The sequence below is a fragment of the Microplitis demolitor genome, chromosome 2, assembly GCF_026212275.2.
Source record: "Microplitis demolitor isolate Queensland-Clemson2020A chromosome 2, iyMicDemo2.1a, whole genome shotgun sequence".
Lineage (NCBI taxonomy): Eukaryota > Metazoa > Arthropoda > Insecta > Hymenoptera > Braconidae > Microplitis > Microplitis demolitor.
The window spans coordinates 9,203,687-9,275,775 of record NC_068546.1 but is presented as its reverse complement, the minus strand read 5'-3'; the positions used below and the strand labels follow the sequence as shown (position 1 = coordinate 9,275,775).

General features: G+C 34.1%; 2 protein-coding genes across 2 annotated transcripts; one reads left to right on the top strand and one right to left on the bottom strand.

Moving 5' to 3' along the window:
- Positions 1–32,585: 32,585 nt before the first annotated feature.
- Positions 32,586–33,203, bottom strand: LOC128667329 (uncharacterized). Its single transcript, XM_053736987.1, has one exon. It carries the CDS (start codon positions 33,201–33,203, stop codon positions 32,586–32,588), a length of 618 nt encoding a protein of 205 aa, XP_053592962.1.
- Positions 33,204–66,276: 33,073 nt separating this feature from the next.
- On the top strand, positions 66,277–67,286 carry LOC103574400 (zinc finger BED domain-containing protein 4-like). The gene is made up of 2 exons (XM_014440618.2): positions 66,277–66,982; positions 67,273–67,286. Exons 1-2 carry the CDS (start codon positions 66,277–66,279, stop codon positions 67,284–67,286), a joined length of 720 nt encoding a protein of 239 aa, XP_014296104.2.
- The last annotated feature ends 4,803 nt before the right edge of the window (positions 67,287–72,089 follow it).

Here is a 72,089-nt window from a genome sequence, read left to right as displayed (position 1 = left end):
AAATTTTAACTAATTGGCAGCAGGAGAAAAGAAGCGGAAGCCAACAGCACCCGGCCTCAGTCAGAAAGAGCGGCGTGCTCCCTCCTCCTTATGGCGTCGTCATCTTCACTGGCAACTACTTCGGTAAATTTGGAAGCCACCTTCGTTAATTAAACCTTTTTTATCTTTTCTTGATAAAAATTTAATGAGACAAAGAAAATTTTTACATATATATTTATATAAATTACTAAGATAAAATTGATCGGTTTTCGCGGAGTGGGTTCGAGAGTGTTCGGTCGCCATTTTGTGTAAGGGTCTGGGTTTGTCGTGATTAGGTAGCGTCATATTGAAAATTTTTCAGTTGAGTCTAACGACCACTGATTAATTATTTAATAATTAAAAATTGTAATATTTAAATTTAATTAAATTTAGCAGGTATTCTTCTAGAAATACTGAGTTCCACAGACCATTCTCTAAAAGGTGCTGGAACTTTAGTTTTAAAAATGACCTTGGTGCTGAGTCTCACCGACCGCAATACTGGGAACTTTATTAAGTAAAATTTATTAAGATAGAGTTTAAGTAAAATAAAATTCAGGAAAGAAAGACAGCCCAGAACTTCAGGCGTCGTTTAAGATTTTATATTTGCGGACAGTCTGTGTGTGAGTGTGGATTGGAATTTATTTATCACCTCGCCAGCAAAATTTGTTGTATATAAAGGAGAAAATAATTGTTATACTGGTTGAAGGAATTTGATATTTTAAACTAAGTCAAATTTTAAAACACGTTTATATTGTCGGGCAAATTGAAACCTTATTATTATTAAAGCATTTAATATTAAATTAGAAAGCATATCTGTTGCCACATGATTATTATAAATAAATTTGGATTTACATTTTAAATTAATTTTACTAAAATAATTATTCTCAATCGATTAATGACGCTGAGTCTTACCGACCGCTCATTAAGTGATTGATTTTGTTATATTAAAAACCTAACTCTGCAGCTGTGTGGTTCAGCCACGGTAAGGAAATTTTCGAACTCGCCCATGAGATTTCATTTCTCTCTGCTTTGTTTCGCCTTGCACACGATACTGAGAGATCGTGCAATTTACTCACAGTGGTGCCCTTAGAACTTTTTGAGTTCAAAAGGTGTCCAAATTGTGACCTCGTAAGCCTCGCTGTCAAGACCACGGAAGTCGAGGGGTACCCGGTTATAATATTATAGAAAAGTAACAAAATGTTATAAAAAAATGTAAAAATATTATAAAAAATTTTAACCATTAGACGTAAGAAATAATTGTGAAACTATTATAATATTATAAAAAATGTAACCATTAGACATAAGCAATATTTGTGAAAATTTGCAATAAGAAAATAAAAAGGCACTGGGGTATTCTCTCATGCACGCTTTTGCTATCTATGGCGTCTGGCCCAGTCCCTCTCCCCCCGAGGAGGACGAGGGCCCCAGTCACTATTGTTCGAGAACAATGGTGGCAGGGCGAATACCCTAGTAACTACCAACGTGAATAAAATATTACAGTCAGAGTATCAATAAATTAAAATAATTAAGTTACTTTCATTTCGCTTAAGAAGTTGTGAAGTCATATTCTATGACAAATAAAGATTCACTTTCATAAAATATATATATATATATATATATAAATATATATATATATATATATATATATATATATATATATATATATATATATAATTTATTTAAAACCGTAAGAGGGACGGAGGAGTTTGAAGGTTCACCTATCATGGGAAATTGCCTCTCTAGTTTGGATTTGGCAATCTTCCTTGATATCTATTATATTATATGACTTCCATCTCGCTTAAGAAATTGTGAAGTCATATTCTATGACAAATAAAGGTTCAAATTCATAAATAATATATATATTGTTACATTCTGGCTTATCTATTAATTAGACAGAATAATTTTAAATTGACCAGGTTGACATCGTTGGGGTGTCAATAGACCCCAGGTGCGTCAGCTGTTGACCTTCCTTTATTTTATGCGAAAATGTTTTGATGACTTACCATGGTGGAGATTATGGGCCCCATAAGTCAGCCCAAATAATCCCTTTCTTACGTAGTTTCTTCTCCTCCGCCGGTGCGTACTCGTCCTTGCCGGTGGCCTTAAAATAGGCCTCAGAATAATACCCGTAACGAGGGTCGTGGAAAGAGATGCTCCCACTAGGCGGACGGACGGATGGGACGTCCACTGGAATCAACGGCCAACCCTCACTGATACCAGTCCAGAAGACTGTGTTCTCCCTTGATGCTTCCTCTGGACAAGACGAGCCTGGAGGGCCCGGTTCCTCCTTAAGGGCGAGTGACTCTAGCTGCTGAATAATACCACCAGAACCCGACGGGTCACGAACTTCACTCGACGCGATACCAGAACTTGGTAAGTTATTAACCGGTTTTGGAACGACCAACGTTACCGGATCGAGGAGGACTTCCTCGGCAACGATCTCTAGGCGGGAACGTTGGTGAACTGAACGACCGAGGTCCTCGTGGATCGTTCGAATGATCCGGTGGAACTGGGCCTTTTTGCCTGACCTTCGGCTTCTCGGCATGAATTTTTGGGATGCGGAAGGGAAGTGCTTAGGCTGCCGGTATCAGCGCCCAAAACAGATGAGAGTATTAGGCTGCCGGTGACAGCGCCCAAAGTTTAAAATAAGGAGTGCGTATTTGGTAAAGTACGGACATATATTTTTGCCTTAAAGTCCGAGTGACAGGATCAAGCCAGCAGTTTTATGTAGAGTTCTTAGCTCTTCTAGATCTTGTGATCGACTCCCTTGATTCTGTCCCTCCTTGGTATTATACATTATCAAAAGTGTTAACGTTGCATCTCAGGTTTCCTATGAGAGAATCGTCGTGGCCTGGGTCTCATGCGTCGTCATCTGTTTAGACTATCCGCGAGCCACGGCGACTCTCTTATCGCAAGAGATTTCCGTTACATTGTTGGTGATGAATAAACTAATATCGCCAACAAAGTAACGATTTATTAATTTATTATTTAATTATAATTCTAAGAAGTGTCGAACCGTTTATTTGCTCACCGTGGCGAATAAATAATTCGAGACTTCAAAAAAAAAAATTTTTCAAAAAAAATTTTATTTAAATTTAATTAGAGCCAGAACGTAACAATATAATTTTTTTTTTACCGTAGGTTATAGTACCAGGTACTGTAATTTTTAAGTTTATTTTATGCTAAGATACCAAAACTTTTCTGTAGTAATCATAATTAAATAGATACATGCCAGGACTGGTTGGTGGTTGGGATGTTGGAAAAATACGCATATTAAAAAATATAACAATATTTTTATTTGTCACAGCACATAATATCACTGGGTCACAAAATCAAATCGTTGATTCAATTTATTAACACTGTTAATTGTCGGAGCTCATAAATACGTAATTAATTGAATACAAAGCATAAAATTGAGCTCGAGTAATTGATTTAAATAATTGAAGTAATTGATTTGAATTCAGTTGAACACTGATTTAATTGTAAAAATGTCATGATAAAAAGTAACATGAATTCAGAGGTTACCGAGCGATGTTAATAATTGAACACTTAATGATTATTTACTAATAGCACAAAATGCATAAATATTTGAGTTCATTGAATTATAATATGTTATGTCCGACTATTATTTATTTGTTTGGTTGAGTGGATTAGGCGTTCGGACTAACCAATGCAATTTTCGGCTCAAATGTTTAGTTCAAGCCTTAATTTATTTATTTTGGAATACGTTTCGATGTGAACTTTCTTTTATTTCTAGTTTACTTAAAAAAATAGAGTTATCATTACAGTAGGTGAATATAGAATGCGCAAGGTCAATACATACGATTTATACTTTATAGCGTCCTTCTTTCCTCTTAAAATCTTTGAGACTGATTGGAAAAATTGTTAAAGTTGGAGAAAGAAAAGAGGTCAATTGTAACAGTCTTACCTGTGCACTGATATGTAAATATATGTATGTATATATTTTTCCTTTTCCTTGAGGTGATTTCCGCGTTGTAGAACCCTGGATTGCCTGCTAGCTCTCGATGACGGCAGCCTCCGGATGAGGAATGAGGTGGTGACTTACTACTTAGCTTATTTTACGAATAATGCATCAGAAATTATTGCCACTTATTTTCCTTTATTTTTAAACTCAAATTCAAGATTTATAGTAAAGATTCCTTTAATTTTCTTGAAAGAAAATAGAACTGATACTCTTTAAAGGAATATCTTTATTATTTTAATCATTAATTAATTACACTCAAAATTGTGCACGAATTTTTACACTGATTATTATTATTAGATATAAATTTGTATTTTATAATAATGCTCACAAGTTTGAGTTACCATTTAATTTAGCACTCACAACCAATAACACTTTTATTCTTTTGCAATTCATTTCTGTTAATATTTCCTTTATTTTCCTATGCAGGAAATAAAGATAAAACTCTTTAGAGGAATTCTTTTTTTCTTTCTTAATTTTTAAATAAAACATTCGTTTAATATTTCTTTCTAATATATTCTTTTTCGCGGTGCGATTTAATAATTGCTTGATTTAAGCTAACTGATATTCTGAGATATATATATAGATATATATCTATATTAAAATATATTCTTCACTGTTATAATTTGTTCGCGATGCGATTTTAATGATTTATTTTATGGATTTAATTGAATTATAAAAGCGACGTGATCGGTTTTATTTTTTTTTTTTTTTATATGAGAGATTTGAGGATACCGCTGTACCTAGTAATTGACTCTTTGCTGAGGGATAACTCAGCTACAAACCGCAATGCAAACCGGTGCTCGGTAGAATGATTTTGTTGTGTTTCAAAATTTTCTTGAACGCCGCAACCATGGGGGTCCGAGTTTAAGAGAAAGGGAAAGTTTTAGGTGAGTTGCATCTTGTGAGATGCCCCGTTGACGGAACTTAATTTAAGTCAATGCTAATTGTGCGCATTAGAGCGATCTTAGCTGACAATAAGTGGGGAACGAAGAATAAGAGAATGAAAGACAGAAAGAAAGAAATCTGGTAGAATAGGTTTTGTCACACTCCGTTGAACCCATCCTTGTTTCTCTCAAGAGAAAATGAAATTTCTATTCCTATGGAGTGTTCAACATGGGTGACTGTAGAAGAAGTTTGCGAAGTCGGACATAACAAATATCATTGATCACTTAATTTAATTGATTTGCATGAGTTTATAATAAATTGGACTGAATTGAATTTATTTTATGAACACATCCTAGCATGATTGCAGAGGCTACCGAGCAAGAATTTACTTTTCTTGAATTAAAATATTGAGCATAATGATAATTAATTAATCATAATATTTAGTCTTTTATTTGAATTAAGCACTGGTGATAATTAATTATCTAATAAAAAGGCACCTGTGATGTCTTCCTTGTGAATAACCTCTTGAGAAACTCGGTCGTCGATCACTTGAATTGTTGAGTTCTTAAATAATTTATTACTGAGCTTTACGGCTAGCAATTATAAAAATAATGATATTTTCATAAAGTTTGCTGATCACTGAAGATTTTTAATCAATTACTTTTAATTATTTAATTGAGATGAGTGCAAAATAATTCGATTAACTAAAACACGTGTTTTCACTTGAATGTATGTTTGCGAAAGATAATGGCGGCCATCTTCTCGACACGAGGCAGGAAAAAGTAGATGCGCATGCTCCACACCAGTAGGTGCTGCCTTTATCTACCAGAAGTGAAACTATGTTTGAATTTAAATGTAGTTTCAATTACGCAACAATTTTCAACACACGAAAATAACATAACAAATTATATTATATTCAAATTCTATAGTCCTCTCTAATTACTGAAACCAATTTTATCGTACTAATCTTATTGTCAAATTCGAATTATATTAATAAGTGTCGGCTACTAGCCACCTAACATTTTCATTACAATTTAGAATTCACGCTATTAAATTTACGATAACTTTTAATTATACGATTAGTGTCGGCTGTGAGCCACCTAATGTGTTTTTCAATAATTTCAAGTTTTATTGCTTTCAAATTATTCGTATCATCAAAATTTTCAATTGTATAATACATAGCCATTGAAATTGTACATCCAAATTCTTCTTATTTCAAAACACCTTCCAGATAATTATACTCAGCGTGATCCCGGTCTATTGGTCGAAAGACTAGGGCTGAAAATGAATATAATTAATTGTCCTCATCACGGTGCAAGCCACCTGGACATAACAAATGAATGTACAGGAATGGAAGCAAATCAAGAAGATTCATTACAATTCCGGGAACTACTTCGATATGGAAATGAAAATAAGAGATGACAGTGAATGTACACCAACAGTAGATGAACCAGAGCTTCCTACTGATTAATCTTTTCTACACTTCTGTTGGACTCAGTCAACACTCAAATTTGTCTTCTTCCTACTCCGCCAATAATCGACAGCTCGAAATTTGTATTCTCGACTCAAATCGACTCAAATTTTCTTCATCAATAGTACATATTTAGAACAATTATCTTATCATATCATGCGTATTGACTATAAAACTTGAATAATGGCCATTATTAATTAAGAAAATAAGTGATGTCAGCACGGATAAATGTAATGAAATGACTTTATCATAAAAATTAACATTGCTGATAAAAAATATAGTTTAATTTAATGAATATTCAAGCATACAGATCTATAGAAAACACATACATTTCAAAAACTCACGTAATCTTATTTGAAGGTAGATTACATCTCAAATACATATATCTGTGTATATGAATACATGTATATATACATGTGTACATAAACATATGTGTAAATGGGTGATTCAATCTCAATTTAACGACATTGCGACGGTAACCCTCTTGGATTTTTTCGATTTTTGAATATGTTTTCATACATGTAGAAAGAATTCTTCAGCTAAACGTTTAGCTTTTTATCTCTACCCACTCCAGAGTTGTCATTTTTGCTTAAAAAGGGTATAACTTTGACTAAAGTTATGATTATTTCACGTTGTGGGGGGTCATTTTGTTTGATTTATAACGCTCTTTCTGAAAAAAAAATCAAAATCAGAAACAAAAAATCGGTCTGTCGGTTGACCCTGCGGGCCAGCCCCAAAACTTCCCGCCTATTTCGAGCTCCTTGAGCTCAGAAAATTGTTGTAGATACATTTTCTCTTCGAGCTCGAAAATACTTTTGTATGCCTTTGTTTTCGAAAGAAAACGATTTTTACGATTTTTTTTCAAACGATATCTCTCGAACGAATAAACCGATTAAGACGTTCAAGGCGACAATCGACATGTTTTATTGAGTTCTATAACTGATCAGATTTTTGAATTGATTCATCAAGTCGTTTTTGAAATACTGTCAAAATACTAAAAAAAAAAAATTGGAATTAATCGGGTCAGTCATTTCGAAAATATTTGGAAAAAACCATTATCCACCATTTCTTTCTCCTGCGATATCTCTCGAACAAATTAACCGATTGAGATGTCTAAGGCGGCAATCGGCGCGTTTTATTGAATTCTAGAGCTGATTAAGATTTGAAATCGATCGCGTCGGTCGTTTCAAAAATATTTAGAAAAAACCATTTTTCACCATTTCTTTCTCTTGCGATAACTCTCGAACGAATTATCCGATTTTGATGTTTGAGGTGGCAATCGACGCGTTTCATTGAGTACTAGAGCTGTTTAGATTTTGAAGTCGATCGTATCAGTCGTTTCTGAGAAATCAATATAAAACTAAAAAAAAAATTTTTTTTTTTTTCGTAATTCGCAAATATTTTCGAGTCTATTCGATCAAATGATCTGAAATTTTCAGGAAAGTTGACGGCCAACAAGCTCTTTCGATTGCCTTCTCAACCATCCAAATCGATTTATTAGTTAAAAAGTTACAAAGAGTTTACACACACACACACACACACACACACACACACACACACACACACACACACACACACACACACACACACACACACACACACACATACACACACATACACACATACACACATACATACACACACTCGGACATCATTCTGAAAATAGTCAGAATAGCTTCCTAGGACCTCAAAACGTCAACATCTGATGAAAACTCGATTTTCAAAAATCGGGGTATAAACAATAACTTCCCGAAATTTTTCGAAATCGTCGATTTTCTTAGGGGAGAGTTAAAAATTTTGTAATGCTTTTTCAGCCATTTTCAGTATAAAAATTAGTTTTTTGCTTAAGGGGATACTTAATTTTTTTCAAAAAAATTGCCGAAATCCTATGTTGGAAAACAAAATTTTTGAGCCATAACCCACAATGGGCATCCGATACTTTCTAATGGAATGAATCGAAAAACACTTTTATTCTGTAATTTTAATTCATTTTCTTTCTAAAATCACGTAATTTCTCCAAATTGTGTTAAAATATTATCTCCAAGTAATATCAGATAAGTACTACTGACAATAGCGTAGTAGGTTTGAGAGTAATAAATGTGAAGAAGACGATGTAACGGTTGATATATTATAACCGGGCAGCGTTGGTTTACGACGTGAGAGTGCGGCTCTCTCGCTGTCTCAGTCTTGATTTGGTCTTTCTCTATCTTTCTCATCGCAGCCTGATTGCCGAGTTTGGCTAAGCTAGGCGTTAGACCACAAGGGATGATTCCACGCAGCAGGTGACCGTAAATCGGTCATGTGCGCATAATTAGGTAGGGGTCATCGGAGGTTGGGGCCTAAGACGACTAGATAAAAGAGACGATTCAAGTGCAGGCGAGGAATTCAATTCAAGGGACACTCAAGTTCAAGTGTTCGGCTAGATAGATCAACACTCAAGTCGAAGCACTGACATACACAGCCTAGTTTACTAGTCGCTCGATTTCCTTATTGTAATAAAATTATAAGTTAAAATTCTAAAATATATTTGTTCTCTTTCTATAAACTGGTTTATAAAACCAAAATTACGTTAAGTTTGTTAAGTAAGTGATTGTGAGTGTCCAGCATCAAATCCTACATCAACAGCCCAGGATTCGGAAGAGAAGGTCCACGATGCAGCGGCGTCCAGTACCGTCGGTACGTCGAGCTCAATAAACCAGATAAGAAATATAAATTTTGTATTCATATCTCTCTTCAACGCGATCTAGTATAAATAATTATTAATTTTATTTTCCCGTGTTCATTAAGTAATTACGCGCAGAATAAAATTTACTTTATTGGACAACTCAATTAATTTGAAAAGAATTTAATTTTATATAAAAAAAGGGAATTTTGTAAATACTTGGGAATTTGGTTAAATAAAATTAATTGTATATAATAATTAAATTAAGCCTAAAAATTACTTTCATCACCAGTGTCTTTAGAATAAGTTAAATTTTATCCGCGTGTCCGGTCAAAACGAGTCGACCTACTCTCTGAGATCTATTTCCCGCGTTCAGAACCAGCAATATAATAATTAAAATTCATATTTATAATTAATAATTAATTATTTAATCGGGAAATTTTGTAACTGTGGTTCGTGGCTACTGGACACGAAGTAGCCAAGGTCACCGTTGTAATATTTGAATTTTAATTTAAAAAAATAAAATAAATTGCAAAAGAACTATTTAACTTATTCTTTTTCGTACGAAATAATATATTTCCTACCGATAATAGTTCGAAAAAAAAATGTTATCTTTCGTGAGACTATCTAAAAATATCCTGCGATCTTGAAAGAAAAATAAATTGAAATAACATAAAAAAAAATTGTTTTCCAATTTATTTTACTAGAAGTTATTTGATGCCCATCTTGGTTTATGGCTTAAAAATTTTGTTCTTCAACATAGAATTTTAGGAATTTTTTTGAAAAAAATTAATAGTGTCATTGAACGAAAAACTAATTTTTTGACTAAAATTGGCCGAAAAAGCGTTAAAAATTTAACAAAATGACCCCCCCCCCTGGTGTAAGATTATTATAACGATAGTCAAAGATATATCCTTTTTAATCAAAAATGATGACTCCAGAAGGGGTGAAGGTAAAGAGCTAAAAATTTAGCTCAAGTCTTCTTTCTTCATGTATTAAAACATGTCAAAAAATCAAATAAACTGAAAAGGGTCACCGTTGCAATGCCTTCGAATTGAGATGGAATGACACCTATACATATATATACCTATTTAACACCAAAACACGTATTTAATGTTTCTTTCTACTCTATTGAAGTTCTAGTCTTCCAGAATTTTAAGTTGAATAAGATATATCATCGGCAGTTAAATCGGGGATGACCATTTAGAATATTCCATGTAGAATTAAAAATAATAATTTAAGTAAAAGATAAAAAGATGATATTATTATTATTATGTACTTGTTGCTAAAAATGTATGAAAAAAAAAATTCTCGATGAAATAAACCCAACGCTAATAGAAATATCGATGTTTTCATGTTGGTCAATGTAAATAGACTTAGGGGCTTTTCACCCCCTAAATCTGATATTTCGGAAAAACCCAAAAAGACGTATCCTCGACTTATTTTTTTCTCTCACGATCGCTGTTGGTTTCGTTTAAATCCATTGGATATTTTTTTTTTTTAAGAGGTTTTGTGAATTTCAACTCATATAACTTTTATTCTATTTATTTGTTTATTATAACACCAATGGCACTTTTTATTATTTTTCGGCCCGACAATGAAGCCGTTGGTCCTATTTCAATATTCAAACTCCAAATATATAAAGCTTAGAATACACTCTTTTGGAGACTGAATTTTGAGGGGCAGTTTCACCGTAGCTAAAAAAACTACGTGTCCCTTAGATGTCGACGTAGAATAACATCTCAGTTTCATCGAAATCGGAGAGAGACATTTAGAATACCTTTCTTGTTCGACGTATATCATTCTAGTGGATAGCATACTTTATTCTTTTAACTTGGAGGCCGCGAGGTCGATACCATCGGCAAATAGAATTTTTTTTTTTTTTTTTTATTAAGTAAAACATCTTCCGAAGCTTGTATCTCAATATAAGAGAATGATACTCTTGAACCAATGGCATCACGCTTTCGATTACAGAACAAAACGATTTCGTTAAAATATTATAATTAATGATTGAAAATTAAATTTTCTATAACAAAGATAAAAATACTTAAATAAAGAATTTTATCTTTTATTTTTTCCAAATCAATAAATCAGTAGAACTTGAAGCAAGAATCTAATTTCAAGAAAAAAAAATTCTTGACACAAGTCAAACTTTTTTTGTGTGTAGGCATTATTTTTCAGCTTCAGATTGAGCTTATTAAATTCTCAACACTGTATAAAATCGTGGCAAATAGTTCACTAAGTTACATGTTAAATGTAAGTCTAGGTTATTTCAACCGAATTATCATCGATACAAAATGAATATAGTAGTATTATAATAATTACCTTTATTAACATCTCCGAAGCAAATATAGCTGTAAAAACGTTATTTGCGAATGAAAGGACAGCTCTTTCCAAGCTATTGGATAATATTGTCGGTCGCTCCATCGCTAAAGTAATACAATTCAAACCTATGAACGCTAATAGAATATTGTCACACCATTTACTTTTAACAAACCATTGGCATAAACGACGAAATTTATTTTGAGAGGCAAATATATAAAGAGAATAATTTTGACGTTTTTGCAAATAATCATCCAACATCAACATCCAGCTTTTTGTTTTTGTGCTATCGTTAGAATGGATAGCATTCTGCTCATTTACAACAGAACTTTTTCTCTGATTCTCGATGTCTTTTATGTAGTTCTGACTGTTTAAATTATTTTTTTTCCCCTTTGATTCTTCTATTGTTCGAAAATCAGAGAAATTATGATAGCAAGCTAGAACTTTATGTGCTTGGACGATTTTACAATCGTAATGTAAATTTTGAGATTTCTGGTAGATAGTCCATTTGATCTAAGTACAGTTATATGCAATTATCATTCACATTCGAATGATTTTACCTTCAAAACAGACATACTCCATACCTTATATAAAGCTTTATGATGTTGTTGAGTGGTAAATATTTTTCCATAAATAGAAATTTTTGTATCTGATTTAAAATTATAGAGTTGTGATTTGTAATGTGTATGCTCATTTTGGTTTTGTTTATTATAAAGAGAAAGATCATCAAACCATAATCGACAGCTGAGAAAAAATAGTAACTTGAATGATTTAGAGATATTATTTGCTGTCGATATCAACAGCTTATGTAAAATTTTAATGATTCAAACCTTGACATCGGTGGAACATTACCCTTTTTTACTATCCAATTATACAATGGGATTCTGTTATAATGGGATTCGTCTGTATTGCTTATCAATAATTCAAACAAATCTACGTATATAAATTTAATAGAAACGATATGTTCCACTATTTGCAGTCGAGATAAATTTTTACTCATAGCAAGGACAAATTCATATCTTGTTGGTTTTACTTGAATTATTTTTATGTGAAGTTCTGACGATTCATTTATATCATTTTCTGCAAGCGTAAGAAGACAAGTTCCAAATTAAACGGTGCTATTGATAAACAATTCCAAAAATATAATTTCCATTACCTTCCAGCATTTGGTAAAATAAACTCATGTTCATGCATTGATTCGCTGTTTGGACAAAGATTCTTAAAATTGAATCTTGATTACATTGTAGTCCGTGAAGTATAAGAGGCAATCGATATTCACTTGAACTAACATTTCTTTTTCCTATGAGAAAACACTTGAATATTTCAATGCAACTGGTTGTTACTAGTGTATAGTTTCGACTATTTCCATATCTGTATGACAATTCTTTAACTTCTTTTAATGTTCCCAAGGAATGAAACAAACGCTAGAAGAAAAAAAATCCAAATGAGAAGCTGTGGACTACATATTTGAAATGAATCAATTATAAAACCTATGTATTTTTAATTTTAAGAAGAAAATTAGGTTTTTATGAAAATTCTAGTGAACTGCAACATATTTTACGATCATTGTTCATTCTGACAATCTAAATTGAACTTGTAAATGAGGTGTCAAAATTGTGACGTAAATATGATATCAAAATTACAAACATGTTACTTATCGAGTGACGTCACACATGTGACTTGAATGTAAAGATACATTGATTTTTTATAGTCGTGTTATCCTGACATTCTAGATGTCACTCGCGACATCACGTCAGAATAACATACAAAAATTAACTTATAATTATTAGTGATATGACCTTGTAAGTAACATTACTTTTTTTTATCGTCATCTTTACATCACAATGTGATATCTTGGGTATGTTCATATTGATACGGCATTTTTACAGAAAAATAGCTTTGTGTAATTTCCATTAAAATTTTTTATCTCATTTTTGTAAAAAATTTTTTTTGAAATGATGTATTTATTTTGACGGAATTACGATCGAGAGGCTTATGCAACAAATTTATGCACTTGTCATAATTATAATAAATGTGTATTTTTTTATTTTATTTTATTTTTTTTCTTTATATATTTAAAAAATAATATTCGATATAGACACAAAGAAGTTTATCTTGTATCAGTTAAATACACTTTTTCGACTTTCCCGCTAAGCAAACTGTAAATTTTCGAAGTTTGAGAAGTTATTGCTTAACCCTGATTTTCGAAAATCTAGTTTTTATCGGATGTCGACGTTTTGAAGTCCTATGTCACGGAACGATTTAATTTATTTGATATTAATTAGTTATAACATAAAAATTTTAATTATAAGTTCGAATTTAGATCGTTACGCGGTCATTCCACCATCACGCCGGCGTCGAGACAGCTGTCTGCTCGTAAGCTAGCGCATGCGCGTAGCGTTGTATGTATGAGCACATGTATGAATAATTTAAATTGTTAATTTAAAAGTATTAATGGACAATATTTATTAGTTTAAAGCATATATTTATGACTCATTGGTATTTGGGCTGCATAATTTGTTATAACATTATGCCCCAACAATTATTTTATATTTTATTTTTGATTAAATATTCCAGCCGGGTTCTGCAGTATCATCAGCATCTACAGCCGGGTGAGAAAATCGATATAGTGTTATCGAACACTACCGCGGCTGATTTAATGAAATCGAATAATTATTATTTAATTTCTTATGTGGTTTGAAATTATGGAATCTAGTTAAGTAAATACTATATATATATATATATATATATATATATATATATATATATATATATATATGTATATATATATATAGTAATGAATTTATTGACGTATCATTCAGAATTAAATAAAATATATATATAATTTATTTAAATTGAGGCCCAGGGCCAAATAATAATAATTAAAGGCGATCGCCGCGCTTTATGTGTGACCAACGGGTGAATGTACCAAAAACTAATAAGATGGATATGGAGACTCATTACGAATCGACGCTGTTGAAATTGTTGAGTTTATTGCGTTTTCTTTAATACGATTAACTTTTGTGTGTGGAAAGTAATTAAATTGTTTAAATTTAACGAGTGATTGGATTATTGTTCCATTTAAATTTGGTTTGATTACATTGCTGAAATTCATCTCCGAGTAAGTACTTTGCATTTCCTTCTCATGGTTTTTCACCTAGAAAATACCGGTAGTTGTTGGTCGCCATAACCGATTAAAATTCACGTGTTTGCTTGCACCCCAAGTGTGAATATTAAAAGTCAATTTATTTAGTTTTCTGAATGATACGAGTAAATAAAAATATTATTGACTTGAAGATTATTTGTTTATATTTTTGTTTAATTTTAAGTATATTTGAGATTTGTGTATGCGGTCTATACTGTAATGTAAATTCTACTTATTACTCGATTAAACTCAACAAAATTACACCTCATCATTAACTCACTGAATTTACTCAATTACTCAAACTCAAATTACATAAAATCGGGCTACGTTACACTTCGCCCACCGGTCACTCCTCTCAGTTCCTCCAGATCCTAACGGGCGCTAGCCGACTATTATTTACCCGGTATCAGCAACCGTTTCTAAACATACACGTAAATTAAAACCTAATATCTAAATTCTTCGGAGATGAGAGCAATAAAGCAGTATGCTAGGTTGTGGAGAAAGAGTCACGGTTCTTTTGACGCGGGAGAAGCCGATTAATTAAATTAAATTAAAACGAAATAAACAAAAAAGAACTAAATAAAATATCGTAAAGATAACGCGAAAGTGATGTGGAGAAGCCAAAAGCCCCGCGGTCGAGTACTTTCGGTCCATCAAATAAATAAATACCTAAGTATGACATCGGGAACCTCTCGTGGATGACGAATCACAAAACTTAACACACCTCTAGATAACTAATAAAAATAAAATAAAATAAATAATGCGGTACCTTAAAACGACAAAAATCACGGCAAAACGGTTCCAAAACTCAATAAGCAGAGCCACAAACTCCAAAACGACATCAGCCAAGAGAGTGGTCGAGGCCTACCTTTAGGGCTTTCCGACTCACTACCACTCGCTCCAAGACTCCAAACTCGACTCCTAGGTCTGCTCGTACTCGAGTGACTCCGAATCCTAACTTTCTGACACCATGATCTTCCCTTAACTGATTCTCTCTATTCTTCCATTCTATTTACTCGCACGCTCTACCACTAGCAGTCACTCTCACATCCTCGCTTCTCCATCCATTCTTCCTCCACCAGAAACAAGCCGTGGACTCAGGGGTCTTTCCGCAATGTCACTCCCCGTGATATCCGAAGTTAGCGAATCTTTGGCTTCCTCGAGCATCGCAAACGAGGCCTGTCATTCCCAAATAAACGCAAACGTACCCCAGCTAACTCCGGGTACCAATGTGAAGGGGTGACGACATCTCAGTCGCTCCTCCGCGATCACCACGTCATCTCCGAGGGCTAAGCCTAGGCCATGTCATCATCACTGGTCGGGAGACACGCTATCGGCCACTAACCGCGACACAGCTAGAGATGCCCCGTTAAATCCACGCTCAATCACACAGACACTCCAGAATATACAACATAACGTATATGTACCCGTACTTTTAACACACTTAACTTACCAAACACCTATATTTCATAATTTCTAGTCACTATCTACCACCCTCAACTCGACAGACGTACTAACTCTATCTCTCTTTGACACAGACTCGCGCTTACTCTACTTTCAACTCCATCTCCTCAGCAATGTAACGTCACAATACGTACATATTATAATGGGGTAGAATGCTTCCACATTACATTTAAACTTGGATGTCAACTCGTGCCAAAAAAACCGGCCTCCTTCTTCAACAACTGTCCATTTTGGAGAAAATACAGTCACTGATACGCCGAGGTCTCTACCACTACTACTATTACCATCTTGGTTTTCTACTACTACTACTACTACTACTACTACTACTACTACTACTACTACTACTCTCCTCGGAAGTTGTCGGTGATGATGAGGGTGACTCTCTTCAGTCTTTCAGGAATAATGATGGCGACATCATTACCCGGGAAGATGAAGAAGTCTACCATCTCATGTCATCGTCAGGGCTTGAGACCAACCGAGCGCGTCCCCGGGTGGCGGATAGGGGAATGGCCTTTATGAGTACTCCTAGACGATATCATCTTTAATGATTTTTCGCGTGGGGAAAGTTTGGGTTAGTGAGCTCTATAGAGGGTCGCTACCGGTGTAACAACTGGGACGTGACCTGAAAAAGACTCACCGCGGACCACTCAGGAGAAGCTACACTCCTTAAAATGAATGACGAGCGTGATGATTCAGGTGTTACGGTTTTCTCAATTATGGATAACGTACATAAGAAAATCTCGTTTACAGAGCAGGGGAGGGATACCCCAGCCACGGCAGCGTCAGGTGGCATAGCAGCACCTGCGCGGTCGTCATCAAGCGACTGCTCGACGCCCTTAGTGGACCACTTGGCCAAGGGAAAGAACGTCGACAAGCCAAGTGAAGGCAAGACCAATGATCCTGGCTTGCTCTTGTCAGAAAGTCTCGCGACGAGGGATGCGGCGATCTCCAGCGAGGACTCTGGTCTCCAAGACTTGCATGAGATCCTAAAGGAGACCATCCGGACCATTGCCAAGAAGAGGACAGTGGCGTCCGAAGTGACTGCGGGAGTTAAAGAGGCAGCGTTGATCTTAACGCAGCTCTTGACACACCGTAAAACATGGAAAGATGCGCAGAGGAAACTCGCGATTGTGGAGGCGGAGGAGCCTGGGCGCCTGACTAAGGAGCTGCAGAGACAAGAGCAACTTCAGAAGGAGGCGGCTCAGAAAAAAACTCCAAAAAAGAAGAAGAGGGTACTCCCGAGGAAAGACGAAAAGCCGTGCAGCCCGCCCAAAGGACCTGAAGAGCTGGTCGGTCGGTCTTACTCAGAAGTAACGGCCCTCGGAAGTGAGGTCTCGACTGGAAAGCGCCCGCTATCGTCTCCTGAGGAGGCAGGACGGGAGAAAAAGAAGAGAACGGAGACGGTGGACGGAGATAGGAAGACTATCACTGCCCCTTTCACCATTGTAGAGGGGAGGAAAAAGGAGAGGAAGAAACAAAAGAAGGAAAAGGCAGCCAAGGACAGTGGACCGGCGGGACCAGGACCTACAGGACCAGCGACTCAACGGACCACAGCATCCAAGGAGGCCAAGCGGCGGAGGACACGACAACGGGCGGAGGCCTTTTTTATCACACCAGGTGAGTCAGGATCGTCTGGGGAAGTTTTGAGAGCACTGCGATCAAAACTTTCCCCGGAGGATCTTGCTACTAGTGTAAGATCGATAAGGACAGCCAGGCAAGGCGGTCTTCTTATCGAGTTCAAGGGATCTGTTAAAGATCGCTCTGCTCTCGATAAGAAGATTACCGAGGCGGCTGGTGGAGTCGTTGCTGTGCGCCATCTTGTTCCGACCACTACGTTGATTACTGGCGGGCTGGACGCAGCAACGACGGTTGAGGAGGTGGTGGAGGCTTTGCGTCGGAGCACCAATGTAGGTGCGGACGAGCTCAAAGTGAACATAACTAAACCCAGTAAATGGGGAGCTGTCCGTGCCTTCATTGAGGCAAGATGCGAGGTCGCCACTGCTTTAGAGACCTTGGGAAAGGTCAAAGTGGGCTGGTTGGTCTGCCGTATCCGCCGCTGGGAACGGCTTGATCGATGCTTTCGCTGTCACGATCTTAGTCATTCGACCAGATCGTGTAAGGCAAAAGAGGATCGGTCGAGTCTTTGCTGGCGTTGTGGCCAGGCGGACCATCAGGCCAAGACGTGTACCAACCCACCTAGCTGCCACCTCTGTGTTGCGGTAGGGGACGGGCGACCTGTGGATCACGCGATCGGTTCAAGGCGATGCACTTCCCACAAAAATAGCTAAGGTACTGCAGGCGAATCTACAGCGGTGCAGAACATCGCTCGATCTACTTTTGGCACGGCGAACAGACTGCAGGATGGATATTGTTCTGGTTTCAGAACAATACCATTCAGCGTCCGGACCAAATTGGTTCTGTGACCCATCGGGTACAGCGGCAATCTGGATTCCGGATCGGGGGTCTGTATCCGTAAAAGATAGTGGATCCAGGGATGGGATTGTATAGGTAGTTACGCCAGCGATTACCTTCGTGTCATGCTATTTCACACCCAATGAGCCTATTGCGGCCTTTCGAAGGAGAGTGAATAAACTCGAAAGAGTCATTCGCAATCTTGAGGGAGAAGTCGTGGTAGGTGGGGATTTCAATGCGAAATCTACCGATTGGGGGATGGAATGGACTGACACGCGTGGGTCTGAGCTCTTGGACATGATGGCAAGTTTTAATCTTGTTATTATGAACAAGGGAAACACGGCAACTTTCCGGAGAGTTGGTACACGTGGGTCTATTGTAAATCTTATGTTTGCTACTCAACGGATAGCTGCTGTGATCTCGGACTAGGCCGTTCTTGAGGAGTTTACGGGCAGTGATCACCAATCGATCTCGTATACGATGCACGATCTACAGTTTTTTCTGCGCAATCGAGGCTGCAAAGGTTAGTCCTGTTAGACAAAGGAAAGGGTCCACCCTACACTCCTTCGTCCTACAGGCCACTTTGCATGCTGGACGTAGCAGGAAAAATTTTCGAGTCGTTAATTCGAAATCAATTGCGAATCGAAGTTGCGAATGCCGGTGGCTTAGCGGAAAACCAACATGGTTTTCGGCTTGGTCGCTGCACAATCAGCGCTATTTCTGAAGCGCTTTCATTTGCCAAACGAGCTTGGACGGGAAACCATCGGTCCCGTCCAGTCTGCATTATGATGACCTTCGATGTCAAAAATGCTTTTAATTCGGCACGATGGCCAAATATAATGGAGGCACTGCGGAAATTAGGTCTGTCCAAGTATCTCATTTGGATCATAGATGATTACTTACGTAATCGTTTCTTGATCTATGAGACTACTTTTGGCGAGATGATGAAGAAGCTGACTGAAGGAGTGGCTCAGGGTTCGGTTTTAGGACCAGAACTCTAGACCATACTTTATGACCCTCTTCTACGTCTAGATTTACCGAGCGAGGTGATACTGGAGGGGTTTGCTGACGACGTGGCGGCACTAATGCTTGCGCGCTCTTACGAGAGTGCACAAAGATTAGCAAGCCTGGTCGTGACCAAAGTGGACACCTGGCTAAGTGACCATGGTATGGCATTAGCTAAGGCGAAACCGGAGGTTATAGTGCTCACAGCCCAGAGGTGGTTTCCGAGTCCTTTCCGGGCTCTCGTCGTGGATCAACCGGTCGAGAGGGGAAGTTCTTTGAAATACCTTAGGGTGACGATCGATACGAAACTTACGTTTTGCGATCAGATTGTCGTTGCGGCTAAAAAAGCGACGACGTTGGTAGCAAGTCTTTCCCGGTTGATGCCTAACGTCGGAGGACCGAGTTGCAGCCGTAGATGAGTTCTCATGAGCATCTCACACTCGATAATGCTCTACGGAGCAGATATCTGGTGTGAGTCACTCAAAGTAGAAAGTTATCGTCGATGACTGGCATCCGTACGGTTTCGGAAGCAGCCGTTATGGTCATCGCGGGTGTGATTCCGATCGACCTTTTGGGGTTCGAGAGGAAGCGCATCTGGAATGCCTGTAGGGTTGGGAAAGAACCGTTGGAGAGTGTAAAGGCTCGAGAACGCGAGGAGACCCTGAAACTCTGGCAAGAGTGATGGGAATGTGCGGAAACGGGACGTTCGACATTCAGGCTAATTAAACGAGTCTGTGATTGGATAATACGAAAGGAGGAGAAGGTAGATTACAATCTCACCCAATTTCTGTCCGGTCATGGACAATTTAATAAGTACTTGTATCGCATGGGGATCCGAACTGATCCTTATTGCCAATACTGTCCGAACGTTGTCGACTCTGCCGAGCACACTTTCTTTTCTGTCAGCGTTGGTCTGAAATACGGCTGCGTTTTCAGAACGAGAAAGAAGTGCCAAATGTCGCTGACCTGGCGATACCTTGGATGTTGGCGACGGCACACAATTATACGAAGATGACAATGTTTGTAAAAGAGGTCCTGAAGGCGAAGAAGAGGGAAGAAGAGACGGAGGAGTAGCTGCGAGAGCAGCGGGGGAGTGCCTAGTACTGTGAAGTAATGCTCACGCGGTTCCGCAGTCCTAGGTATGGGAGAGAAAGAGAGTGAGGTTTTTAGCCGGTAGGGCCCCCAAAGATACAGTCATTACTTACTGTCATGGTAAGTAATACTTCTTTGGGGGAGGAGTCCGGCATACGGAGGGCCATACGCATATGGAGGGCAGTTTATGCTTTCCGTATGGGTATTGTCTTCTACGGTGCATAATAGCATTTTTCCCTCACCTCTCTTTCTAGTTAAAAAAAAAAAAAAACTACTACTACTACTACTACTACTACTACTACTACTACACGTGCTAATATTCATACTCATAATGAGCCAAGAGCATATAATCCCACCTCACGTGGAAGCTTTTTCTTTACTTGAGTTTATTGAAATTTACCCAAATTATTTAATTTATGAATAATTATTGTGGAATGAACCTGGTAGATTGGAAAGGCTTGGAATAGAATGGTGAATTTGAAAGGAACTGGTTGGAAGTTTTGGTCATGGAGGAAAAGGATCGGTGGAAGGAAGGGCTGGTTAAGTTTGGAGATTGTTGGAGTAAGTCGAGTCGTTTTGATTAATTATCAGGTGAACTATTTAATTGTGAAATAATATTTACGATTGAGCAGTCATTATAATTAATTAATTTAGTCGAGTCAGCTTCATTAGTCATTTATAATTATTGCTCATCTTTTCATTATTCTTCTGTGAAGCGGCTACGTTTAGGTAAATTCCATAGTTTCATGTTTCAATTTAACATATTTACTTAATTAATTAATAACTAAGATAACTAAATTAATTAATAAGACCACAATTCAATTGATAAAATAAGTGGACCCATTACAATGTATGTCCATTGTTAGATATATATATATATATATATATATATATATATATATATATATATATATATATATATATATATATATATATATATATATATATATATTGTGACGTTACATTGCCGAGGAGATGAAATTAGAGGTGAAGTAAGTGTGATAGAGAGAGATAGAGCCAGTACGTGTGTCGGGTTGTGTGTAGATTGTGAGTAGAGAGTATGGGATATGTGTGCGGTGAAGTCAGTGAGTTGAGAGTACGAGTACCAATACGGTATGTTGTTTGTGTTGGAGTGTCTGTGTGGTTGAGCGTGGATTCAACGAGGAAGGTCTAGCTGTGTCGCGGATAGTGGCCAAGATAGCGTGCCTCCCGACCAGTGATGACAACTAGGCCTAGGCCTAGCTCTCGGGGTTGACGTAGGGATCGCGGAGGAGCGACAGAGATGTCGCCGCTCCTGCGAGTTGGTACCCGGAGTTAGCTGGGGTACGTTTACGTTTATTTGGGAATGGCAGGCCTCGTTTGCGATGCTCGAGGAAGCCAAAGATTCGCTAACTCCCGATATCACGGGAAGTGACACTGGGGGAAGACCCGCGAGTCCACGGCTTGTATGCGGTGGGAAGGAATGGATGGAAAAGCGAGAATGTGAGAGTGACTGGAAATAGTAGTGTGTAGAAGAGAATGGAGTAGGAGACGAGGGAAAAGCAGTTGAGAACTGACAATGGTGTCAGAGAGTTGGATGAAGAATTTGATGCTTCGTTAGTTCACTCAACCTAGTTGAGTTATCCGACGGACAAAATCGAAGGTTATTAGATTGAGAGAAAAATCATCATTCATACTTATGTAATTTGTTTAATCAGAATTATCAAAGCAGTAATTAATAATTATTCTTTATGTCAAAGGAGTTTATTTGGAAATATCATATTAAATCATCAACATTACATATAGAAATTTGTTTTATATTAAAGAGTTTTATAATCACTATTTTCCTATTTCAACAAGTCAGTATTTTGGTTTCTTTATAATTCAATTAAATTTACAAAAAAAAATTAGTATATAAAAATTTGGTTGTTTTACCGAAATTGTTCCTTAAATACTATTCAATTTAATCACGTAATAATATACAATGCAGTTACATCAATTCCAAACTTATTCATCAATAAAACCTATTTTTTTTATTCATTTATTTGAATCTATTCGAATCAATCCAAGATACAGTAAATAAAATTTCTTTTATTGATACTATTTTGGAAATCATTAATAATTTGAATTTCCTTCAAAGGATTCGATTTCAACAAGAATATATTCATAATTTATTTACGTTATTTAACTATCAAACGGGGATTTCCCTTTGTATAAATTTTATTTGAGAAACTTTAAACTTATTTCCATGTTTCAATTGTAATTCATTCGCATTGTTTAATAATATCTTTTCCAATGATCATTGACATGCTTTCTAAAATTTTATAAAAGGGTTGACTTCATCTATTTATTTGATTGAATAACTTATCAATTAGTTTATGGATGAAAATTTATTATTTTTCGAATCCTACTCGAAAATCAGAGATTCACTGACTGACTCGGTAAATTAAAATTTTAATAGAACAAAGATTTTCCACTCAAAGTCTAGTTTGTTGTCTTATTATTATTTAAATTCAATTCATATCAAGACATTTGATTTTATTATTTCAAGTAAAATCAATTCAACTCAACGAACCTGTGCCCAACACCCAAATTTTTTTTTCTTAACCACCCATCCTCTCCTATTACCAAAGAAAATAGCTATCTCAAAATTTCCAAAAAAATACACAATGATGATAGATAGCTACTAAGAGATCGACCCGGGGTCAATGATCCATTCGTTGATTCGCTGAGTGTATTAAAACTCCCTATAAATTCACTGTTTCCTTTCTACCTAGCTAATACTACTCGAATAATAAAATAAAAAGAATCTCAATCATTCAAATCAAGCAAAGCATTTAATTGTTTTTTTTATGAGTCAGTGAGCGAACTTTGTATCTCAAAGTCAGGAGCAAATGAATTGCTCTATTTTTCTCTTCCATTACTACTATTATTTCTGAGAGCGTCTTTCGGGACAAATATCGTTATAAAAATGTTTTCGAACAGAGTCAATGACGCCGAAATTACGCCGGCCTAAGGGCTCTGATCCAAAACCCAAATATTGTGACTGTGACCCCTGTACGGAGTACGACAAGTTGTGTTCTGGTGAACGTTACCACCAACCACTAATTAGACCTAATTTGTAAGGAGTACCACTTCCCTTCCAAGATCTTTTAAGGTTAAGAAACAAATACAAACTGATCCCGATCACCGAGGTTGAGAGGTCTATACCTCTCATTTACATCAGCGACGCAGATCCAAGGTTTCATTTTTATGCTGAGAAATTCCTGTCCGGACCGTCCTAGCTGGAACCATACAAGGGGGTTCCTGACGACCACGCGGAATTAATCATTCTGGAATAATTTTAAGAAAAAGGTACCCTGTTAAAAATCGGTCCCTTTTTTCCACCATCGCAAGTAGAAATAAATTTTTTAAATTATTTTCGAGATCAGAGATTATTCCTGAGAATCTATAGATTCCTAAAAATTTAAAATCTCTATTCCCCATCGGCCCAATTATGTCCGGGTCATAACAAACGCTGTTGAAGATATATATGACGGAGAAGAATATCGTCGATTAAGCTCGCTTGGATATTTTCTAAGTGACGCTTATAATTTTTCTCTATCATTGAATACTGATGGATGTCAAGCTTCCAAGTCATCATAAGCCAGTGCCTGGCCTGTTTATATTCAACTAAATGTGCTTCCACCGCATTTACGGAAAAAATACTTGCTCTTGGCTGCTGTGTTCGTTGATACTAATCAACCAGTAATGAATAATTTCCTACATTCAATAATGAAAGATCTAAAAAAACTATATAATTGTGGAATTGAATGGGAAATATCGGAAAATTGTTTTAAAGTCTCTAAGTTCATCATCATTAACGGTCGTTTTGATTCACCCGCACGAGTGAAAGTATTACGAACAGTTTAATATAATGGTTAGTTTGGCTGTTCTTATTGTTATGCTAAAGGTGTTCACAAGGAATCTAAGCATATATATCCAGTCAGCCAAAGTTTTGGATTACTTAGCACAGATCATGAACTCAGAAGAGATATGAAAGAAGCTTACTGGACTAAGACAGTTATAAACGGAGTAAAAGGAATTTCATCACTCATCGCGTTGCCAAATTTCGATTTAGTTAAAGGAATATTGATCGACTTAATGCATGCTTTGTGTCTTGGTGCTATAAAGCAGCATACCACGTTATTACTAACTGAAAAAAAAACCATTTTCTATTGGAAGTTTGAAGCAAATAAAGCTTATTGATAAACGGCTTTTAACGATAAAACCACGAACACGACGGTCATGCTTACCTCGGTCAATTTCAAAATATCTTTTTTGGAAAGCTTCAGATTGGAGAAATTGGCTCGACTATGCTCCGGTCTGTTTAGAAGGAATTTTAAAAATGAAATTCCTAAATCACTTTGCATTATTGTCTCAAGCTAATCACATCTTCAATAATGATTCAGTAAGTACTGAAGATTTTGTTCTTGGAAATAACTTAATTATCAGGTATGTAAAACTGTTTGAGGAATACGTCAAAGACGTCAATATGAGCTCAAATATTCATTACCCGATACTGTGAGAAACTAGGGACCGATGTGGGGCCATAAAGCTTTTCTATATGAATCTTGGAACAAAAAGATTTCGGATAAATTGACCAGTCTTCATGGCAGACCTGATCAAATTGTCAATAGATTTTTACTATCTAAGTTTGTAGAAAATAAAGTTTTTAAAGAGGAAGTATCTCCCAAACCCGGAAGTTTATACAATATCTATTAAAGTTACCTGATTATAATGACATTCATCCGGGAGAAACAAGAATAACTTTCGATAAGGTTAAAAATATAAGTTTGCTGGATTCAGAAAAAGCAATCTTACTTGTTGCTGGTTACAAGATTCAAGAGAATGTATTGTTTTATGACAAATTTAAAATTAATTGTTTGAATTACAGTCGCAAGTCCAAAGAAACGTTATGTTCAAATCTCCCGCTACATTATCGACCGCCGGACATTGACCGTGTATCGCCCTATGCTGCTTATCGATCGTCAGGTACATATCATCGATCTAGGTGGCATGACAGCGGCAGACTTGAACGGTGGCTATCTTTCTCTACTGGAACCACGCGCTCTCTTGGAGCAAACAAAAAAAAGAACGAATTAGCTATACCGAATTACATGGATCTCTTGCTGTTTTCTCTCGAACACACGAATCCGCTAATTATCAATTAATCACGCTAAATTCGCATTAATACATTGCTTTATCTTATTCAGTGTATCTTTTATTAAAAATTTTCTGTTCACAGTACAAACTCAGTGCTTTACTCTGCAAGATTGCTTTGATTTCCGGCATGTGGTGCCATACCGCATGGCGTGACAGTGCTTAACCTACAAACGCTTTATATCCTACTAGTTATTTTTTAACATCAACTACTTGCTATAATTTGAAGCCTAACTGTGATATAACTCTATATTATTTATTTAAATTAGTGCATAATTTTTTTGTATGAATAAACTGCGTAATACAAACGAAGGTCGTCACTCTATGTGTTTAACCTCTACTACCCAGGTCCCAGTATATACCCGCTAATTTTAGAATTCGTTACGCAAATCCTTTTTACACGTTAAAATATTGTAATTCTATAATTTATTCAAAAAAATTTGATTTTGGTGAAATTATCAAAATTGTATGCTTTTAATACGATCATCAAAGAATCCGTGGATATTTTTTTAATTGTTTTACAATAAAAAAAATGCATTTGGTACTCAATTCAAATTTGTACACTAAAAGGTTCATATATTTTAAAATTGGCGGACTGTTGGGAAACTGACTAATGATATAATTGTTTGCTTAAATTTAGCTTTTAACTTTTTCGAATTCATAATAACTTTTAATGACGCTCATCTCGCGTGTATTTCTGAAGTAGGTAAGGGAATGGCCTGACGTAAAAAGGAGGTGGAATTGGATCCCGTTCCATAAATTAATGACGTTCATCTTCTTGATTCTAATTTAAAACTTTAAAAAGAAGCCTCTATGAATGCATAAATTGCATAATAATTATTTTATGTATAATATGTATTTCATTCTAGTAACTTTTTTCAATACTGGGACCAGAAAAAAAGAAAGATTTGTGAATATTCATTTGCTCAAAGTAGTGCAAAGTCTTAAAAACATCGCCATTTGTTATTGTACTGAATAAAATATACTTATTTGTGGAAAAATTAAAAACCACAATTTTTCTTTATGATGATTTAAAAAATAATTTATGATTATTAAATTTGTTCGCAAAATTGTTAAACACGTAAATTTGCATATTTTAGATGATAATTTTATAAAATTTTTTATTTTCCCTAAATTTTGTAAAATAATAACTGTTTACTTGATAAAATTTATGATTTTGTAACTTATTATTATTCAATTTTCCCGCGCATGTGTGCTTAAAATAGACCTGAGTTTTTCGATGTGTTCGGATTCTCCATCCGGCGCACTGGCGCGCCTACGATATACTCGGGAAATTTTTAATTTATAATTTAATTAGTCGAATAAAAAAAGTTAATAAGCAATAACCAAAAAATTTATAAATTATTAATTGTACTGATTAAACTTCAATTTTGGTATTTCGATTATTTCTCTCGAAAAACTTTAATAATACTAAACTTTTCATTTTTTATTTTGAACTTGAATTTGCATCCAACTTTAATTTTTATTTAACTGATAAACTATCAGTTAGAATCTTGCTAAATGAGTTCATAAGCTAACTTATACTGTGATTGCCACGTCTATTCAATACAGACGATTGCAATTATTTTTAGAATGAAGCATGCTTCAATTTTGCTTAGAATATATAGTGATTTGCCAAGTTAGCTCATAATTAGCATCAATCTCACTCTGTTATATATGCATATTGAATACTTTCAAATTATTCCTGAAAAAGGAAGGTTTTCGGCAACAAAATAATTTTTATTTCATAACAATCTTTAATCGATTCATAACAATCTATTTTCTTAATAATCTTATGGATATTTCTATTTTGTACTGTATGGGTTCCATCTTAATTTAAAAGATAAGGTATGGGATAAACAATGTTTTTATGGTTAAAATTAAATTTTTCAGGAACTTGAAATTGTGCCTCATGAAGATGAGGTAAGATATTATTATTCACTTAATATTCCCTATTACTTGATCGACAATGTTGTCAAAAAGCTAATACCCATTTTTTTTCTAACATCAGTGAACTGAGATAGAAGAAGGTATACTCAACGAAAAGCTTGTTATTAACCCAGTCAATAAACACAAATAAAAAGCTGAAAATTTGAATAGACGGGTTGAGAATAACAGAGAAAAAAGTACAATAGCTGTAAGTATTCGGGAATCGTATTTGAGATAGGACTGACAGTCGTAAATCTTCATAAGTCAGAGAAAAACTGATCTTTATGCGAATTTTTCAATGACGACAGTACTATCTTAACTTATTGTTTTTAAAAAAAGAAGCTGTCTCCAGAATTTATTAAAACTTGGGATCTTTTCAGGATCATCACAGTTGTACATCAGATAATGAAATGACAAACTCTTTATCCTCACCGTCATTACATTATTGCTCTGAAGATTTAGATAGGGACATTTTTATTGATCTCGTGGCTACTGGAGAAATGTCAAAAAAAGAAATAAATACTAAATCAGCTGCGTCAACTCCCCCCGAGTCTTCTACTGGTGATCCAAAAAGTGTCACAGTCAACAACGAAAATTCAGTAAATATTTGTAATTACGGGCTTATATATAAATACATTACAATAACTTTAATACTATGGAAAATTTCCTTTAACTTTTTTATTTTATCGATAATTAAATAACAAAGGATACATGAACTTGACAAATTATACTCTGTTTAAGGTGCAAATATTACCTGATTTCTTCTTAAATAAAAAATGATATGAGATAGCTAATGCCGCGTTTGACATAGAAAACCGATTAACAAATATAATGAACGGCTATTGGACCGATGAAGAAGCTTCAAAACTTTGCTTAAAAGTTAGAGCAGACCGTCCATATTTACACGCGGTACCGGAAAAGGATCTTGATAATATAAAAGGTAAACTATACACATGTATTGTTTTCACTTTTATAGATTTTAGAAAAAGTGTAGGGTAGGGTAAAGTAATTCTTTCTATCGAATACATGTACAAGCTTTGTTAAATTGCTTAGATTAAAAAAAAATTTTTGTCCCAAATAAATCAATTTATTTGTGGCTTTTGTATAATATTTCTTTATGACAAATAAATATATTTGGTACAACAAAATATGACAGTTGATTGGAATAATTTCATAATTTGACCGAAATATATAATTTATTTGTGGTAACTAAGTGATATATATGTGGTAAAGGTATTAAATTTGTGTTGAATAACAGAAATTGTGGCGATACTTAATATATATTTAAAGCACATGGCCCAACTAACATTTATTTGCAGCAATTAGATCATTTCTATAGTACAAATTAATTTCTTATTTTACGCAATTACATTGCTTAAATATATGATATCTTTCTCAGAAATAATTATTTATTCAGCCACATTCACATATACGGTATCTTTGCCTCAAATAAATCTTAGTCAGCATTAATATATATATTTTTTTGACTGTACGAATAAAGCAATGTGTGAATTAGGGTGGGCCAAAAAAGAAATTAGTATTCTTTGTCCCACCCTAATGTGAATTTAATTTGCATAAATAGTTATAGCTAATACAAATTTAATTAATTGATATTTGAATGAGTTTGTATGATTGTTAATGCTTGGATTTCTGACTTGTTTTTTAGCTATTTTTGGCAAAATTAATGATGAAATGCCTATTAAAGTAGGAAGGAAGAAATTTACTACTAGTTTTGATAATGCACTGCGTGCTTGCTGCAGCTAAAATTTTAAATTACAACGCTTAAAATTGAAACCTCGCGATACTTCTGGACTTTTTACAAAAAATGAAGAAAACATCGAAAGCGATAATGAATTGCAGTTAATTGAGGAAGAAATGGATAAACTGTTGAAAAGAAGACATCTATTTGTAGAAAAAAAAAATTAAAAGAACGTCAACATAATACAGAAATGATGATTCAACAAAAAGAGCAAGAGTTACAAAAAAAAGCTCAAGAACTCAAGATAATGCGATTGGAATTTGAAAACAAAAAAAAAAATTTTGGAGTAAAGTGAACCTACGCGAGAAATAGAAATTAATGATAAAAACATGCCTTTCGTTATAATATCGCTTCACGAATTCTAAAAGCACGTATATTTTTTAACGCTCTTTAGCTTTGGGAAACTCGAAAGCCAAAAGGACTTATAATTTATTTTCATTGCCAATTGTCTTATAAACTTATTTCATATTGAAAAAAAAAAAATGTTGAAAGCCAAAAGGGTAAATAGCTGAAATTTTAGCCCTTTTGGCTTGGAAAATAAATTTTGTTTTCAACGTTCAGCTTGCGGATAAATGCACAAAACGATTGACAATGAAAAAAAATCATACGTCCTTTTGGTTGTAAGCTTAGTGACTAAAGCCAAGAGCGGAGAAAAATATACGTCTTTTTGAAATTAGCGACGCGATATAATAATCTAATTCTCGTAATTAGAAGTGACTATTTATGCAATTCAAATACGATTGTTTTGATTTATTTGAGAATAAAAGAGTTACAATAAATAATAAAGATCACATATTGAGCATATAACAATTTCAGATTCACTTTCATTTCGATTGCAGATTTTTCCAATACCATGAAATAACTATCTATGAACTCAAAATAAATTTATTTTAATGGAAGTTATTTCTTTTCTTTTCTTTACTATACTATCTTTTAATAAGTATTTTACTTTATTATAATCGTAAATCTACCTCAATAACATCATAATAGACCGTAACTTTACCGCATTTTTAACGGAAAGTTTACCGCCGAATTACGGCGTATTGATAGTACTGTTGTGGTAAGTGTGCAATAGAACGACCGTGACACTACTAAAATTTTAAGGTAGCTCTGACGTAAAATTATGGTAAAGAAACCGTAACGTTCGGTAGGTGTACCGTTACTTACGGTAGTATCGCCGTAACTTACGGTAGTGTTACGGTAACTTATGGTAGCTTACGGTAGTGTTGTGGTAGCTTACGGTAGTGTTACAGTAGAACTGCCTCAACTTACGGTATTTGTACCTTGACTTACGGTAGTGCTACTGTAGCTTTACGGTAAGTTACGCTAGAAATACCGTAGATCACGGAAGCTATACCGTGAGTTACGCTAGAAATACCTTAAGTTACGGTAAACCTACCGTAATATTAGATCCGCCAGGGTATATATATATATTATATATATTATAACAGGGCTATGCTGCTACTCTGGTCGTCCAATTGTGAAGGGCGCTACTGAAAGTAATAACGGTCTCCCAGAGCCGGATCTAAGATCGTCAGCATCGGTGTAACTTATTTAATTGTAAGAGAAGGATGAGGAAGGATAATTTATAAATAATTTAAATATTACTTTGACAATTATAACCTTTGCTTTATTTAATTAACCTTTTAACCTTTATGACCTTGATCAACCTTACAAACCTTTATATACCTTATAACTTAATAAACCTTAAAACCTTAGAAACCTTTTATAAACCTTTTTGTACATTTATAAACTTTATCACTTATAAACCTTATATTTATTAACCCACAATTTCGATTAATTTTATTTATAATTATTCTATTATTTAATTTACTTATAATTAATTAGTTCTACCGACTAGCACTTCGTGACTAGATTCGACAGTTTTCGGTGCGTGGTTTATAGAACCTACCTGGAAAGTTCTAGAATATTTCCGGCTACCTGCCTGGAAATATTTTACTAACGCAATAGCTCCGGCTACCTGCCTGGAGTTAATTAATTAATTATTTTATTGTCAATTCCGGTTTAATTTAATTATTTTAATTCACGAGTTTATTCATTACGAACAAACTGACGCGACGCTACCAGACATATGACTATGTATTAAATAAAATTTTCCGGCTTCCTGTCTGGAATAATTTTAAATGAATACCTTTCGAACTAAACTCTTTAGCTTCTTTTCTCGTCGTTGTCTTTTCTTGGTCTCGTCTGGGTAAAATTCTGTCTTGTTTTCGTAAATTCTGTCCTTGTCTCGTTCTGTCTGCTATCTCTCTCTATCTCTCCTCTAAGCCCCGTTATCTCCTTCAAACTACTTAATCATACGCTTAATCAGGTCCGAATTTATAATCACACGCTCCTCACTCGACTTCAGGCATCTTCGAGCTCTCACTTAATTCTAATTAGGGAAAACTGATGCTCGAGCATTTGAAATTTCCACATCCGAACGACTAGCCGCAACCTACCTGGAACATCCTGGGCGGTTAGATCGCATGATCGATCTTGCACAAACTAGATATTATTTTGACTTAATTTGTACGCGGTAAATTCAAATTTACCCCGTGACAATATATATAAAGTGGTTAAGGGTAAAAATTAATTATATTAAAATAAATTATTCAAACCAACTAATAATGTTAAATAAATGTTTTATTTAACCAACGTCATTAACACGGTAAAAAGAAAGTATATAGAATAAAAATTGCTTGAATGCGTGTACGCAGTTTAGCGGTGTATCTTGTAATTGTAATGTCTCTACGAATGAGGCAGAGACGGAATATGTAAAATCTATGTTCTGCGTAAATTGCCGAAATTGATCGATAGTAATTATTGTAGCAACGCTACAGAACTCTCTTTTTTTTTTTTTTTTTTTTTTTTTTTTTTTTTTAACCCTTTCGCGAGCACGGGCAAAATAGTTGCCACCGCGATATTTTTAAATTCTAGCAAAACAATTTTAGTGTGTTGGCAAGCATATTGCCATGCCCAATTATAATGGGGAGGTGAGGAGGGGGGAGTAAATTTTATCGTCAATATTTTAAGAATAATATATAGCTGCATATTAAACAGGCAAAACCTAAATTAGCCATGTAATTAGTATTGCCCGCGAAAGGGTTAATACACCATAATTATAGTAATGGAATATTTACAAATTATATAAATATATAAATAAGTAAATGAATGATTATTATACAGTGGTGAATTCTTACTTTGTTAAAAAACACTTTTATATAAAGAAAAAATTTTAATCGTGTAAATTTTTTAAATATTAAACCGGACTCGGCGTTTTTGGGTCTCGGTTGCTGTGTTATTCGGTTGGGAGTTTGTTATCGTCATCGTCGTGTCGATAGGATTCGCCTCGTAAACCGGCTTCAATCTGTCCACTGAAATAGCGATTTGTCGTCCACGAAAATCGACGATGAAGTATTTATCGTGTCGAATTATTGCACGATATGGATCTTCGTATGGCACTGTGAAAGATGGTCCAACCTGGTCATTCCATACCAGTACATGACTGCAAGTACTAAATTCCCTGAAACAGAAAACAGAATGCTTGCCGTGACGCGACATTTCGGCCGGTGCCAATGAATTAAAATGACGTTTTAGAGTATGGACAATGTGATGAGGTGTAGTTTTATTACTGGGAGTGAGTAACTCACCAGGCAAACGAATTGGCTCACCATACACTAATTCAGCCGGTGTCATCTGCATGTCGTCTCTCCAGGCAGCGCGTAAGCCAAGCAAAACGGCAGGTAATGCGTCGTACCATGACTCTTGGAGACACAAAAGTGCTAATTTAAGCTGACGATGTAGACGTTCGACGAAACCATTAGCTTGCGGGTGATACGGTGTAGTATGTAGGTATTTTATTCCATACATTTTTAGTAACAACTGAAATAACGACGATTCGAATTGCGGACCTTGGTCCGAGGTAACGCGTTTAGGTACTCCGTGGTGGAAAATCCGGTGCAGCGATAGTGCATGTGCTACCGTCTCTGCAGCTCCATAGGACAACGGGATAGCCTCAAGAAACTTCGTAAATCGGTCGATGATAGTTAAACACTGGTTCGAGTCTCTTGACGGTTTTAGAGACACCAGATCGACATGAATATGCTCGAATCGTTCAGTTGGAGGTTTAAAACTGGCAATCGGCGATGACACGTGTCTCTGTATTTTATTCTTCTGACAATCGATGCAAGATTTCGCCTATTCTCGGCAATATTTATTAATAAACGGCCGGACGTATCTTTTAGAGACCATTTTTAGTGATCCTTTGATTCGAGGGTGAGCGAGCGTGCATAGCAAGTTGAACACTTTTCTCCTAAGCGGTCCTGGAACGTATGGACGCACTATACCTGACGCAGTGTCACAATACAGTGCAGGTCCATTATCGAGTTGAATTGTTTTTAAATTCAAAGCCGTTGTCTAACATAACAGCTCCTGAAGTTCATCGTCGGTTAGTTGAGCGACGGCAAGTTTTTGCGACGTTATAGCAGTAGATACTGCTTCGACACCTGACAATGTGTCAGCGACAATATTGTCGGTACCCGACACATGTCGAATATCGGTGGTGAATTAACCGATGAAATCGAGTCGTCAAAATTGTCAAGGCGATGCTCTTTCGGTGCGCTGTTTGTGAGCGTGCTGAAGCAGCTTGTGATCGGTGTAGATTGTTACATGTTGACCTTCGAAAATATGCCGAAAGTATTTTACAGCCTCGTAGATGGCGTTCAACTCGCGGTCGTACGTCGACAATTTTTGAATCGACGGGGACACTTTTCGACTGAAAAATGCCAGTGGTTGCCAGTTGTTATCCACTTTTTGTTGTAAATTGGTTCCGATACCGATTTCGGATGCATTGGTAAATATTGCCCAGTCAGCATCGATTTTAGGGTGTACCAACTAAGTAAGATCCACGAGAGCTCGTTTAGCTGACTTGAAAGACTCCTGAAGTGAAGTTGTCCAGTTGACTGGATGAGAGCCTTTTACTTTGGGTCCTTCCAAAATTTTGTTTAACGGTGCTAAAATTTGTACAGCATTCTTGATGAACTTTCTGTAGAAATTCACTGTGCCGAGAAATCGACGAAGAGCTTTTACGGTGGTAGGAGGCTCGACTTGACAATAGCCTCGACTGTCTCCGGTAACGGTTTAATTCCATTTTTAATGATGACATGGCCAAAAAAATTTTTTTTTTATAAAATCGAAGTTTATATATTCAAAAATATTTATCTAGAGTTTTATTTGAAAATTCCGAATATATTCCAGGTCGTAGTCATTTTTGTGACAGCGCGTCAACTGACCGCTGCATCGACTAAAAACTTTAACCGCGTTGCTCTCGAAACTATTTTGTTTGAGCTGGTCGCATCTGTAATTAACATAAATATGGACCGATTCTCAACGTTTTTTTTTTTTTTCGTATTCGTCTATTCAGTAGCTAAAGTTGCACGTAGGGGATTTTGATAATTTAGATTTTTAAGATTTTTAGGGCTGTTTGAATCCAAAAAAATGAGAAAAAAAACAAAAAAACTTTTAATATGTTGCCATTTTTTTTTAAATCAAAATTTTCAAAATCCCCTACGTGAAACAATAACCACATGCATACAGATTACAACCAAGTTTGGTTTTTTTGTCTCTAATAATCTGTTTTTGAGTTAGAGATGAGACCGGGGTGGGGAAAATTTTTTTGGTGCTTCACGAAAATGCTTATAACTTTGTAACAACATGATATTTTTGAATAAAAATTAAGGAGAATCATCTTCAATGTATACGTTATTAAACGAAAGAAGCCCGATCTCCAAATTCCTTAATTATCCCAGTCGAAAAAATTCCCGAAAATCATCTATTTCTCCGATCCTCACAGTGGCTATCCCCCTAAAACGTTATGTTCTGACTCCTCTTTTCAATAATTTGATAGCCCTCAATGTTTGGGCAGAATCAAGAAAATTTTAAAATATGTTTTTTATTCCTGATAACTTGTGTACTTCTCAGTATAATCTAATTCTATCAGCTATGTTTTAATGTGCTCTTTTAAGTATTAAGGTTTGTACAACTCTGAAACTAAATATTTTAGATAATTTGTACCTAATGTATTTTATAGATGACTTGATAGGCTTCAAGTTTGTACCTTAAACTTGACATTGCTACTGTATTATGATAGGTTTAAAGTATTGAAAATTTTTTTTAATATAGGAAGGTGCATCCTTCATTATTTTCAGTCTTAACAACTTATAACGTATACTTTGCTGAAATTTTGCGACGGAGACGTGGAACAGCCTAATATAGCGTATGCGGTCGCCCACGCGTGATACTAAATAATAATTAATAATAAACGATATTAAATGATGATAAATATCGAGATTAAATTAAAATAAAATAATAGATTTAAATAATTGTCAAAATATAAATAATAATTAAATGTCGTCGTGCCTGGTCCAGCTCTTCAGGCTGGGTTAGTGCACGCAGGCGCCAGACCGTTTATTCAAAACGGACAAAAATTATTCAGGAGGAAAACTTACGAGGAAAAGATCCGAGCAAGCAGCTTGCGGCCAAGCGGATTAACACTTGAGCGACACAGTAAAAATCAAATAAATGATGAACAATTGTAGATAAATGATAATTTATTATATACAAATAACAAATAAGATCAGGAAAAATGAAAGTAAGCAGTAGAAAAAGATCCAGAGGAATAAATATTAAACTTTCCCCGACAGCTGTTGGTTTCCACGTTTTAATTTTATAAACAATAGTAAAAATAATAATTTTTCACAATATTTAGTTTGGTTAAATTAATAACAATAATACCTGGTTATTTTGCCAAAAGGTACAATTCACAATTCTTATTAAATTTTCCACTGGGGGATTACATTCTCACATAATAATTTCAGTAGATAACGTAAGTTAGTTAAACTCGATATGCGGAAAACAAATATAATTCAAGTTAATTGATAATATAAATTTTTAATAGTAAATAAAAGAAACAATCATTTCATTTGAATTTTCCCAAGATAATAAATAATAACAATATTTTTATTTCATATTATCTCTCAGCATTTGTGAGAGAGAGAAAGATACGGAATTTAGCCTCACTCACACTCAAAATAATAAATTCCTCTGTATTAAACTAATTTGTAATTTTATAATAAAAATTTCAATAATAATTTTAGACCGCTGGGGTAAACAGATAAATCAAAAGTAAAAAAAGTAAAGTTACTCAATTATTTTAAATAATAATAAATATAAATAATAATAAATATATATAATAATGCTTAATATTTCTTCTACAAATATTTCGAGTGAGAACAAAAAAAATAATTTTAAATACTTTGGGAATTTTCACCCAAGTGATGACGTCAGTACTTGAGGAATTTACTCAAGAACTGTATGCGCTAGATAGATATATATATCTATAGATATATATATATATATATATGTCTACCGGCAACGTTTATCTACGTTGTACTTGACTCATATATCTATATATATATAAGCGAAATACCACTGACTCATCACCAGATCTCCGAAACTATTTGACCGATTCATTTAAAATTTGGCATAGGTACTCCTTTTTTACTGTAGATGAGAGATAAGAAGGGATTTTGCGCAATTCCTAGCCAAAATGGATTTTTCGATAACCATCACGTATGCTACCCCCTCCCCCCAACGTTGCCATGGTAACCGTTGCCATGGTTACCGTTGCCATGGTTACTGTTACTATGGTTATCAAGGTGGTTACCATGGTAACCGTTGTTATAATAACTGTCAAAATGAATAAATTGTAATAACGAATTCAGATGTCAATTAAATTCAGAGGAATCATTAGAATAAAAGTAGAAAGATATTAAATACTAATATTCTATAAATCATCTACAGTATTATTTTGTATAATGTTAGGCAAATATATTTTGATTTCAAATTTTCTACTAGGTCGATTCAGTCTAAACTATTGGTTAGTTAATTATTTTTCTTCTGAAAGTTATAGGTCAAAATTAACCCATAATTGTAAGATTCTAAAATGGTTTAAAAAAGTAATATTATAAAAAAAAATATATAAAAACGGTTGGCCTTAAAGGTCATCCCTGCAACTTCCCGTTAATTTTATATTTAAGCGCTCAAAATTGTACTTACTCCGAGCTCAAAAATCTGGTAAAAGTTTAATACAACATTATTTCTTAAATTCTAAAACCAAAATACTTTTGAATGAATTAACCGATTTTTACGCGATTGGTGGCATTCGACGCAATTTTTCAGGCCTCATAAAGAGTCTTTGAGTTTTGATCGATCGAAGTATGAATTTCGATATAATTCAGAAAAAAAAATTTTTTCTGTTTTTTTTTTTCGACAACGATAACTCATAAAAGAATGAATCAATTGTGACCGGGCTAGTGGCGATCGACGTGGTTTCTTGATGTTGAGAGCTGATTAGTTTTTGGAATTGATCAGTAGTCGTTTAAAAGTAATTCTATAAAAACCACATTTAAAAAATTTTTTTTTTTGTAGTATTTTTGAGATTTCTCAAAATATACCGGTTCGAATCGGTATAAATTGTATTTAAAATCTAAGTTTGGTCGAGCCTTTTCGGATAGCACCAACCGAGATCAAATCGGTCGAGCCATTCAAAAGTTATAAGAGGTTTACATACGGCCACACACACACACACACACACACACACACACACACACACACACACACACACACACACACACACACACACACACACATAAAGATATACGGACATCACTGCGGAAACATTCGGGGAGACTTCCTAGGACCTCAAAACGTCAACATCCGTTTAAAACTCGATTTTCTAAAAAAGGAGTAAAATTAATAACTTCCCGATTTTTCAGCGGGATGTTAAAAATGTTGTGTGAAGTACGCGATTAACTTTGAATTGAAGACTTGAACATAAAATTTATGCAAAAAAACATTAAAAAATAATTTTTTTTTATTAAAGGTCCGAAATGGGCCGAGCTTATGCAAGTAATAGTTCCCGTTTTCGGCATAAATATTAAATAATCCGAAATTATTATTGATTCGATTATAAACGTTGTACTGAAGGATTGTTATAATATTTTCCGTTTGTAATTATCCTAATTATTTATCGAGTGATTTACAGTAGAAGTTATCGTTATAGGCATATGTGTTAGCAGTTTGCAGTTTTTTAATGATCGATTTGGCTGCGTTGCTCCACACTGAATTTGCATACAGTAGTATTGGCTTTATGAGCGCTTTATACAATGTAAGCTTATTTTAAATTGATGATGCACTTTTATCATTCATAAGAGGAAATATAAGATTTCTGATTTGCATTGCTTTACTGCAAGCATGCATGATATGTTGTTTGTGAATGAGCTTAGTGTCTAATAGCATACCAAGGAATTTAACTTTATTATTTAGCGTAATTATTTCATTATCAATTACAGTATGGAAATCTCGTTCAGTATTTTTTAGTTTTTTCTTATGACTAAATACTATTAGTTCAGTCTTTGCTGCGTTTATCTTAATTTTCAATTTTTGGTAATATTCTAGAAAACAATTGAGTGTGGCTTGAATTTTATCAATAGCATTTTTCTCGTTCCAGGATGCTCTATATATCACTGTGTCGTCAGCGAATAGGGCTGTGTTAGATTCTTGACCTATGGGTAGATCGTTTATATAGTAAGAAAAAAGTACTGGCCCAAGGATAGATCCTTGGAGTACTCCTGCTGCAATGTGTTGAGTTGCAGAAGTAGATTTATTGACAACTAATTTATAGGTTCTTTTATTTAGGTAGATTTGAAGAAGCTCAACTATGTACAGTGGCATGTTGATATTTTATAGTTTATAAATGAGACCTCTATGCCAAACAGTGTCAAAAGCTTTGTCTATATCTAGAAGAAGCATGGCAGTTGATTTATTGATGTTTAAGTTAGTTGATATGTAGTTAGTAATGCGAGCTAGCTGATGTGCAATTCTTCTTTTCTCACGGAAGTTAATACAATAGCTTTTTTGGGAGGTTTTTTAATACGATATTTTGGATATTGTCCGGACCAGGAGACTTTTTAGGTCTTGTTTTTTTTGATAGCTGTAATTATTTCACTGGAATTTGTTAGATCAATGCTGTCCCGGTCTATCTCAGTATTTGTTATTGTTCTGTATGTGGAGTTTATAAGTTTTTCGGTTTTGTCGTCCCCGTCATTTTCCGTTAAGTGATGCACTAGTTCAAAAAGTAAAATTTTTAGCTGTTTTCTATAGCGTGTTTTCTTAAACGCTTAAATTTTGGAGTTTTTTTATCCCAGTTGTTATTGTTAAATTCGCGTATTTCTCTTGTTATTTTGTTGGTAAATTTGTTTTTTTCTAGTTTGTGTTGTTCGAGTCTGGTCCTTTGGTATTTACGTCTAATTGCATTTCTCTTACGGATAAGTAGTAAAATATGGTCGGGAAGTTTGTTTTTAATTTTTTGCGCAGTCTTTATTGGAATTGCTTTTTTTTGCTTCGTCAATTACAGGAGTTAGGTCTTCTATTGTATTATCTATTTCCGAAATGGTGGTAATTTTATAGTTAATTTGTAATTTATTATTGATGACTTGTCTCAACCGTTTCCAGTCAGTATTTTTGTAGTCTAAGTATTCAGCAGGATTGTGTCTTAGGTTGTCTAGATAGTCAAGGTTTAGAATGATAAGAAAATGGTCTGAATCTAGATCATTAATAGCTTCTATTTCATATGAGGTGTTGATGTTTTTTGCAATAGCTAAGTCTACTATACTAGGCTGTCCTCCGTTTGTGGGGTATAGAGTATATCTGTCTGGTGCTATTATTGAGTAGTGTTTGGTATTTATCAATTTAAAAATTATTTTATGCGCTATTTTATTTACAACCTTATCGATAGTAGGTCTGGCATATACCGAAAAAATAGCCGTGTTACCTTCAAGCCTCACTCCAATTGCCTTTATAGTTTTTAAATTATTATTAACATTTATAAGACTATGTTTAATATTTTTATTCACAAGTAGGAGAAGCCCTTCTCCAGGGTTTTTGCATGGTCTGTTTAATCTATAGGTATTATAATTATATAGATTTAACTTATGTTTTCCTGATGATTTTACTTCATTTATGGCCATCAAATCTATGCTGTGATAGCTACTAAATTTTTAAGTTCTGTCCATTTTGACCAAAGTTCATTGGCATTCCAATGGGCTATTTTTAAATTGTTTAACGCTCTATTACTATGCGCCATTGAGCTCGTTTATAAATTCAAGAAATGTGATGCAACGCGATTGTTTATCGTTACAATTTTTTCATTTTGTTATTGAGTTGTTTCACCATGTCGAGTGTTACGACCTGGGTGAGGACACCAAAAATAAATTAAAAGAAAAATTTATACGTTGAAATTCTATCGTACCCTGGTATAGACAAAATTCTCTAAGCATAAGAAGAGGTATTCTCGCTATAGAAGCCCTCCTCCAAGTCGGAGCGGGGAATACGCGAAGTGGTGGGAACTAAAGCGGTGATAACTGTGCGTGTCTCCTTGTAACCGAGTTAAAATTTTATTACTAAAGTAACATAGCGATTTTATTATTATTAGGGTAATAAAACATTCAAACACATTAAAACACAAAAAAATAACTTGTATTCTTTATTTAATCAAGAAACCAAGTTAATACACTAGCCATCTCTCGGATACCCTCTACATCCCCCGTGTCTGAATATGGGACATTATAATCCTCGAAAGAAATCCGAGCATTGACGTGGTGAATTAGCCGGACGGCATTCATCCTTTCCGTAGTATTGTAAAGATCCTCTAAAACACAGGGTAATCGGAGGGTGGTAACAGTCGTAATTTCGTCAAGCATGTCTACCACATCCAGGAACCGATAGCTGGAAACGTTCCTCAGCTTGTTTAGAATCTCCGCCACCATACGAATTACCTTAAAACCAGGATCGATTACGCCGCGTGTTATTTAAAAAAGAATTTCATTAAATTCACTTACCTGATGAGGTAACCCTTGAACATGTCTCACAAAAAATTGGTCTCCCATAAACACATTCATCACTTGTACAAAAACTAAACCGTGATCGTAACTAAACTGTAGTTCCAATAGCTAATGCCACTGATATTTAAAAACTCTTAGCAAGATTTCATATGCAATGCGTATACATAGCATAATAAAGGAAATAGTGCCGGAGCGCATACACACACGTAAGGGGGCTCATACACACATCCTCACGGTCATCTGAAATAGAAGAACATAAAAACAGAAATCATAGCTGACGTAGCCTGCATATGTACAGAGTAATAACTTATATTACTCAACACACATACTAGGTACACTCACTCTCGAATTCAGTGTGCCTCTTTTTAATGCTGAGAAGGGAAGAGCAAGAGAGGGCCCCTAATTTCACGAGTAAAACTAAAACACACTCGCGTTAGTTCTCTAATTCCTTTATTTCTACTCAAGACCGCAGTCGCGTGATTTATGAGCCATAAGACCTCGGCCCTGACATCATGCTTGTCAACCAATGATTCTAGCTGTCCCCCGAGAGCTCTCGTTTTAATCACCCAGTAATAGGAGCCACCCAGTAGCCGCTCTGGTGCTGGGTGATAACTCTTAGATGGCACCCCTCCATTCGTTAACTTGGAGGCCAAGCCGGGATGACGTGTGCCACCAAGAACAAGTCCATGTTTACGCTTCCAGAATCTTCCTAAACTAAACATGTATTAATTCTCACTCTTCTAAGGAGACGTTGAATTTTTTCGGACAACCAGTATCCGAATTGAAAATATTTTATAAAAAGAAACCCTCAACTCGAATATCGAATAATTAAAGAAATGATTTAATTATTTTTCTTCTCCTTCGACTTGACCTCGGGTACCGCACGTGCAGAATAAAACCGCAGTTTTTCGGTCTAATTGTCCAGTCTTCTAATCTCAGCTAAGCTAAAAACTCCGTCGTAATATTTGTTGCACCACGCGTTGCGTCAAAAAATTATTCCGCACGATTCTCAACTCTCAATATACTGCCAAACCACATCCACCTAGGGGTACTGACTGAGCAGACGTTGAATACGGGGTCCTTGCCCAGTATACTATACAATTTACAAAAAAAAATCGACGTTCTTTCAACCAACAACAACTATCGATTTGTACAATGGAAGCTGAATAAATTTTATAAATAACAATTGTAAGTTATACAGTCGTTTTCATTATTATTTCTCTAGAATAATTCTCCATATTGATCTTATTCCTCATACTCATTACCGTAACGACGAGGTCTCCGTCGCCCGAGTAAAGGACTTAAGTGTCTTGATTCGAAACAAGAGACTGTACATAATATTTGTCTTGATTGTATGTTAGACGTAACACGAGCATAGATTTGATGTCACATAAATTATTAAAATTTTTTTTTTTTAATTCATTTATAAGTTCTTTTATGTTGTTAATGTCATCTATGAATTGATTATTATTTATGCTGTTATCATTAGACTTACTACCTGGGGTTGTATGCTTCCAAGGGTTGACGCTGCTAGGTAATCTTGGGAAGTTATGGATATCGTTGGTTGGCGCTGCAGGTTGAGTGTTGTCTCGCTTGTTACTTGTAGCTGGTCCAAGTCTTTTTGCTCCAATTTTTTGTAGGTGTTGTAGGTAGCTGGCGCACTGTGAGTAGTTGGCAGGATGTTCGCCGACGCAGTTGACACATTTTGGTTTTGTTTCTTTTGTTTTCGTTCATTCTTTGGTTTGGTGGTTTCCAGTACATTTGACGCATCGAGATTTCTTGTGACAGTTAGAAGTGCCATGGCCAAAGCGTTGGCAGTTATAACATTGTGTAACCTTCTTTGGATTTTTATATTTTTCTATTTTTAAACAAACACTACCCATGGTCTTTATTTTGAAGATTTTCGGTACGTCAGTGTCATGAGCAACAGCTAGATAGTAGGTGGCATAATTGCCCGTTGACTCAGGGGTTGATTTCATTTGTCATATTTTTGTTGGTGTGTTTCCATGTCTAATGAGGTCATCACTAATTCTTTTAGCGTTCGTGGGTGGTAGTCCCTTCATAACATATTTTTTGTCTAGTAGTGCCTTGCGGGATCATGTGTGATACTCGAGCTGTAGTTTTTGTAAACTCTCTGTAATGTCCGTAATCTCTTCTTCTGTTGTTGTGTAGAAGATTAATTTATTTGGTGTGTATTTCATTCTTACATTCGGCAATGTCTCATTGACTAGGTAGCAGGCGTTTTGATCCCCGGACAAAATATCCCCAGACAAAATATCCCCGACAAAATATCCCCAGACAAAATATCCCCGAGACAAAATATCCCCGAGACAAAATATCTCGATGACAAAATATCATTAAGACAAAATGATCTTTTGATATGTAACAATCGGTACACCTTAGTCACCACTCAACTGAACCTTAAGTTCAGTAATTTTTCCCTTATTTTTATATTTTATAAGAATTAACCTGGGAAATTCGGAGCACACTCAACAAAAATACAATAATATAGGAGTATCCGTACATACGCATATGTGCATGAGTTTTGTACATATGTGTGTGTTACATATGTTTACGTTTTCTATATATGGGTATCTACGACGCATGTTAGGTTTGCTCTGAATTCCCACAGAAAAGTATGCAAATATGAACGGTCAAGTTACAACAGGGAGAGACGTAGATAAGAACAAGCAACTAGAAAATAGTACGTCTTTTCTTCTCTATGCACAGCTGCACCATCACAGCCGATCCCTTATGAAGAATCCACCGACTCAATGTCGTCCAGATGTTTCACGAAAAGATTTCTCTGAGTCTTCCGCGGCCGCGAGTCCCTCGTCATCCTAAAAGTCATCGTAAAGGCCTCAATAAATTTGCCAAAACATTTTCTTGTTCTTGTTCGACTTAAATTTTTACGACTTTTCTATTTAAACCATTTGTTACCAATGAGCCCCACGTTTCCCGCGGATCCTTACTATTTCTTTTCTAACCTAGAAATCTTTCTCCAATTTTATTTTATTTTTAATTTTTAATTGCATTTCTCAGAAGTGTCTAAAATATCGGTAGTAAATGTCACTATATATTTTGAAGAAACATTTTTTTTACAGAATTTCACGGTTTTCCGCGGATTCTTACTTTTCCCTTTTCCACCATAGAAAGCTCTTCTATTTTAAATTTTAATTGCATTTCTCGGAATCACCTAAAATATTGGTAATAAATGTCATCGTAAAAATGCAGTTTCCCAAAAATCACATGGTCCCCCACGAAACCCCTCCGTTCCTTCGCCTATCACTGAAGATTTTTCATCTCAATTTTGTATTATTTTTAAAATTATATTTTCCTAGAGTATGTAATATATCGACCATAAATGTCATTATATATTTTATACTTTATTTTTAAGCAGTCCACCACGGACTTATTTTTCTATTTACATCCTGTTAACTATAAAATCCCAAGAACTCCCGTAATAAAAATGTCATTCTCAGCTGTCCAAAAGAAATCAAACCCTTCTGTATTATTGTCCTCTTTGTCTTCAACCCATCCTCTCTATCATGCAAGAGGCATCTTCGGTCCCACTTTTTTTTCGAACCTTTTCATATAAAAACCCCGGAAAAATAATCAAAATCAGTCATTACCGTCGTAACCAAAACCCTTGTCGGATCTATCCACGAGTAAGACTCACTGAGTTGATTTCGAAATTCGTTCTCCTGACGTTCCACGCCTAGGCAACCGGGGGTCCTAGATCGATAATCGAAACTCGATTCTTTTACTTAAAATATAAATTACGTGACTTAAATTTTATTCTTAAAACTTTTCCTCGTGAGGTCCTACGCCTAGGCATCTAGACTCCTAGGTTGGATACCTAGAGTAAAATCGTTTGAGTTCGCATTAGAATGAACCAAACCCTTTCAAGTGACGTCCACGGCTTAGGCTACCGGAGTCCTTGTTCGGGAATAGTTAATCCTTCTTATAAAAATCATTTAAAGATATATAATATATATATATACATATCATCATAAATTCACTAGAAAGCAAAGCCGGCCTATTGGTTCAGCGTGCATAGCTTTCTCGTGAAAAGATTCAATCTGTGAACCTCGATAAATATTATAAAAACATTGTAAACTCCTGTGTACACAAATTCGAATTGGTGAACCTGAAGTGAGTGTGTGTGCAGGTATATCAACCTATTGGGGTAAGTTCATTATAATAATATCTGTAAAATTTAATCTGTCAATATACTACACATGTTTTTGTATATATTTGTCTTTTCATTTACTGTCCTTTTCTCTGGCATTCGAGTGCTGGTAATTTAAGTTACAGTAAATCTAAAAGTAAGACAGAGAAAGAACACGGTCTTCTCGAGGGCCCATATTCATCGACCAAACATCCCTCTCGCTTAGAAAATCCATGGCCTACCCTAGCGCTACGCAGGTCATTGATTGGGACAGTCTATAGTACATCCGCTCGGTACAAATAGACAAACAAGTTATAAAACAACACGAAATTATAACATTCTTATATCAGCCACATGATTGCAGATCCTTGGTTGGATGACAGAATAAAAATAATTTCATACATTTGTCACGATATTTAAATATCGCGGCGGTCTCACATCAGGTCGGTGAGCAACAGATGGCAGCACACGCTGCTCACACGTCTTTCCATACATTATTATTATGATTATTTTGTTTACATGTATAATTTTATTTTAATTATCATGTTAGTTTTACTAAGAAGTTTCCTTATGTATAAATTGTATATTAATCAAGTAAATTCACTGATGAATACACGCGTTTAATCATATTTCAGGATGCTGGGGAAGTGATCATGCATTTAATTCATATGCCTGTATTTATTGTGGTTGGTCGGCGCGTGCGCGCCGACGCAACAGTTGTCATCGACAAATTTATTATATTATAAATTAATTCAGAGTTGTTATGCATAAATCATTGATTGAGTTTGCATTTTATAGTAATTTTAATCAATAATGCGAGGAGCAGTTGGCCATTTAACGTCGGGAATTGGCAAAGTTACACGATTGACATCATGTAAGTTGTCGTTGGTATTAGTCAAAATTAACATGCGACAGAGATAGTTCTCCATTGGTTGAAGTGAGATATCTATATAAAATGGTGTCGGCCGAGGTACCGGCATGAAATTCACGTGCTGCTATGGTCAGACGTGGGATAAACATTGTACGAGCAGGGTGTGTGCTTGTTGCTACAGAGAAGTTATTATTTGAGACGCCACTTGGGTTTTGGTTATATGAATATAACAATTTCTGTTAACTAACAGTGCAAAGTTGAATTGCTAATAGCTGAGTTTATAATTATCACTTATTGTGGCACCAAAGAGAACCGGTACGCATTTTAATTACAACGACGACTGTAAGTACCTTTGAATTAATTCATTGGCGTGTAATTTTGCTTTTCCGCGTTGGTGGCCATTTGCAATTGCGTGCGCGTAACAGAGATAGCGATTTTCTAGTAATAATGAAAGTTTCAAGCATATGAGGAAGTGAATGATTATTGAACCCAGTGGATAGTAACGAAATAAACGAATCTAGTTATTATTGTTAATAATACCAAATAGTGATTTGGAAATATTTGGATGTTATTTATTAGTATTTCACGTAGTGGATATTGTTTTCTGCCTATATCCAACTATATGCGACTGGGTTTCGATAATTATTGATAAATAAGTGACATCATTATTGGTACCTGATTCTTATATGCGACAATAATTACTAATTATCATTTATTTTGATCCGTATTATCATTTATTTTAATGTGAATTATTGCTGCTGAGATTATTATTTACCTGTGTTTACTATTAATTTTTCGAATTATCACGTGCGAGTGATACCAAAAATTTATAAATATTATTTTATAATTATTATGGATTTTCTAAATAATTATTGTTATAAGTATTAATTTGTTTTGAGATTGTTGTGAATACTGCGTAACATGCACCAGTGGAAACTTTTCGAGAATTATTTTACTGGAAATATTTAAAAATTATTTCGAGATTATTTTTCATTTATATTTGAATTATTACATGCGAGTGAAACGATAATTTATAATTTTTAACTTATTATTTGCGATTATTATTACTTAATCATATATTTTTTTTAATATCACGTGCGAGAAATACATGCAGTAAATTATCTTTGCGTTTAATATAGTGATTTTTTTTTATATGGCATTACTTTTTTCTGTATAATTTGTATATGCATACCGTATTACTTTGTAAGTGATTTAGTATTATCTGATTTTGATATTGTTCGAGTATGCGATACCATTGATTAAATAATTTATTATTTTAAATATAAGTTGAAACAAATGGTCATCAACCCAGTATTTCTTTAAATCTTATTTATTTACAGTACTGCTATCTTTTTCTTGCTTTCCTTTTCCTAAAATCTGAAACTAATACCCTGTCATTTATTTTATTTTCATTTTTCTCCGTTGTATTTATTTTTGAGTTAATTTTGTTCGTGGGGCACACGAACTGGCGCCCAACTAGGTTATCTAACTCAGCCTGAGCAGAGCTGTGAGTCCAGGGAGATTCGGGATATCTCCAGGTGGGACTTTTGGTTGTTATTATTATATTATGAGGTATTTTTCACCAGCGGAGAGCCATAACGGCTATTGAGCGCCAACCACACTCCACCGTAAGACGCGTCAAATAGAGGAGAACGTTATACATTTATCTATTAATTTATAATCGGTGCTCAAATTCCTATATTCTCACACTAACCACGTGAGGTTCAATCGAACTCCTTGGCTGAGTTATAGAACAGGGAAAATCAGCATTCCGACATTAAGTTATAAATTTAAAATCACCCTTTCTCCCATCGCCTTTACTCACTTCGATCGTGACAGATAAAATATTCTCTTGATTATTAATTAATTTTTTACGCTGCTAGTAATTTGCATATATACACTCATGCCATAAATTAAAGGAACAGAAAAATTCTAGAAATTTCTTATTGATTTTTGTAAGACTGTAACTTCGTGAAAAATAATCGTATCGGGATTCAAAAAATGCGTTTTATAGCTTGAAATTTCTAGTTTTGGCGTATCGTCATCAAAATTCTTTTGGAGCTTTAGCTATTGCACAAACATGAAAAATACAGTGAGACAAAAATTTTCTAAATTATTTCTTTTCTCTGAGAGTCCACGGTCCCGGTACAATTGTTTTTTACGAAGTTACAGTCTTATTAATAATAAAGAAATAAGAAATTTCTAAAATTTTTCCGTTCCTTTAATTTGTGGCTTGAGTGTATATTTTGAAAAAACTCATAAATTTATATGTATATTTCCATACATTCGTATGAATTTATTTTCGAATAAACACACATAAAATCCGTGAAAAAAGGGCACAGCACGATAACAAGCAGATGTGTTGGTCTATTTTCAAATAAGTTCAAAAGTATAAATGTTGATGACAATAATAATAAGAAAATATTTTTATAATGTTGAACTTACGTAATATAATAAAAATATCATAATATTATATACTTGTAATAAGTTGTTGATTCGATTTTCTTATGTAAAGTACATGAGAATATCCGAGTATTTGATCTTTTACAATCAGAATATAAATTGAAAAAAAAATTGTGTATTGCATGGTGATATTTTGTCATCGAGATATTTTGTCCGGGGATATTTTGTCTCGGGGATATTTTGTCTTGGGGATATTCTGTCGGGGATATTTCGTTCGGGGACCAAAACGCATGGAACACATTGACTAGCCTCATGTCTTCTGTGATTTGTGGTTGTGGCATTGTAGTGATATCAGCGACTACTGGTAGTTTGACGTCTCTTTGTTCTTGTTTTTTTGAGTGTCTTGCTGCCCTGATGGTGTGTCTTGTATCATCTCGTCTCCATGATCGAAATTGTCATTCGCTAGTAATTCAAATTTGTTGCTATGTGGAATTGACTCACTAGTTTTGCTTATTTTGCGTTTTTATGAATGTCGTCAGTGTTTCTTCTTTTTCCGGAAGATTTTATTGGCTTCAGATAAGAATTTCAACAAGCTGTCTTGGTGAAGTTTAGAAACTACAGTAGCGCTTGCTGGGTTACTGCCCAAGAGTGAGTCGTTGTGTTTGCGACAACTTTCGCTCATTCACTAGTGATAATAACTTGTCACTTTTTAACTTTTTAGCTTTGCTCTCTAGATGCTTACAACGCGTTATCTCAGCACAGAATCATTGGCTCAAATGCGCTGCCGCTCTCAGATCTCCTTCTTTTATACCCGAGAGTCCGGATTCTAGAATGTTCTCGACAGAGGAATCGGTATCCGCGCTCCAATGAGATGGTTGGCTTTCGAAGAGAGAGGGAAACGTTAAGAGCTGCCAATGAGAAGTCTTAGTTGAGGCTGGAGGGGGTAGAGCTTGCTTCCATTGGTCTTTGGCGTGCTGAGACCGAGTAGTCTTTCTCCATGGTCCACGCGAATTGTATCACTTACGTTTGAACAGGCTTATTTTCAATTGTTAATTACAGACTGTCCGTTGAAATTAAGGTTTGAGAGTTGTCACTTAACGATTCAATTCATTTATTATTGGTTAGTTATAAGTAAAGAAATTTAATTTTCAAGTTTGAATTTAAATTGTTACGCGGGCATTTCAACATTATGCTGGCGGTAAGACAGCAGTCTGCTTGAAAACTGGCGCATGATTATTATAATTTAATTAATTTAATAATTATCTTGAATGATACATATACTTATGGTAATAATAATAAGAGTTCTTTGTCGAGATTGTTTTTTTTTTTTTTGTATAATTTTTACCGATCATTGAAACTGCGTATATATCTATATATGTACATATCCTGCAGACGTTGTTAGCTTTTGCGTATAGGGTATATATATATTAAAGTGGCTCAAAAAAATCGGCTATTTTTTTTTTCGAGTCTCTTATGAAAATTTCTTGGCTTACGATGTTTTAAAAAGCTTCTCCAAAAATCAGCTGGATAAAAAATTTTCAAGAGGTCGCTTACGAATTTTGAAAATATCAAAAATGATTGGAATTCGAACTTTTTACTTCTAAATTTTTTCTTTCTCGTGGCAACAATAGTTTATATTTGTAAAATCATATCTATGCTAAAAATTTAAGTCCAAAATTGAAATATTTAAACGGCGCTCAAGAATTTTGAATATTAACTGATAATATGTGACTATTACTGTGAATTAATTTTTATATTTTCCTATAACTTAATTATTGTCATTTCACTAAAATATAACTTTTGCATAACCAAAAATATACAGAACAGTCTTCAACAATGAAATTTAGTAAGTTTTGAATAAGTGAAAAAACCTAAAAATTGAATTAAAAAATAACAAAGTATGTAAATAACTTATTATTTCTACTTCTCGGGTTATATTTTCATTCATTGTGATGCAAATTGGTGGTGAAAAAATCCAGAAGCTTTATTATAAATATTTAAGGGTCGCTCGAAAACGACCAATGGACAGCACTTGGAAACATTCAAAATTCTTGAGCGAGGTTTAAATATTTAAATTTTGGACTTATATTTTCAGCGTAGTCATGATTCCCAAGTATAAACTATTACTGCCACGAGAAAGATAAGGATTTGAAATAAGAATTTAAATTTCGATCATTTTTGATATTTTGAAAACTCGTCAGCAACCTCTTAAATTTTTTATCGTGCTGATTTTTTGAGAGGCGCCTTAAAACATCGTAAACTAATAAATTTTAATAAGAGATTCGAAAAAAAAAATAGTCGGTTTTTTTGGGCCACTCTAATATACATATATATATATATATATATATATATATATATATATATATATATATATATATATATATATATATATATATATATATGTGTCGGAATAACATTGGGTTGTTGCAAGGCATCACCATTATTATTATCACTAGACATCTTTTATTTTATTAATAACAAATGGATATTAAAGTTTTTACAAATAATACACAGCTTACAACTAGATCAAATCGACCTTAACAACAATGGATTAACAATAATGCACAATATCAATTTTTAACTACACTTAACTATTTGACAATATGATTATTTAATTATTAACGATATTTATGATATTCAAACACTAAACGAATGATATAATGAATATGTAATATCAGAATAATATTCTACGGTTATTTATGTGCTAGTTTGCGACGACGTAATTAGGCACGAGAACGAATACACGATCCGCAAGATAGCAAACCGTTCTTGATAAGTGTTCAGAGAGAACTGTCTCCAAAAACTATTTTTAATAAGTGGCCCCTTCAGGTAATTATTCTGAGGGCCCTCTGGGTACGTTATTTTGTAGTTACTTCAGTCTTATCCTCCGGTATTGCTATCCCTCGATCGTGGCTACGTTAGATGCACAGATGTGATCTTTCGAGCCTAAGTCTGTCGTCATAAAAGACTTAAAATAATTTTGACAAAATTTACCCAAAGGGATTAAATCATAAAATTGTAATACTAAGTTTTTATTGCTAGTAATAAACTACATATACTTGGGATTTTCCAACATCCCTTGGAAAAACTCAGCTATTGTACATTTCCGACACGGCCATCCTGACGATCACACGTCCTAGGGTGCATCTACAAAAACAAAATTTATGCATTCAAACTTTTATTCCTTCTAACAGCTATCCCTTTGTTTGGAGACTCATTCAATTCACAGAAACTCTCGACCATGGAATTTGATAGGCTTAATTTATTTAGAATGTTTTCTAAGTCTCTACAAATATATATCCCAGCGACACAATGCAGGCTACATTAACCACCACCTCAGGTATAGACCCCTAGCACTCACAGTGGTCTGCAACTATATACCATATATAGCAAAACTGTATACTCACATAGTTATTCAACTATGCACACTATCATTCAAAACTCTTACTACATTGTCAACCATTGACACATGTAGTTCGGCTCGTATTCTTATCTCAGGGCTCTGCTACCCCACCAACTGCCCCTCGCGCCCTGACAATCTTGGTAACCAAGATTGATTCAAATCACTCCGGATTTGCAGTTACGATTACAGCTTGGTGGGCAGACCCAAAAAAAAAATCTTTTCTTCTCGTAACCGCATCATCTACTGCCTATCGCTACTTGGCCAAACCATCCTTAGTTTGCCAGTACGACCTACAGCCTGATTCAAACGGTACGACTATTAACTACTACCACTAGTGCTTGGTCTCTCCCCCTGTGGCTTCTGACTCTGTCTCAGAGTCCTGAGTAGCTTCCTCCTCGTCACCTCCATGATCATCTGGGATATCTAATTCAGTAGGGATATGACTTTCCGGCATTTTCTTTAAGTTTTCGTGACTATATTTATATGTTCTATTATTATCTAACGACTTTAAAATATATCGGTCACCATCGAGAATTTCCGCCACTACAAATGGACCTCTAAACTTTGGATCAAGTTTTGTTTGATTTCTTTCTCTATTCTTTATCAACACAAAATCTCCTTCTTCAAACGACATAATTTTGGCTTTATTTTTATCAAACCTAGACTTATCATACTTAGCATTTATTTCTATATTTTCAATTGCTTTTTGCCTTACGTCAGAGATATCTATTTCTTTATCTACCTGGTCAACTACCATCCCGAAAGGTCTGGCTACTCTACCTATTAGCAACTCTAAGGGACTAGCATTAGTTACTCGATTAGTCGTGCAATTCATTGCCAGTTGGATCTCATCTGCAACTGCCTGCCATGAGTTTCCATTTGTCTCGGCTGCAGTAAACATACTTTTTAGAGTACCCATTACTCTTTCAACCTGACCATTAGCTCGACTAGAACCCGTAGCTATTAAGTGTAATTTTGAATTTTGGGGTACACAATACTCTTGAAATTCTTTATCTGTAAAACATCTACCTTGATCTGCTACTATGCGGGTCGGAGGGCCAAACAGAGATATAGCATATTTTAAGGCTCTTATAGTATTTACTGTATCTATTTTACGAGTGTGATATAGTCATACAAATTTAGTAAAAGCATCTACCAGAACAATAACATACTCCTTCGAATCGTTCTTGCCACTCAGCTTACCTGTAATATCTATGTGCACTGTGTGCCAAGGAATACTAACTTTAGGGATAGGATGGAGCTCCGCTTGAACTTTACCTGAGCTAGACTTGGAGACTTTACAGGTATAACAATTGTCGACGAACTTACGGACATATTTTGCCATTCCTTCAAACCAATAATATTCACAGATTTTATCGACGGTTTTATCTGAGCCCAAATGCATAATAGACTCATGGACATGGTTTATCACTGACCACCTGAATGCACGAGGAATAATAGGTAAACAATGTGTTTTACCTCGTCTTTGAATTTTACGATGGAGCAATCCGGACCGTAATTCGTACGTTTTAGCGACATCGGGTGCCAGTTCGTCACTTTCCAAATCTTTCATTATTTGACAAATTTCGGTATCACGACGTTGCTCCACTAAAAGCCAATTTTCTGTGATTTCCGTTAAGTTAATACGCTTTTCTGTTATATTTGTCACGTAACGATTCAAATTATTTAATTTTAATTAGTTCTAAGTTAAAAATGTTAATTTTATATTTAAATTTGAGTCGTTACGCGGGCATTCCGCCATTTCGCCGATGTAGACAGCAGTCCGTGCACAGTGCTAGCGCATGCGCATAGAGTATGAGAGAGCACGTGTGTGGATTTATTTATTTTTATAATTTAAAAATACAAACGGTTGATGTTTGTAAATTTTAATTAATTATTTATAATTTTGTCATAGTTGGGATGCGCAATTTGGCGCAACATTATGCCCCAACAATGGTTATCATATCATAGAAAATTGACCGCCGGGTAACGTTAAATCGATACCTCGGCTATAATCCCGACGTCAATTTAATAATTTTGAATAATTATTATTTCAGTACCGGGTAAAATAAAAATAGTAATAAGTTGTAAATAAATAGGTCATATATTTAATTAATTAAGTATGTATCATTCAGATGTCCAGGAATTGTTTTTATAATTTATATTTTTAATTTAAGTAAGGCCCAGGGCTGACAAAAGTAATTATAATAAAAATTAAGGGTGACGGTGGTGCCACATGTGCGACGACCAACAGGTGGAGGTTGAGATAATTAATTTCAGAAAGATACGGAGACGCATAGTGTACGGACGTGAGTTTTTTTTTTTTTTTTTTTGGTCGCTGAGAAATAAAGTTTTTTTTTGTTGAAAATAAGTTCACTGGGTGAATTAATTTAAATACTAAATATTATTATTCTATCATTATAATATTGATTATTATTTTTGCTGATTATTGCTGATTTTGAGTAAGTACTTTGTATTTATTTCGCTAGATAATATACCTTCACGTGCTAGCCTCCCCCGGTAGTTGTTGGTCGCCGCGGAGAAAATTATTTATTTGTATTTAATAATTACTTACTGAATGATACACGAGAGAATTATTATTAATTATCATTAAATATTATTTCGTATGTTGGTGAAAATATTTGGTAATTAAATATATATATATATATATATATATATATATATATATATATATATATATATATATATATTGATAAAGCGTACGCAACGGCGTAAAGCGTTGCGGGTACACACTTATATATATATATATATATATTAGTAGTATATATAGCTATACAACTCACGCGGTACTTAAAAATTCCTCAAGTACTGATGTCAGCACTCGGATGAAAAATTCCCGAGTTAATATAATTATTATTTTTCTATTTTTATTTAGAATATCTGTATAATATTATCAATTATTATTTACGTTTATTATTATTTAACATAATTGCATAGCAGTGTATTATTTTATTTTGATTATCTGGTACCCCAGCGGTCATAAAAATTATTATTGATATTTTTAGTTTAAAATTTATAAATTTGTTTCATATAGAGGAATTTATTTCTCTTTGAGTGTGAGTGAGGAAAAATTCCGTGTCTTTCTCTCTCTCAAGCGTGTTGAGAGATTAAATAGAGTAAAATTATTATTATTATTCTTTTTTATTGTCTGGAAAAATTTAAGTAGAATAATTGGTTTCTTTCATTTAATAATGAAATTGGCAGTGTTAATTAAATTAAATTATATTCATTCTGGGTTAAATTTGTATAATGTTATTATTTTTTTTTATATAACCATCGAGTGTCATTATTGTGGTTAATTTAACAAAAATTATTTATTGTAAAGTATTATTAATTATATTGATTACTGTTTCAATTAAAATAGAAACCAACAACTGTCGGGGAAAATTTAATATTTATTTTCCTGGATCTTTTTCCTACTGCATTATTTAATTTTTCTGATATTATTTATTATTTGTAATATAATTATTTATTATATATCTATTATTTTTCTTTTTTTCTTATTATTATTCATTTATTTTATTTTTCTCAATTGTTTGTCCGCTTTGTCGTGAGTCGCTTGCTCGGATTTTCCCTCGCAGATTTTCCCCCTGAATTAAATTTTGTTCGTTTCAGGATAAACGGTCTGGCGCCTGCGTGCACTAACCCAGCCTGAGGAGCTGGTCCAGGCACGACATTCAAATATTATTTATAATTTTAATATTGTTTGAGGGAAATATTTAAACTCATTTATTTTCTTTATTATTTAATATTATTTATTTATCACGCGTGGGCGACCTCATACGATATATTGAGCTGTTCCGCGTCTCCGTCGCGGATTTACAGGATAAATATACGTTATATATTGTTCGGACTTGTAATGGGTTGTTTTACGACAGGGTTTCGAGAGAAAAAGTCAGCGTGAGCCATACACTTGCCCTCCCGATAAACAATGTCAAAATTAAAAATTTGCAGGAAAGCCCACCAGCGATGAACTCTTAGTGTTAGATCGGCTTTCTTCCTGGCGGCTTTTAATGAATTACAATCTGTTACTACTACAAATGACCGTGCATGTAAATAGTGACGGAAGAATTTAACGGCATTAAATACAGCTAACGTTTCTAACTCATACGAGTGATACCTCGATTCTGCTGGACTAGTGGCTTGACTATAATACTCGACGACTCGATTTGAACCATCTAATTTTTGCATTAATATGGCTCCGTAGCCTTCGGAACTAGCATCCGTATGCAGTTCGATAGGAAGATTTGGGTTAAAGATCATTAAGACTGGCTCGTTAGTTAACGCAGTAATTATTTTTCGACGGATGTTTTCATGGGCTTCTGTCCATTCAATATTCCTTTTAATACCTGATGTTAGTCGATACAATGGCCTCATTACCTGCAAGAACTTAGGGATAAATTTACGAAAGTAAGATGAAAGACCGATGAATTGCCTCAGCTGAGTTACTGTTTGGGGTGCAGGTAACGTGGTTAATGCTTCTATTTTACGAGAGTTGGGTCGAACCTCTCCAGCAGGGATCTCATATCCTAAATATTGTACAGAGGTTTTAAGAAACGAACATTTAGAGAAATTAAATGAGAACCCGGCTTTGATAAGAATTTGAATAACTTCTCGGAGTCTTTCTAACGCCTCCTCGATTATTGAGGCAATAATCATTATATCGTCTAAGTATACAATGACCCATTGATAAGCGAGATCCCCAAGAGCTTTCGTAACAGCTCGTTGGAAAACAGACGGTGCATTTTTCAGACCAAATGGCATCGTCAGATATTCAAATTGACCATCGGGCGTGACAAACGCCGTCTTCTCGATGGATTCTGGATGAACAGGGATTTGATGAAATCCGCTGGTCATATCCAAACACGTAAAGTATTTAGCATTAGAAAGTCGGGCTATCTGATCAGCAATCAGGGATAACGGAAATTTATCATCGATAGTATTATCATTTAACGAACGATAATCAACACATAAGCGGTCCGAACCATCTTTCTTTTTAACTAGTAATATAGGACTAGCAAAAGGTGAACAGCTTGGGCGTATAACATTTGCTTTTAATAGTTCGTCTATCCTTTCTTTTAGTACCTGCCTCTCTTCAATACTGAGACGGTATGGTCGCCTTTAGACAGTTATATTAGGGTCTGCTAAGCGTATTTTAAGATCTCCAGTACTAACACGAGTATTTGGAAAACTTTGAATAAAAGAATCCATATGGTCTCTTAAAATTAAAATGAGTTTTTCTTTACTATCATCATTAACATCAGTATCTACGTTATTAAAATCTATTTTACTATCAGATTCGACTTTATCGAATGTATCAACTTTTTTACTTTTGGATAGACTAAAACTTTCTGACGAGATATTTATATCTAAACCTTGACCTAGAATTTCACGACCAATCATAATGTTACATTTTAAATAATTATCAGGGATAACATGAAATAAAATCTCTAACGTATGGCCATTAATTACTACTTCAGACGAAATTTGTACTGTACTATTTACACCAACATTTCCTATACCTTTCAAAATTATTAACATATTGTCTCTTTTACCCGTAAATCTATCGGCATAACTTTCTTTAATTAACGAGCATTCCGCTCCTGAATCGAACCAAAATGAAAACGACTCACCACGATGTATCAAGAAACCTGATGGAGCTTCTACTGTGCAGAAATCGACTCTTCGTTCGTTGGATTCCTTGCTTCTATTATTCTTCGAGGCCCCACTGGCTCCGGATTGACATTTGGAAGCAATATGTCCAACTTCCCTACACTTGAAACAGGTGACGGTCTTGTTGTACGTCGGAAGATGCTTAACACCGACTTGGTTGGTTGAAGACGTCTCTGGTTTCCTCTTATTTGCCGTTGAGAGACTATTTATGCTTTTATGTCCCATCTTACCACACGAATGGCACTTAATCGGTGGTAGTGGCTTAAATTTCTTAAAATCAGACGACGATCGGTCGTCTTGAGATGGCACAGACCTCTTGCGCGTATAAGAAAAAGCCTTTAACTCCTTCTGCAGTTGAACAGGTGACTTGATCTCCGTGGTGAACGCCACGCGTTGTAGGCGACTGTCAAATTGCGATGTATGTGCAAGAACAACTGATACGGCGATTTCTTCAGGGGTTAAATTTTTCCACTTTGACGTGAGTGACGCCAGTAGGCGACTTGAGTAAGACGCTAAACACTCACCGTCTTTTGGACGACCGTTCTGGAGGTTAATCAGAGTCGCTGTTGGAGTTTCTATCCCGGTAAATCTTGCCACAAAAAGATCTTTAAATTCAGCCCAAGTTATCCCAGAGTAACACACTTGGCAACCAAGCAGACGCGGAACCTTGAAGAGCTTCGCTTAGTGCGATAATTAATGAACTTCCTTCTAAAGGACGTTCCACTAAGCACATATCAACTGTCGTACACCAAGCAGATGAGTCCGCGTTTGAACTCTCCGGGTTAAATTTTGGTAGTGAAATACTACGACTCCCGAACGCTGGTTTTGTAACTGCCTTCATCAACTCCACGAGATTTTTATTTTGCATTTCCAAAAGTAATTTAAATTGCTCAGTGGAAAATGCGGCAGACGATCCTGATCCCACTTCTGATGTCGGAATAACATTGGGTTGTTGCAAGGCATCACCATTATTATTATCACTAGACATCTTTTATTTTATTAATAACAAATGGATATTAAAGTTTTTACAAATAATACACAGCTTACAACTAGATCAAATCGACCTTAACAACAATGGATTAACAATAATGCACAATATCAATTTTTAACTACACTTAACTATTTGACAATATGATTATTTAATTATTAACGATATTTATGATATTCAAACACTAAACGAATGATATAATGAATATGTAATATCAGAATAATATTCTACGGTTATTTATGTGCTAGTTTGCGACGACGTAATTAGGCACGAGAACGAATACACGATCCGCAAGATAGCAAACCGTTCTTGATAAGTGTTCAGAGAGAACTGTCTCCAAAAACTATTTTTAATAAGTGGCCCCTTCAGGTAATTATTCTGAGGGCCCTCTGGGTACGTTATTTTGTAGTTACTTCAGTCTTATCCTCCGGTATTGCTATCCCTCGATCGTGGCTACGTTAGATGCACAGATGTGATCTTTCGAGCCTAAGTCTGTCGTCATAAAAGACTTAAAATAATTTTGACAAAATTTACCCAAAAGGATTAAATCATAAAATTGTAATACCAAGTTTTTATTGCTAGTAATAAACTACATATACTTGGGATTTTCCAACATCCCTTGGAAAAACCCAGCTATTGTACCTTTCCGACATATATATATATATATACATTTCTATAGCTATACTAAATCAGCTGACGTTTGCGAGACTCGGTCAGTAATTTTTGATTTTACTGTACTTGAGAAAGGAAATTCCTCAAGGAATGATGTCATTATCCGGATGGAAAATTCCCGGATCATTATTATAATCATTTAACTCATTATATCTTGGTAATAATATTTATGGAAAATATTGAAGATATTATTATTTCTCATTTCATTAAAAATTATTGTTTTGTTCTGTTTAAATTGATATTATATACCCCAGCGGTCAATGAAATTAATTAATTTATTATCAATTATTATTATATAAATCATTACTATGCTAGAAAAATCTATTTTATCTAAATGTAAGTAAAGATAGTCCCGTATCTTTCTTTCTCTCTATCCAGTAGAGACATAACTTAGCTTAATATTATTGCTATTATTATATTATTAAAATTAATTTAAATGGAATGATTTGTTTATTTTGTTTAGATTAAGAATCAGTATTGTTTATTAATTATTATTCATATATTTTTAACTCACATATTAGTTATTCGGATTTGTTTTGGTTTATAAAAATTCACCACCCTCAGGGATTAAATTTTTATAATTTTTATGAAGTGCTTACGGCAAAATAGTCAGGTATGAATGATTATTGCTTAGATTAAACTCAATCTTGTAACCGAGTGAGAATTATCTTTTTTGTTTGTTTTATATAATTTATAACAGGGCTATACTGTTACTCTGGTCGTCCTTAAATTACGTTTTTTTAAGGGCGCCACTGGAAGTGATAACGGCCTCCCAGAGCCGGATCTTAGATCGTCAGGGTTGGTGTAATTTATTTAATTGTAAAAGAAGGATGAGGAAGGATAATTTATAAATAATTCAATTATTTCCATTAACAATTGAAACCTTTATTTATTTAATAAACCTTTTTAACCTATTGACCTTTATAAACCTTTATACCTTTATACCTTATATAGACCTTACAGACCTTTATAACTTTTATAAACCTTAGATACTTTTCATAACCTTATAACCTTTTACAAACTTAAAACCTTTTTTTAATCTTATAACCTTTTCACTTATAAACCTCATATTTAATACTTATAATTTATAAACCCACAGTAATTCACTTAAACCTAATTTAATTAATACCCGAAATACTTTCTTTATTAAAACTGGCCAAGTACTTTTGGCATTTCCACACATTCACACACACAATTATTTTAAAAGTCGCTTAACCTTCGCGATACTTAATTGATAAATTTTTTTATTAAAATCTTTATTTATTTCTCTCACACACTCACTCAGTCTCCTGGACTTTATTTTCACACACTCTGAATTTTTATAATCTAATTTTCCCTCAAATTTAAATTAATTAATTAATTTGTAAAGTTTAAATATTTATTAATTAATTTGTTAATTATCATTTAATTTTCTCCAAATATTATTGGTCCATCTTCACTTCCACTACCAATTATTTTACTCCAATAATATCGCGGCTTCTTACTCAGTAATTTCATCATTTCGTTTACCCAAATACTAAAACTCAAAGTTCCGCCATTACAATTTATCCGTTTTTTTCACACGGCCTCTTTCAGGTACCTTTTATCACAACAATTATTCTTATTTTATTTACTTAATTCCTTTAACTATTTCCTTGATTTAATTAATAATTTATTGTTCATTAACTAATTTAATTTTTCCTTATTTAATTATTTTATCCGTGACTTTGACCGCGGACCTTTTACAACTTTTTACCTGAGACAATTTACTATTAATTTTATTTATAATTGTTATATTTATTTTATTATTAAATTTACTTATGATTAATTAGTTTTACGACTAGCAATTTGTGACTAGATTCTGCTGTTTCTGGTACATGAGTTACACGACTTGCCTGGAAGATTTTAGAATATTTCCGGCTACCTGCCTGGAAATATTTGACTACGTAATAGTTCCGGCTATCTGCCTGGAGTTTATTAATTAATTATTTTATATAATTTACTTTCGGTTTAATTTATTAACTTTACGAATTTTAATTTATTTAACTTCGGACCATCAATTAAGACGCGACGCTACCAGACGTATGACTATGTATTTTAGTAAAATTTTCCGGCTTACTGCCTGGAAAAATTTTAATAAATACCTTTACAATCAAAACACTTCCGTTCCTTTCCTCGTTGTGGTCTTTGTCCTGATCGATTTTAATTAATCCTGCTATTATAGTTAGTTGACTATGAAATTAATTATTCTCCGTGGGATGTTAAGAAATTATTATTATCTTTATATGCTCTACTCTAATATGTTATGGTTGTCTGATGTTATGTAGTTAGTTAATTGTTATCATATTTGATTTCTTTGTCAATATATTGGAATGTTGCGTCTTAAGTTGTTAATATTTATTTCACTAATAAGCTTCTTGGGTTATGGTGCAATAGTTACTCCTGTATATTAAGCGTTATTTATGATTTTATTTTCTGTCAAGTGTGTCAATCATAGATTTATATTACCTTGTTTTTGTTAATAATTATTAGTTGGTTTTTAAGTTTATTTAAAATTTTAAATGAATTTTGATGTTATTTGGGGCTAGTCAATACTCGAAAGGAATGCGGAGAGATTAAGTGAATTGATAGTTAAATGTAAAGTCAACGATGCATAGATGTAAAGGTTATCGAAGTGATGATACTTAAATTCCTAAAGAAAAACGAAAGAGCGTCGCTTGGCATTAGTTGAAAGCAGTACTGTTTAGGTTGCAAGCATGAGGGAGCTTATCATTGTCCGATTAATGGCTCAATTTATTAGCTGGCTTATTATTTTTTAATAAGTAGTCAAAAGAGAAATTTGCGATCCTTTCGTCTCCATCAACAAGTTCTGACTACTCATCTAACCTTTGATATGCTGAGTTTTTTGTTAATAAAAATTTCATTTTATTTATTCAATTATACATCATTTCCGTATTTTTGCATGTTACGCCGTAACAACGTAAACCTTTTACGCCGACTTACTGACGCCGTAATTTATATTGGACTTATATACCTACCTGAGCATTGTCAACACTTTACAATTAAGTCGTATTGTACTAATGGACAACTCCCAAGTGGAACTATTGTCGCCATTTTTATGACTTAAAACACTAATGGCGTCCCCAAAAAGCTCGGAGATAAGTGAACACTAGGTGACAAATGATGGCGAATGTATATAGTGGCTTGTCTTATATCCTTAGTGATTATAAGTGGAGGTAACCCATATGGGTTGGGGAGAACTTGTGTCCCACTACTTATCTTACGTAAGCAGTTGACCAGAGCTGAAGTCTGGTACCATAGAGGACCCATTCCAAGCCCCCCTTCGACCAGAGTCTTTATTTCCTGAGATGGGAGGAGTGTTTGGGTCCATGTGAGGTCAGACTCGTGGTGGCTGTGCGTGAGACACCCACATGCACTGCATGCCTAATGGGTAAGCTAATGTGAGCATATGCTCATATTTCGCTTTTATAATATATGGTGGAGTCATAAAATACAAATAGGGTTACGCAGCGCGAGTATGCCCAAAAGAGTAAGGTATCGGCCTCCCATCAAACGGAGGTGAAATTAACGGTCCCGTTACATTAATTAATTAATGGACAACGCGTATTATATTTTTCTCTTTTCTTGGAATTTTCATTAATGCACATTTAAAATTTCTGTATCCGTTTCCATCCAAGAATCTAAGCATAGAAGCAGTTCTCTTTTCTTTGATTTCTCATCTTGAAACTATAGACAATCCAACTCATGTGCAACTGTATGTGAATCTTGGAAATAAGAGAAAGCTAATCGAAATCCCTAAATGTATGGTTTCCTGCACGAGCACTGCTCGGTGACAGAAAGGTGCCAGAGTCTTCGACGTACTTTATAGTCAAATTTATTTCCCAGGGATCACACGTGTGCATGAGTCTAAAACTTTCGGGTGGGTCCGAGTCTATTTATATGGGAAACAAGTTACAACCACTTTTCATATGTGGACTATATAAAAAGACCATGGACTTGAGCTCATCAGTTTTTTTTAGGAATCAAACTCTGGACCATACTAAACTCCAGACACTTAACGGTGTTCGTGGCTAGAGGAATGATCTCACGATTTAGCATTCGGTCACGTGAGCCCAGGTTATTGGATCGGTCCTTGATCATTGTAAGTCGTGAACTAATATCAACTGTTTAGCACCGTTACAGTATTAATTATCTTCATTTTATTTTTAATCACATTATTTCATTTCATTTTGATATTGACCTGTGCCACCAAAAACGTGGAGTATTAAAGGATATTTCACTTTGAAAAGCGTGAAGACTTTTAATCAATTTATATTTATAGCGTATACCTTGCTGAAATTTCGCGACGGAGACGCGGAACAGCCTAATATAGCGTATGCGGTCACCCACGCGTAATCTCAAAATTATTAATAAATAATAATAAACGATATTAAATGATGATAAATATCGAGATCAAATTAAAATAAAATAATAGATTTAAATAATTGTAAAAATATAAATAATAACTGTTGTCGTGCCTGGACCAGCTCCTCAGGCTGGGTTAGTGCACGCAGGCATTAAAAATCATTCAGGAGGAAAACTTACGAGGAAAAGATCCGAGCAAATGACTCACGACGAAGCGGATAAACATTCAAAAGAAATAAAATAAATAATGAAAACAAAAATTAGTAAATATATGATTAATAATTACATAAAAGTAATAAATAAGATCAGGAAAAATGAAATTAAGCGGTAGGAAAAGATCCAGAGAAATAAATATTAAACTTTCCCCGACAGCTGTTGGTTTCCGAGTTTTAATTTTCATAAACAGTATAAAATAATATTTCACAATATTTAGTTTCGTTGAATCAATAACAATAATGCCTGGTTATTTTACCAAAAATAATATCGCAATATCACAATCAATTATATAAACTGAGTTAACCAAAACAAATATAATTTAATTTAATTGATAATATAAATTTTTAATATTAAATAAAAGAAACAATTATTTCATTTCAATTTTCCCAAAATCATAAATAATAACAATATTTTTTATTTCCTATTATTTCTCAGCACTTGTGAGAGAGAGAAAGATACGGAATTTATCCTCACTCACACTCAAAATCATAAATTCTTCTGTATTAAACTAATTTATAATTTTGAAATAAAAATTTTAATAACAATTTTAGACCGCTGGGGTACACAAATAAATCAAAAGAAACAAAAAAAATGTAAAGTCACTCAATTATTTTAAATAATAATAAATATATATAATAATGCTTAATATTTTTCTGCAAATATTTCGAGTGAGCACAAAAAAAACAAATAATTTTAAATACTTCGAGAATTTTCAACCAAGTGATGATGTCAGTACTTGAGGAATTTACTCAAGTACTGTATGCGCTCTATAGATATATATACTATAGGTATATATATATGTATACCGGCAACGTTTCACTACGTTGTATTTAACTTATATATATATATATATATATATATATATATATATATATATATATATTAGTGATGTAACGAATGTTGGACTTTTCACATTCGCGAATGCGAATGCGAATGTTAAATTTCAAATAAAGCGCGCGCAAAATGTTTGACATTTCGTGTCGGCCATGTTTAAATTGAACATAGCCGAGCCGATACAGGTTGAATGAACGAAGTTAGTCACAGAAATTTCATTCGAAAAGTTTTGTTTTGATTTGAGGTTAGTTTGGTGTTATTGCATTTCCCAAATTTAACTGATATTCAAGTGACAAAGTGGTATAAAAACATGAGTAAAGCACGTGTTAGCGAAGTTTGGACTTATTTCACAATATATGATGCTGAAAATATAAATTGCAAGTTGTGTGATAAAAAGTACTCGCGCAAAGGCAGGACCACTAGTGCTATGCGAAATCACCTAGAAACTAAACACAAAAATGAATATGACGAATTGAAAAGAAGAGAGCATGAAAAGCGAGGTGCTGCTAAAATAAATTCTTTGGCGTCCTCTTCGTGACAATGTACCAAAACCGATCTTAAGCAAATATCTTTAGGTGATTGCATCGAAAAAAATAAAAAATGGGATAACAACAACACTAAGTCTTTGGAGCTGGATAATTTAATTGGCGAAATGATTGCACTGGAGGACTTACCATTTAGCTTTGTGGAATGCCTTGGATTTGTGAGATTGATTAACCAAGTGTGCCCCTCGTATAATTTAAAAACTCGGCAATATTTTACTTCGTTAATTTGCGAAAAATTATATGGCAAGGTAAAAGATAAAATTCTGGAATTAATCAAATCATTTGAAAAACTAGCGTTTACAACTGATATCTGGTCTGATTTTTGCTCTGGGGTATCGCTGATAAGTTTCACTTGTCACGGAATTACCAAAAGTTTTGAAAGAAAAATGATTGTTTTGAAATCTGAAGTATTTAATGATGGGCGACATACAGGAGAAAATATAGCCGTAAAGCTAGAAACTATGTTGTCATCATGGGGAATTCCCAAAGAAAAGGTATTATGTATTGTTAGGGATGGTGGCACTAACATGAAAAAAGGTATTTCTTTATTAAATATTAAAAATATTGATTGTTCATCGCACCAAATTCAACTTGTTGTTAAGGAAGGGCTTAAGTCACAAGAATCTATCATTGCAGTCATTAACAAATGTAAAAAGATAGCAACACATTTTCACCACTCTAATGTAGCTCAAGATGAACTTGCTAATCTACAAGAAAAACTTAATCAACCAAAGCTCAAGATAATCTAAGAGTGTGTTACGAGATGGAATAGCAACTTTTACATGTTAGAACGAATTTTAAAAAACAAAGATTCACTGTGCCTTTATGCTTCCACTAACAACAAAATTTCACAACTAAGTTCAGATGAATGGATAGTTGTGGAAAAATTAATTACATTGCTTAAACCTTTTGAAGAAATAACACGAGAACTAAGTGCAGCCAATGTTTCCATATCGTCTGTGATTCCGTTATTGGCCACCCTGGAAAAGGTGATTGATGAATATGATGCATCTGAAGAATGCATTAGAAAAACTATACTCGTTTTAAAACAAGAAATGAATCACAGATTTTCTCACTTGGAAAACGACAAATTATTTGCTACAGCAACTTTTATTGATCCTAGGTACAAATCGAAATTTTTCAAAAATCCTTCAACCAAAGATCAGGTCGTGAAAAATATTTCGGATTTAATTGGAAATGAAGACTTAAGCTTTCCTTCATGTTCAAATTCAAAGCGTCCTAAAATGACTAATCAGGTTAAGGAAAACTTTGGCTCCAGTGCCAGTCTTTCAGAAAAATCTGTATCACTAAAAGAAACTATGAAAATGATGATGGACTCAAGTGAAAGCGAGGAAGAATTAGAAAATGAAATTCCAAATCCTGTAGAAGTTTTAATTAAAAAAAATATTAATGAATATGTATTGGATAAACGTATTGAAAATGAAGAAGACCCACTTCTTTGGTGGAAAGTTAATAGCAATAAATATGGTATTCTTTCTCCTGTAGCCAGAGAATATTTGGTAACTCCACCCACAAGTGTCCCCAGTGAAAGAGTTTTCAGTGGAGCTGGACTTCTCTACACACCTCACCGAAACAGGCTGCACGGAGAAAGACCTTCAAAACTTTTATTTTTAAAATTTAACATTCCTTTACTTCAATTTAATTACTAAGAATTTAAAGTTACAGCGAGTTTAATTATTTTAATAGTCAACTGTGTCAACTTGTTATTAGCAAAACTATAATTGTGTAGTTTATATTTCATTATTTTTAATTCATAGAAAAAGAAAATTAGTGAAAAAATGTGCAATTGAAACCAAATGTTAACATAATGAATATTATAACTTTAATTTTGTTTTAAATAGAAATAAATATTTTTTTTTTTTTTGTAAAAAGCTTATTTACAAATAGTCAAGTATTCATTATTTGGTTTTTTAAGTTTATATTTTATTATCATATTCAATTCTTAGAAAATATATAGTGGGATGGAAAAATATATAATTAAAGCCAAAAAGGTTATAAATTAATGTTATACTTAGATTTGATTGGATCTCTGAAGTTCTGTTTTCACAAAAGATACTTGAATTTAGATTTAGATTTTTTTCAAAATGTATGTAAGGCATGGACATTCATTATTTTTTCTGTGGTGGAGTTAAGTTGTGATTTTGTTAATATTTTAATTAGACTAACAAGAACAAAAGAGAAAGTGTTTCTAATTTAGTTGCTTACCAAGACTGTTCCATAATATTTTTTTTAAATTCAAGTATGGTTAAATAAAAATATATAAATCTTATCAGTTGTGTTATCATTTCATATGCAACCATATAATAATTTCCTTTTTGTTTGTTAAATACATTCGCTAAATATTCGCATCGTTTTTTGCGAATAGGAATGCGAATGCGAATATCGAAAAATATGCGAATATTGGCGAATGCGAATGCGAATGCGAATATTCGTTACATCACTAATATATATATATAGAAATATCCGAATATTTTAACAATAATAAACGAAATATCTTACAATAATTAACGACAATTATTTATAATATTAATCATGTATCATTCAGTAATCAATTATGAACAAATTAATTTCCCTCGCCGCGGCGACCAACAACTACGGGGGGGGGGGAGTTATCACGTGAAAAATATATGCCGTGAAAGAAATTCAAAGTACTTACTGAAAATTAATAATCACCAGGAACCAAAATAATATGGATTGAAACAAATATATGTCAGTTAATTCACCCGGTGAACTTCAATAACTATTCTCTTATTTTCCCAAAATAAATAATAAATGCACGGTAGTACGAATAAAACAGCGTCCACACACAATGCTACCCCGTATCTCTCTAATTTAATTACCCCAACCTCCACCTGTTGGTCGTCTCCCACCTGGCGCCACCGTCGCCCTTAATTACTATTATGATTATTTTTATCAGCCCTGGGCCTAGTTTCAAATTAAAATATAAAATATAAAGACAATCCTACAATACCTGAATGATACATGAATAATTATTTAATGTATGAACTATCTATTTATAACTTATGCCTATTTTTATTTTATCCAATAACTAAAATAATAATTATCTAAAAATTATAAAATTGACGTCGGGAATATAGCCAAGGTATCGATTTACCGTTACCCGGCAGTCAATATTTTTCTAAACCAGAACTAACATCCTTAGTCGGATGACAAGTTTAAATAATATAATATATTAGACAATTGTTGGGGCATAATGTTACGCTGGGTTATGCATCCCAACTGTTCCCAAATCATAAACAAAAACTTAAAATTAACAAGATCAATGGTTTGTATTTTTAAATTATAAAATAAATTTAATTCTCACACTTGCTCTCTCATACTCAGCGCGCATACACTAGCACCGTGCACGGCCCGCTGTCTCCATCGGTGAAATGGCGAAATGCCCGCGCAACGACTCAAATTCAAATATATAATCTAAATATTTAACTTATAACTAACTAAAAATTAAATAATTTGAATCGTTACGTAACATATTTTTATAACCTACGAAGATTTCGAAAGGCACAAATAATTACAACAAATTATAATAAACTAAATATATTAATTAATAAGAATATTATAACCGCGAGAAGACGTTGTGAATAAGAGTCCTGTGTTACTGCTGAAAGTCCTGATACCTCATCTGAATCTGTTTAGGGTAAGTTTTCAACCATTGCAATCATTATTTTAATATTTTTCTCTTATATTTTTTGAAACTAATTGCACACCATATTCATGAAACATTTTATTTTACACTGACTATTTTGAATATTGCTATTTGTAACCCTTTTGTATTTTGAGTGTGTTTGATCCCTAATAAATAATTACTCGTAAGCATAAACATTTGAAACACATTATTTTTTAGATAATCTTACTTTAACAATAAGATACGAGCTTCAAAAGGCTTTTTAGCAGGCCGCCTTTCTATTATCCCTTATTTTCTGCCTGTTTAGCCCCTCAGACAAATAGTTTACAATAAGAGGTACATAATCTTACGTTTACCGCTCGATGATTGATTATGAAATTAAGTCAGTCACATTATAGACTAGAAATCGTTTTGGGTTATAATCAATATTGTCTTTAACAATATTGTGTGGGCAAGATTTGAATCTAAAATAAAATAAACTGAGCATTTGATCACGTAAGCCCAAGTTATGGAATCGGTCCTTGATCAAGTACTCTTTTATCCAATACTTTTATACGAAATTTGTACCTACGCTCATCAGAATCTCTAATCGTGACACTAGTTTTCAAAAGCTTATGATTTGTCTAGAGAACCTATTGCAAACAATCTGAAAGTTGCCTACGATGGGTAGCAACAACGTGTAGTATAATTTATTTATCTGGTTAATGTTTACGTATATCTTTTATGTCATTGGAGTTTTTGATGTTTATTTTAAATAAAACTGCAGAAGAAAATATATTTTCAAATAGTAATAACGTATTTTTAATATAAGTTTCAATATAATCAATATTCATATAAAATTAATGATTTTTATTAATTCTTTATGACAATAACTCTCGAAAATCAAAAATATTTTAACTATGTGTCAATATTGACGTATATAATTACACATATATACTGTTTTCAGCAATTCTGAATGTTTTTCAGAATTATTGAGAAAAAAGTTTTTCATCAATTTATTTCTTCTTTGTATCCAAATTTCTCAAATATATTTTTTTAATTCACTAAAATTTTCTTTTGAAAATTTTTTATTACATTTAATAAATCATATATTGTCATGCATTTATAAAAATATATAAATGTCAGAAAAAAATGTCATTTCTTCTAGCCAAGAGACAGCTAACGACAATGATGAAATTATTCATATTTCAGAAGCTGCACCTCAGATCATCGTCTCAGTACAAAGTATCAAAGGAGTTAAGCAAGAGATAGCAATACAATGTATAGCAATACAAAGCGTCCATTTTTGAACGGCACTTATTATGCAACCGACTTAAACAATTCTTCTCTCGATGCTCCGGATGGTCTGGAACTGCTGATTGGCGGTCCTCCAGGATACCTATCTTGGAACCGTGATATCTGATCTAAGTAGCAGCTTCTTTTACTCTTAATTATAGGAGGTGGACAAGGTTACGCAGAAGAATTTTAAATTAAACCAGAATTTACTCAATTCTGGTTTAATATTTGTTAAAATGAATGTTTATTTAAGTAACGTTATTTTAACTTGCCACGACGCACACACGCTGATTACAAATACCTGGTATTGAGCGACTAATTGCTTTCAATACAGTAAAAATGTTACTGTGACTAATTGTACAGGACCCGTATTAAACGAACTAGTAATTGCTTGGTTAAACCCGATACAGTACAGTACTAAATGACCATTATACTAATTAACTAAGTGTAATTAGTACCCTGGTATGATAACCGAATTAACTAAGTGTAATTCACTATAATGTTAATATACCCAAACTGATATCAAGTGGTGCAGAGATTAAGTGCTCTTCAAATACAGACAATTAATTAGGGTAACTGCTTGATGATAGTAGATTGGCGTTGAGACTGAGTGCTCTTGCCAAGACTAAATGTGAACGGTAACGCCGGAAAGGTGACGAAAGTGTGTTTGCACGCCCTTTTATAGCCACGCAATATTAGGCGACCTGATAATTACCACCCCGAACTTATTGCAAAAGCGCACGATCGCACATCGTAACAGTCAGTTATGTAAAATTAAGAATAATAGACATCATACGATAAGTGGTTCTTTTGAAACTCTATCAAATTATAATAGAAATATCAAGGTAACAATTTATTCTTTATATAGTAACTGAGCCATTTCATGTTAAATTGACAAGTAGTTGAAATCGACCCTTTCCGATTTGGACGAAATTTGTTCAAAATTTCTCTTTTATCATAAAACATAGATGTGCCAAAAGAAAAAAATTAGAAACATGTTTTGCAACAGTCAAAATTCAAAATTTAACTATTTTTCTAATTTTTCGATTTAATTTTTTTACTATCTCGAAAACTATGATAGATAAAAAAATGGCTTTTGTTTTGTTTTGAAGAAGACACTTGGGACTATTGAAAAAAAAAATATTTTGGAAAAAAATTTTGAAAAATGAAAAAGTGTTAGAATTTTGAATTTTCAAAAACCGCCAAAATGGTATGATGACACGAAGTTTTGGGCTTATATTTTCCACAACAATACTTTCCAACAATCTTAAAAGATCCTGATAATTTCGGAGCGCTGGTTTTTTTTTGTTCCAAAATTATGAGTTTTTGAATTTTCGTAAAAAAAATATTTTTTTTCATCACTGAGTCCAGCATAATTAAGAAAAAATGCCATTTCGATTATGAGAAAGATTAGTTCACCACGTTTTTATTAACACGCTATCATGTATGTCTGTCGGGTGGAATTTCATAATCGATTTTAAACTAAATTTTAGGTGAGCTAGAAGTAGATAAGAAGGGATGCTTCACGGACTACAACAGGGATCTGCAATACCATCATGAATGAGGGGGTAATCTTGCATACTAACAGTTGAGATAGGGTGCGCTAGTGGCGCTTTCTGTTGATCTTCCATAGTGATATCCAAGAGAGGGCGC

Excerpts from the sequence above, each read along its gene's own strand:
- LOC103574400 (XM_014440618.2), top strand. The coding sequence starts at position 66,277 with ATGTTAGAACGAATTTTAAAAAACAAAGATTCACTGTGCCTTTATGCT.
- LOC128667329 (XM_053736987.1), bottom strand. The coding sequence starts at position 33,203 with ATGTATGGAATAAAATACCTACATACTACACCGTATCACCCGCAAGCT.